This window comes from Chamaea fasciata, unplaced genomic scaffold (assembly GCF_029207755.1).
Source record: "Chamaea fasciata isolate MVZ Bird 193981 ecotype frontalis unplaced genomic scaffold, bChaFas1.0.hap1 SCAF_12, whole genome shotgun sequence".
Classification (NCBI taxonomy): Eukaryota; Metazoa; Chordata; class Aves; order Passeriformes; family Sylviidae; genus Chamaea; species Chamaea fasciata.
This window is the reverse complement of record NW_027094097.1, coordinates 16,795,211-16,867,299: the sequence shown is the minus strand read 5'-3', so window position 1 is coordinate 16,867,299 and position 72,089 is coordinate 16,795,211. Positions and strand designations below refer to the sequence as shown.

Here is a 72,089-nt window from a genome sequence, read left to right as displayed (position 1 = left end):
TATTCTTTCTCCTCTGAAGCAAAATACTTTCAAAAATAAATGTGCAACAGCTCAGACATACCCCTTAAAAAGAGGATCTGTTGGAAAACGTCAGTTATTTCTAGGTGGAATTAAAAGAGGTCAGGTCACTCTGTCTCCCCGACATGCATTGACAACGATCTGAAAAACAACTTACAATGTTATCTCCTGGCCACACATTAGTTTTAATGGCTCTTTTTTTAGTTGGTTGATTTTATTTCTTGTTGTAGGCAATTTTCAGGAAATCTTAAGCTTTCCTCCCATTTCCTAGTTCTAATTATTCTGCATACACTTGTGATATATCAAGAACTCCATTTCCACAGAGCTGTGTTTCTAACGATGTGCTGTTCACAACTGGTGATCACCCTAAGGTTTGTAGTGCTATAAATAGAAGTTGAGAAGCAAGGCACATCCTTATTGTAAGGATGTGCTGAACAAACAAAAGGCAATCCTTTGTATTCAGTAAATGGACTATTATCTTGTCCTTCAATACTCAGATGCTTTCCCTTAGTAAAAAAATTTAATAGATAATTTTACAGCTGAATAACATTTGACCTTGGAACTGCTCATTGAAATCAATGAGGCAAGCTGATTTTTATGCAGCATCTATGCACTAAAAAGGCACTTTAGGCAATTGCAAACATGAGACAGCATAGCAGGAAACACTGAGAGTTCCTTGAAACATGAAAGGGCTTGTATGCTCTACAAGGCTTGTAGTTACTTCTTTGTACACTTCTAAACAAGTGTTATGTGTTTTATCATAGTGGGACTCATAAAAAACGTCTACAATTGCTGCACGTACAAGGAGATGTAGTGATCCTAAGAGTTTCATCACAGCAGATTATTTCTAGCAGTTTGGGTGTTTTTTTAATTGAAAAGTCTCTCCAAGGACTAACAGCATGGGGTTTTTTTTCCAAGACAACAACTACTGCTAAATGGACTTGTTTTCTTAAGAGCTCAGCTGAAGCCTGCTATGATGGGCTCATATTATTAATAGTAAATCTTAACATTTTGAGCTTGGAAATCCAAACCCATACCACATTATTAATGTGGCAGCACATCTTTTAGACATCATGGCTTTTATTTATTTGTAGGTTAGTTCTTCTTTGTTACTTGAAGGCACACTTCACCAAAAAAGCAAAATCACTGATCCAGCTATTGAACGTGTAGTAATTCTGATGATTTCCCATTCATGGAATAGATCCCCACATAAACATGCGTTAATGTATTTAACAGAGTCCTAATTTCTGGACACCCTAATCGGCAGAGTGACTCCGGTCTGAACCGACTTAACGGCTCATTAAGGTATAAAAGCCAGTGTGAAAAAGAATTCAAACCTACATGTGAGTTTGAAATGAAAAAGGAAATTTGGAACTGGGGAAAACCAAAAAGCAGGTTCTACTCAACCAGTCACCCTCCTTGCCAGACATTTAGTGTACCAAATTTTCCCCAGAGAAAGCAAACCTGCACTTGATCCCTGCCACCTGAGGTCTGTTGGAAGGCCACTAAAGATCACATTTCAGTTTTGAAACACCAAATTCTATAACAGGGATCAATTAACCTCTGTATGATACAAATTAAAAATTAATTCTTTGCTGATTATTATACGCTTAATTCATTTTCAAGAACAACTCGCTAGAGCATAAATGTCAATTTCATTATTATTTTTTTAAAACTAGGATTCAATTTTGCATTTCTATCATATTCAAAAAAATAATTTTCAATGTAACTCAGTGGGATATTCATATGTGCTCAGAAGCTAATGAGGTATGGGAAATAGAAACGCTTTCATAAAAGGAAAATTACTAAATGAGAAAAAAAAGATTTTAAAAAGGATCTCTTAGAGTGAAAAAGAACAATTTCATCACCAAATGGGACTGCTTCTTCACTATATCTCTGGTTTTTGTCATCCCAAGTGGCCTGTTCATTTCTGTAACTATTTTGGAACATTCTTCTGCTTTTACTGATTGAAAGAATCCTGTTCATTAAACATCTTTGTAAGGAAGTGTTAAAAAAAAAAAAAAAAAAAAGCCAAGGTAAAGAATCGCATAAAGGCCATTTTAAAAATAAAGCTGTGCTCAATCTCTTTTTGTAATTCTGGTCTGACTATAGCACACAAGTGGTTCTCTAGACCAGAAAAACAGTGAGGGGAGCTGCTCAGGAACACTCCCTTGTTACTGCTCGGTGAGCTGAGAATTCTCCTTCTCCTCCTGTGGCCTGAGTCCCCCTTTTCCCTTCAGACAGCCTGGCTGCACAGTGCTTTTCCAGCTCCTTACCATATTCCAGTTTTAATGAAATTTCTGTTTGGCTTGGATTTGCCTGCTTGCAAATGAAATTCTGGCAATTGCACAAAGATGGAATCATTTGTGAGGGCTGATGCAAAGGCTCAGATATTCCAGGTGAACCCTTGCCCTGGTTATGATGATACCTGATGAAAATCTGGACTCCAGTTTAAGGTCTGACCCTCCAACCAACTGGCAACAGTCATTGGAAAAGTACTGTTACATCTGAATTAAAAATTCTCTTTAATTAAGAGCTACATGTTCAGAGAAGGTTAGTGAAAGATGTCTCCAAGCAGAGTAAGAAAAATACATATTCATATTCTGATAAGGCAATCAAGATGTTGATGTTAATATTAGAGCAATAACTTTAATTGTATTTCAGCAAACGATTGGCAATTAGAAAACAAATTATCTCAGAGAAGCATGTCTGCTGCACAGCTTAGCCCCCAAGGCAAGCCAAAAGATAAACCTTTTTCTTGAATTTTAATGCAGAAGATAAATAGACACACCTCTGGAATTATTCTAAACAGAAATACCATAAACGGTTTAAAGTTACTCTGAGACACAAAAATAACAAATTCCTTTCCTCTTGAAGTGGAGTCTTTGTTGCCACAAGAAACATTAGCATGCAAGAGTAAAATATTGCTCTGTTTTAAAGATGAGGAAACATAACAGATGTTGGCCATGTTAATTAAAGAGCATTTGTGGTTTAACTGTCCTGGTTTAACCTCCCCAGAACCCAAATCCCCGCTGTCACACTCGCTTCCCCCACACTGGGAGCCGGGAGAGAGGCAGGAGTGTCCAAGTGAGAAAACTCGTGGGTTGAGATAAAGACAGTTTAATAGTGAAGCAAAAGCCGTTCACACAAGCACAGCAAAACAAGGAATTCATTCCCTGCTTCCCTCGGGCAGGCAGAAGCTCAGCCATCCCCAGGAGAGAGGGACACATCCCATGAAAAGGTTCCTCAGGAACACAAACACATTCACTCCAAACATCACCCCCTTCCTTCCTTCCTTTTGCACCCCATTTTATGTACTGAGAACGATGTCACAGGGTCTGGGTCAGGTCCCAGGTCCCCTGGGTCAGGTGGGGTCACCTGTCCTGGCTGTGTCTCCTCTTGACTCCTTGTGCCCCCCCCAGGCCCTCGCTGGTGGGATGAGGAGCTGAAAACTCCTTGGCTCTCTGTCAGCCCTGCCCAGCAACAGCCAACACATCCCTGTGCTACCAACATTCTGATCCCAAATCCAAACCACAGCACTGTAACAGCTACCATGAGGAAAATCAGCTTTATCCCAGCCCAACCCAGCACAGAAGAGTAAATGATTTCCATTAGGGTGAGATTGAGAGCACAAATGCAATGTGAATGATCCAAGGTGAATTTCTGTACTACCTCTCAGTGCTGTGCTGTTGCCCAGTGACAAACCACAGTTACAGCCACGTTGTTTTCTGACAGAAACAAATTCTCTCCCTGCTTTGTATCTGATCTAAAAAAAATGCTGATAATGTTCCTTGAATCCTGTCTCACCTGGAAAGGCCATGGCCAGCCAGAGTGCGACTTGATGTGCCAAGAACTAGACTGGATTTTCACCAGTGCAATTGAGAACCAAAATCTGGTGTAACATTTCCATATGCAAAGTTGTCTACTGTGAGAAAAATGCCTCCTTCCAACAAAAATGTACTCATGCTTCAAGCCATCAGTGTTTTTCCTTCTCCCCAGTCCATTCCCCCGGGACAATCTGCCCCATCTGTCAGGATGAAAGTCTGTTCTTGTGATCCATTCACCTCACTGCTGTAGACTTTCTGGTCTGTGTGACTTGGCATTGACTGTATTTTGCTAAAACATTGGTAGCACTGCTCAGGCGTTACCCAGCTCTCTGTGGTTTCAGTCATGCTATTTAGAAAATTTATCAAATCTTTATATCAAGCCTGAATGGTTTTAATGATGCTGCAACTGAACCCACCCAGATTGCAACAGAACATTACAATTTTCAACCATCAAATTTTGCATAAACGGTGAAAAGATGGCCTGCTACCGAGATCTTGATCCTTAAAAATCTCCTTGCTCAGAAAGGAAATCAGGGACAATTTCTCATTGTACCTGCAATGCAACAGTCCATCTTGGTTCTACAAAGCAATTAAGTACCTCATTAACTTTAAGCACCTGCTTAATTCCCATGGCTTTGAAACTACTGGGAGTTAACTGCTTGCTCCTGAATTTGTGCAGGAAAAACATGCTTGTTAAAACCTGGGGGGGGGCGGGGAAGAGGATTATGTCTGCTAAACTTCTGTCAGTCTGATTTAAGAAACTTTATGGCACTTGAAATTCATCTTTGTCACACAAAGAATCAGACTGGACCCCAAATGCATGATGATATTTAGGCCGTGTTGTTACACAATGCATCAGACAATATGTGGTCACAACAGTCTATTCATAATTTGGAATTTTACTGATCCAATCTCATCTGATGGCTACCGGGAAAGCAAGAAAGAAAGGTCTAGAGTAAAAAAAAAAAAAGCAATAGGCATCTTTTTCATGGAGTGTTTTAGGAGACTGGCCATAACATTTTTAATGAACATGATATTCTTTTTAGCTTGAGGTTTACTCTGAGGACTCCAAGATTTGCATGAAGAAACATTAGTTTGTTTGTCGAGAGTGTCAAGGTGGTGGTGGCCAGGTGTTTTACAGCATTTTAAACACACTCACATTGGATATGTCAGCCTCAAAGTATCTGTGTTCTTGTTGAAAGAACAGTGATGAAATACAGATTGAGGCTACAAAGGTGTAGCAGAGACTCTTTAAAAAGTGCACCAGGTAAATTGTGTGCTGTATTTTGCAGAAAATTAAACATCCAGTGTCAGCTCCCAAGGAAATATTTCCAGAGGAATAACTAAGGAACAGCTCACTAAACTACCCACAACCACCTTTACATTAACAAATATAGCAAAGGGTTTCATTCTACATTGTGAGCTTCATTGTGATGCACCAATATATATATATACATCTATCTCAAGAATAAAAGATGTCCTCTGGACTGCTGAACAATTCAGAGAACACCTGAAAGTGTTCTGCCCTCTATTCTCAAATAAACATTCTTTATTGTCTTGGTTATCTAAACACATTTGTTTTTGCACAACATATTGACCATAGTGCTTTTCTTCTAGAAGGTATTTATGTTCCCAGGTGATTAGAGAGTTTCTTAGGAACCTTTCTTCTGAACAGTGAGGTAAAACCCCAAATCTCAGACACTGCCCCATTCAGCTGGTGATATCAGTGATGCAGCACAGGACAGACAACTTGTTTGCTTCACAGTAGTCATTTAAGCCACAGTGTCTCACCCACAGCACTAGGTTCTTTTCTGCTAGCCAGAAATTTAACTTTGGGAATAAAACATTGGAAATTTGGCTTATTGATAATTTTTGGTAGCATTGTCATTTCCATTAATCAATGGTGGATCAATAAGTCTTCCACCAAAAGTGATATATTTTCAGGTCACATAAGATTTCCAGAAGTTGGGGGGTTTAAACTGCTTTTTGTTTAGCTTTCCAAATGTAAATTAACTTTTCCAGTAACCTTTCCAAGCAGTACACTCTTTTGAAATGTATTGTGAACACCACTTCTCAAACATGTCTGCATTGCCTTAACAACAAAAGACAGTGAAAAGCTGCTGAGGAGAATCCAAAGGGCCATTGGATTAAAATTCATGAAGGGCAGTTTCTCCCTTCAGTGTCAGAAGTAATTGCATACACACTGAACATTAGAGCAGTTCCAAAAGTTGCAAACACATTATAAGCAGAAATTCAAATGTGTTGCAATCCTTCTCATCTGCTAATGTCTTTCTGCATCTTATCCACTGATTTCTAGGCTTAAAACTGTGATTGAAGTGGTCACATGATTTAGGTAACAGTCTAAATCAGAAAAACTTAATTCTTTCCAACGTTAGAGATGCTTTAAAAAATATGTCTGATAAAAAGTGCTCCTGCTGATGCCATGTGGGTATGGATCAACTGGGAAAAGGTCCTGCAGTGACTCCTAAGCCACAAGCTGAATTTGAAAATGCATTAAACACACACATAATTCACATTTTTATATCTCTTGTCATGCTTTTTTTTTTTTTTTTTTTTTTTGTCTATTTAAGGCAAACAACCTTTACTGAGCACTCCAGCTTCTATTTAGAATCTTGGCACAAAAGCTTCTTATATTTACACCACAGTGTGTTAAAATTCACAGGGAAGCTTCAGTGTAGAGCACACTCCACCTTTTCCTTATTTAAAAAAAAAATGTTTTGAAAACAAATCCATCACATTTAGCATTTGTACATGGTACTCAGCTGACAGGCTTAAATGTTACTGAGTGACAGAACTGGTACAAACCTGACTGCAGCCCTGCCTATCGCAGCACTTTGAAAGGCAAGGGAACCCTTTCTAGTCTGGGAGGAAATGAGAAACTTTTCCGCTAAAAGAGAGAAGCCAATTTCCTTTGCTGGGGTTTTAAAACAAGCAGAGCAGCACAAGTCAAACAGCCTGGGTCTACATTTAATGTAAGGATTCTGTATGATACGACTGATCCATACAATCTGTGTGTACGTACACATACATTCGATTAAAGTATAACACAGAAACGCTACTCACACAGAAATACAAATGCAGATTTTGCAACTGCCAGGTAGAAGCCATCCTACTTTTTCTGAAACGGGAAAGTGGCAACTGATGCTGGTTTCACACTGGTATTTCACAGTAGAAGAGGAGGAACCTCTAGCCTACCTACTTGAATTAGGTACTTTTCTTAGCTTTAATTAAATTAAATAATCGTTGAGGAATTTATTACAAAGAGAACAAAAGAGAGGGAAATAGATAAATGAGGAAGTGGAATTCAACACAATTTTATTGCACGTACTATTGTGTCCTTTGCCCTCATAATATCCAACCATAAAATGCTTTCTAAAAGCAAAAATTAATTATTTAATTCAAAGTTTATTAATTAATCATATCTTTTTTACAGAATGATTATTTAATTTTAGTCATCAATGGGAATGTTGAGCTCCTTAATATTAGACCGAAGCCATGAAGGAAAAGAGCATTAATTAGTTTCATTCCAACATGCAGGTGGAAAAGGCAATTAAATGATCTAACATAGACAGGTGTAGGCCCTGATCTCATGTGAAAGATCATTGTTGCCTTTCTTTTTCACGACTTGGTTAAAATCTAAATGTTCTCAAAGTTACTTTGTGGCCTACAGGAAATAAGGCTAATAAATAAATGGAGGAAATGGAGGTTTCACTCCAGTTGCCAGTGTTCGGGTGCCAACAGCACCAGGATGCTGTCAGAGCTGCCGTGCTTTGACCCCCATGTTGACAGGTTTATCCCACAACAAGGATTTGATGGGAATGGAAATGGAATGCAATCCTTAACCCTGTGGGGCCTGCTCCCCAACATCACAGCACAATTCTGATTTACAGGAACACCTCGCACTGTTCTGTCGGGAAGCCAGCTGATGTTAGCTGCTCTTTCTTGTTATTTTCTGCCCATTTTTCAGACGTGGATTCTGTGAAGTTTTCAATGGCAAAGCACCCTTGGTTCCCTGGACAGGCTGGGGTGAGAATTAGAGGAGTCTGTGGGGGTGGATGTCTGAGAGGAGAGAGAGCACAGAGTCACAGAAGATGCTGAGCTGGAAGGGACCCAACAGGAGCATCCAGCCCAGCCCCTGTCCCTGCCCAGACCCCCAACAATCTCCCCTGTGCCCCCCTGGCAGTGCTGTCCAAAGGCTCCTGGAGCTCCGGCAGCTTTGGGGCCGTGCCCATTCCCTGGGGAGCCTGGGCAGTACCGGCACCCTCTGGGGGAAACAGAACCTTTCCTTGATGCTCAAGCTAACCCTGCCCTGGCACAATTCAGGCCATTCCCTCAGGTGCTGTCCCTGACCCCAGAGGAGAGATGAGTGCCTGCCTCTCCTCCCGCTCTCATGAGGAAGCTGTAGCTGCCATGAATCTCAGCCCCCTCCAGCTGAACACACCAAGGGCCCTCAGCTGCTTTCTGTGCAGCTTCCCCTTGAGGCCCTTCGCCATCCTCACAGCCTCCTTTGGATACTCTGCAATAGTTTAATATCTTTTTTATACTCTGGTGACCCAAATATTCAAGGTGAGGCTGCCCCAGCCTGGAGCAGAGCAGGACAATCCCCTCCCAGGCCTGGCCTGACGTCTCCCTGGGACAGGGATGTCCCTGCTGGCTCCAGGGCACTGCTGACTCCTGGGCTGGGCTGCACATGTACGTGTGCATAACGTGAAATAAAAGAGAGCTTTGACAGGATGCAGCACAGATTAATGTCTGAGTGTGCAGAAAACTGCCAAAAAAAGTTAAATGTACAACAGAAAAAATGATATGCCCCAGGGTACAGGGATGGGAGAAGGGCTTCCTCTGATGCCCATCCCTTTAATACATGTTAGCAAAAACAAAGCAAGACATGCAATGACACAGACCCAGTACTAATGCACACAATATTTTAAAATAATCATGCAAAAACATCAGTAAATGTGTCTGAAGCAGTTGAAGAGAGTCCTTGAGTCATACACAAACACGGTGTTATTTTACTCAGCAGTGCATCTACGTTTACAAAATTGGCCAATTAGTTATGAGAAAGTGCTTAGCACCTTCTCAGGTCACTTAAAAGTGAATGTAGTAGCTCTGATGTACTATAATTAAGGAAGATAAAACCACCAAAGGTTGAGATGTTGAGGGCAAAACACTGAGTCTTTTTTAAAAGTAACAGTTTTACAACTCAGAAAATTCAGTTAATTTGACAAATTTTAATTACTGTTACCTCACAGAATGTTCTTGCATTATACTCTCTGCATAAATGTCTAGCAGCAGAAGCAGAAGTATTTTACACATTTCAAACTTGAATATAGAATATGAAGATCAAAGAACAGGAAAAAGCTGTTCCCTGGACAACAAAGGAGCAAGCCAAGTCCTGCAGTGCCATTCCCATCCTCTGTCCATGGACAGCAGCCACACAGACAGATGTTGACGGTGACTGACTGCTTTTATTCTAAAGAGTGACATGCCTCTGCTGCCAGGCACGAGATGTGTGACTGCATCTGTTCACTCCACCTAGGGAGCGTGCAGGCACAGGACAGAAGAAAGGGCTGCCATAAAATGAAATGTTAATTAGTGCTCAGAGTCCCATTTGAACCATCAGCAAGTCTGTATTTCACAAGGATCAGCCTATCACAGGTCCTCCTGAAGAGGATGAAGGTGTGTACTTGGTGTTAATGAGGGAAAAAACACATTCGAGATTAGGATGTAAGTCTGACCGATATCTCTGGATCCTTAAACAGCTGATGACAACAAACATCCACTATCATGTCCACACATATTTATTCTCACATCTGCCCACACACAGACACAGATACACATGCTCATCATTGTGTCTGTCAGTGTACAAACACCTCCTGCTCCCAAATCCTTCCTTTTTTATTAAACACCTGGAAAACAGAATCCGTATATTAAACATTCTCCATTAGTTAAGTGCAAAGATCAAAGGAATATCAACTCACACTACTGTGATCCTGGAATGAACATTTTCCCATGGTGCAGTTCATGCAAAGTATCAAGCTGATTTCCAGGGGAATCATTAAATAATGCAACGCTTATAGAATTCACTCAGAGGTCTGGGATATACAAAACCAATTTATGAATATATTCCTCATTTTGCAGCTTAGGAGCTGACTTTACATTGTACCTGTGCCTTAATTTGATTTTTAGGGTTTTCAGGGCACCCAGAACAGCTGCCAGTTGGAGTACTTTAGTAAAGGAAAATAACAACTTGCATATTCACATATTCATATGGTCAAATGTGGTTTTCCATGAATACATCTTCAAATGCTACTGAACTATTACAGATATACATATTTAAGGTGTAAATATAAATACGTTTCCTGACTTCCCTTACTAGTTTGGTTAGCAATTGTGATTTTTTTTTCTGATGTAACCAATCCTGTCTTATGTTCTCTTTTCACTACTGGCCCCTGTGGACCCTGCTGAAGGTGAAAAAGAAATTGTTAAAATCGCAGAGATCTTTAAAAAATAATTTAAAATATTTGGAATTTAAAATACTTAATTCCCCCCCTCAAAAAAAATCCCAAAAACCAAACAAACTACAAAAAACTGTTTCCTAAAATAAGGCAGTGAAACAAGTTTATATTGACTAATATTGATTAACTCCTTTTCATACTTTGGCTACAGATGTTCTGCTCTTTCCCCAGCTTTTGGATTCTATCAATGTAATCCTTTTACTCTTCAAATAATGCAGCTCCACCAGACGCAAGATTGAATTATTCCTGACCACGTATTTTGAGGATCTACAAAGATATTCTGTAAAACGATGCATTTGCCTTGCTGTACGTACAGTTCAAGTAAAACACCTTATTTTAAGTTTTCATGATGTATTCCTAGAAGTTATAAAATGAAATTGATAATTTGTGTGTTTCATGGGTAGACAAAAAGCACGAATCTGTGTTTTGAAGGCAATTTCCTGGCTAAGGTAAGGCACAGCTACTGGCAAAAGGTAACGAGTTTGACCACCCACTGAATTCACAACAGGGACCCTGATGAACATGGCTCCAGGACACAATAAATTAGTAATAACCTCCATTATTATACCTGCAAAGTAAAAGTTTGCCAGAAGGGGATATGCAGTAAATGTAGCACTCCAAGCTTCTTCTGATAAATCAATGTTTTAATGGCAGCTTCTGTGCATTTTGTCTTCATTGCATGAACTGCCAGTTACCTACAAACTCTTTGCTTCAGTATTTCATGGCTTTTATGCAAATATTTGATGTTAATAGCACCGTATTTTTATTGGTTTGCTTTGTATAGTTTTGCTGAGTTGCATTGTGGAGTCATTAAAAATGAATAGCCAAAATAAAAATATTTCATATTGGAAACCATACTTAAAAATTAATGGTGTATTAGCAAAAGACTGTTTCCCACAGTTTCACAAGCACAGCAAAAACTTCATCAGAGAATGGTTAATCAGCTGAAGACAGCATTTATCTGTGCCCTTCCTACATTTGGTAACCATCCCTATAGTTTAAGCTATGGAGGGTTGCCCACACAGCCCAGACAGTGGTTTAAAACTCCCCTGTCCTCTGTTGTGCGCTGCCAGCTGGGGCACAGCCTGTCCTTCCCTTCCACTCCCAGTGCTCAAGAGAATAGAACCTAACTTCCACCAAATCCTTGTGCTTTGGACAAATTAGAGTTTGGGTTTTTCTGCAGATAATAGTTAGTCCACTAAAAAAGATATTTGGGATATCCAACAGAGAAGAGAAGAGCAATGGCTCTCATTTCAAGAGAACTAAAGAAAAAACCCCACAGATTGCACAAACTGGATTCACATGAGGCACAGAGCCATGCAATTCCTCACTGCTTCTCCTTTATGGATGGGCTGCAAATCCATTGGTCTCCTACAGCCAGAGAACCCAGTGTGGACTTCCTCACTGATATGAGTTATCCAGGGGATTCACGATGTACTTTAACTGGTGAATGGGGGGGAAAAAAAGCAAAACCATAATGTACTTCTAAGGGTGCAAACAGTTATTCAACAAACTGGAAAATAAAGAGTGAAATAATAAAGGGCAGTGATTATCCCACTGCTGATTTTACACTCCTAGTTGCTCACAGGGTTTTTAAAGTCAGCACATGAAAGTCTTCATAGGGACAGAGAGAAGAAGGGAGAGGAAGGAAAATCCAAGAACAAATAACCATGAGAAGAAATGGATATACAGATATGGCAAAAGCAATTGAAGATGAGAGTCCCAGAGTCAGAGGTACGAAAGTTTTGTTCTCCTGAACCCCCTGCCATCACCGTGCCTGTGGTTTTTATCCTCTTAAATCATATTGATATCAGTAAAGAATTGGCAGCTGGGACTCTTCTCATGGGTAGGTTTGGATTACGCAAAATATGCACCCCCTTATTTTCACAAGGGATCAGCCTCAATTCAACCCACTGTACGATTCTCAGAGAGTTTAACATATAATTAGTAAAGTTCAGCTATCCCATTTGGAAACAGTCCAATTTACATTCCCCAAACCTGCACAGAGTCTCAAACCTTTACAGTCTCAAACCTTTCACTGAGGTGGACTCTGCATCTGCAAGTCAGAAAGCCAGTGATTGATTACTGAAATTCTCTCCAGTACACAGTGAACATCAAACAAAAGTGTTTGCCCTGTTGGTATCGATTTAGAGCTGATGATCTCATTAGAAAGCCCTCATTCTCAACATTGCTTTGGTTTACACAATCTTTAATTTATTTTTAAAAAGCTGATTGGCCAACTATTTCAGCCTCATGACTGTCTTCTCGTCTTATGAGACAACTCCTTTAGTCTTTGAGCATTTAAAAGGTCATTAATCCAAGTGCTAATGTAATCAATACTATAGTAAATAAATTATAAAAACTAAATTAATATTAGGTAACCTGATGCACTGTGCCACGAGGTTTTAAAATTTGCTTGTTGTCAGCGCATTTAAAATGAGAAATTAAAACAGTGCGCCTTCCAAAAATAATCCCCAGGAAGTTGTCAAAATTATTTTCTCCACAATTTAAACCATGAAACAGTAAGGAAAATATATATTATTTACTTTTCAGTTGAGTTAGCTTTTATACTGATGCTATTTTTTAAAAAAAACATGTAGTTAAAATTGAATTCTGAACACAAGTAGAAAACTGTAAGTTGAATGAATTTGGCCTTAGAAACAGAACACTCCTGTCTCATGTGCTGTGGGTGGAGGGTGATGCCCTGTTAGCTGGAGCTGGAGGAGGTCAGACTTGGGACAGGCCTCTATTTCATACTCCAAAACCCCACAGATTTGATACAAATACATATTATTTTCTATTCTGAGAACATAAAGCTCCTCTCAGTTGTCTTATCTAAGCTGGCCCAGGTAGTCTGCATATTCATGTGGAATCCTAGTGTTTCCATGCTCATAAACAGCCAGTGGTTCTGTTGTTTGTGCATTTGTAAACAATCCTGGTCTCAAAACTGAGCAGCCAGTGTGCATCACCGTAATAATTTACATCACACAGAGATGGTGGCATGAAACCAGCACTTCTGAAAGTTTTAGAAAGAGCATTCACGTTCTGAAATGCATTTACTTAACAGGCTTTCAAAGAAAAAAGCTAGTTGAGAAATCAATGTATATCCTCCCTCCAGCATCTACCCACCTTGCATCCTGTGGATTTTAAACCTGAGGCATGAGGAAAAGTTTATTCAATTTTTTTTTTTTTTCCTAAATCTTGGGTAATAAAAACTGAGCTCTTGAAGCTGCACTCTTAAAAGCTTTCTCCCTTTTATCATCATTGGAAAATCCTGTATATCTTCAGTGCTTGTCTTTGCAGTCTCTGTGCTATTTACCTTCCCTCACAGATTTTCTGGCTGTATCCATGTCATTGTCTGGGTCGCTCCTTCCTGCACCTTTGTCTTGAATGTTAAAACAATCGATGTGGGCTGTCAGTTCACTGTGATTCCTTTTGAATGCCTCCAGTAGCTGATACTGATCATTTAAAGTCTTTCTATTGAACAGCTGTTAAAAAAAATGCCTTTTTGGCAATGATATCTATCTTATTATCACTGACATTCATTTCCCAGGTATTGGCTGGACCAGCTTTTTAGGGTTTATGTGCTCACCTTCCAGGCCCTTCATTAGCCTGGCTTTCTCATCTTCTGCCTGCTGACAAATGTATGCCCAGAAACTGCCAGCTGAAGGGTTCCACCAAAGCATTTGGAAGAAAAAAAATCCAAATTTCAAAAAACCAAAAGGCTCACAAATTGTAACCACAAGAAAAAAAAAAATATTAGTATCCATGAAATGGTGCTATTGCTCCTGTAAAAATGAACAGTGTGCAGATTTCAGCATTTGGCTCTTCATCTATTGACTTCACATCAAACATCTATGCACCAAAATACAGCTGTGAACACATTATTTGGGAGAAACTGTCAAGGAAAGAGGACTGTGTCTGATAAAGGGGAAAATTTCCCATAGAAAATGATGTTGCACAGCTATGTAATGATGGCAATCTCAAAAAATCACAGTCAGCAATACAACTGAAGTGAGTGACCCCTGTTCAGGCAAGAAAAAAAACCAAACTACAGATTGATGAGAAAATCTCTTGTTAGAGAAAAGTAGTATTTGCTTGCAGAATCTGCACCTTGTGTACTATATCAATTTCCTTACAGTCACTCATTCCCTTTTAATCATTAGTAAAATACCATTTTAGCAGGCCAGAATCATGGAAACAAGGTCTGTGGAAGGAGTGGGAAAGCATGTGCCAAGGTTGGTTTTGGTTCATAAACTAATGGAGAACAGCCTATATAAGCTATTCTAGATTTAAAACAGTTTGGCTGAAGAAAGAATATTTTAGCGGAGTAAAGCTTGACTGCAGGGGATCAGCTTCTGACTGGCTGGCAGCTGATACGAAGAGTGTGGCCAGGATGGGTGAAGGTGAGTATTTATGGCTGAGCAATGGTTGCTTGTTCAACCTCATCCCAGAATCACTAAAGCTGGAAAAGACCTCCGAGATCATCCACTCCACCCTTTGACTGAATCCCACCACTTCCACTAAACCACATCCCAAAGTGCCACATCCGCTTGTTTTTTGAACACCTTCAGGGATGGGGACTCAACACATCCTTGGGCAGCCAATTCCAATGCTTGACCACTCTTCCCATGAAGAAATTTTCCCTAACATCCAATTCTAAACCTCCCCAGGCCCAGCCTGAGGCCGTTCCCTCTGCTCCTGTCCCTGTTCCCTGGGAGCAGAGCCCGACCCCCCGGCTGTCCCCTCCTGGCAGGGGCTTGTGCAGAGCCACCAGGTCCCCCCTGAGCCTCCTTTTCTCCAGGCTGGGCCCCTTTCCCAGCTCCCTCGGCCCCTCCTGGGGCTCCAGCCCCTTCCCCATCTCCGTTCCCTTCCCTGGGCACCCCCAGCCCCTCCGTGTCCGTCTCTGTGAGGGCGCAGAGCTGGGCACGGCCCTCGGGGTCCCTCCGCAGGGCCGGCACAGGGGACGGGCCCTGCCCTGGGCCTGCTGCCGCCCCAGGGCTGGCACAGCCAGGGGCCATTGGCCTCTGGCACCCCTGGGCTCGTGTCCAGCCCCTGGCACCAGCACCCCCAGGGCCTTTCCCAGCTGCTCTCCAGCCCCTCTGCCCCAGCCCGGCTCCATGGGCTTGGGGTGACCCCAGGGCAGGACCTGGCACTTGGCCCTGCTGTCCCTCCGCCCGTGGATCCAGCCTGTCCAGATCCAGATGATTTCCCATTTTTTTGTTGTTTCGAGGAGTAGGAACTTTCTTGATTCAGAAAAGAATGGAAGCAAAGCAATAAGTGAAGAGTGCTGAGCTCTGTGCACAGGAGCGAGGAGTGGCTCGCTCTCAGGGCACTGTGCACTAACAGGGCTCCAGGGAAAGCCAGGCCCCTGCCAAGGCTCAGCACACACAGCCGCCAGCACCAAGGGATGGAATGGCCCCTGCTCCCGCCCAGAGGCAATATTCCCACTGCACCAACCCTTCCTGCTGGGAGCTTTCTCACCAAGCTGATAAATTATCATAAACAGGGGGGTTTAGAGATAATTTTCCTTAATAGAAAACTCCAATAAAAAGCTAATCATACTCGGATATAAAAACCATTTTATTTCACTTCATTTTGCTTTCTTTTTCCCACTGAATTTTTATGTTCCCAAGTGTCTTGTTTCAAATATCTTGGGTATTTTGCAACGCTACCCACAAGGGGTGATATAATGAGTACAGGGAGAACGTAACTAAGTGATGTGTAACAAAGTAGTGCTCATTTGTAGGGTGAATAATAAAAAAAAAAAAAAAATTAGAGGAATATTGCGCTGAGCAGAGAGGATTGGAAATAACAGTGTGGAGCTGGGTGGTAATGGCGAGAATATTAAGAAATTACAAGGTGCAAGGATTTCAATTTAGAAGAGATTAATTCCAGCACACTCAAGTATTGCCAGTCCTACTCAAGCCAAGCATTGGGGTAAACAGCAAATGCGAATCACCATGGAAACCTCCTCAGGTCACCCCTGGAGCAAACGCTGGGGCTGAGCTCCCACCTCACGCAGTGTGTGCAGCGTGTGATGCCAGCACTCAGCTGGGCCAGGCTGCAGAGCAGGGAAAGGTTCTGCTTCCCCCAGAGGGTGCTGGCACTGCCCAGGCTCCCCAGGGAATGGGGCCCGAGGCTGCCAGAGCTCCAGGAGCCTTTGGACAGCACTGCCAGGGGGGCACAGGGGGATTGTTGGGGGCTCTGGGCAGGGACAGGGGCTGGACTCAATTCTTGTGCATCCCATCCAGCTCAGGATACTCTGAGATTCAAAGGCTGCTCAAGGTTTAAGGGGTGCTGTGGCACTGCACCCCCCACAACCAGGTGGATATTTTCTGTATAAGGAAAAGAGTTCCAGTTTCACGCCAGGACTTTTAAGGGAAAAACACCAGAAACTTCTATGCCCTCCAGGCAATAATTGACTCAATGCCAAGACAAAAACACTGATAGGTCTCTTTACCTGTTCCTCAGAAATGTAGCTATTTTCTACTGGGCTGTTTGCCAAAAAAAACCACCTGAATTGTTCAATACTTAGGGAAGAGCACGAGGAAGAGCTTCTCAGAGCATTTTCAGTGTGTTGCAGCAGGTGTATGGGACCTGTCCCTACACTCTGTGTGGTTTTTGTTCTGTATTATTTTCTTCTTTAATTAAAACCTTTTTGCTTTTTCAAGACACATTTGATCATATCGTCTCGCAAAATATTTTAAGCCATTTCTGTGAGGTGCTGGACACCCTCAGAGTGTATTGAACCCTCGTGGAGCTGAAAAAATCTGGCTTAATGAGAATTTCAATAGGATGCTATTTGGTTCGCTGCAGGAACAAAATATTCTGTTTGCTTTACTAAGAAAGCGCCATCTCGCATCATATTTTTGTGCAGAGTAATTGGTCAAATTACCAAGAAAATAATTTCTGAAGATTTTGATTATTATTTAAAAGCTTGGTCACTACACAGTTTTGAATTTCCCCTCATTTCTGGAAGCTTGGAGTCAGGAGGGCTTCAAACAGGTAATGCATTTGCAGCATTTCCTCAGCAGAGGCGCTCAAAGTGGGGGAAGCAGGTTCCTGATCCCAAGTGCCAGTGCAGGGTAGCCTTTCACCCCACATCTCCTGCTGCACAGGATGGAAGTTTCTCTGGAACAACAGAGCACTTATTTGCAGGGATTCAGAAGTAAATTTGTCAGCAGTAGTCAAGACTCTTACAAACAAGAACATCCTCTTGTTGCAAGATTCATGTGCTTCTTACTTCAGGCTTAAATCACTTACATGTCAAAAACTAGGATTACCTTGATGTGAATGAAGTTATTCTTCTTTTTCCATCTACATTAAAGCTACCAGAAGCTAACAGTTGATGTATTTTGATTTTTCTGCAAGGGTGTTGTTGGTAAAGGATGAAACCCCTTCCCCAGAGTGGTTCCAACACAGGGCCTTTCCTAGCTAATCAGCACCAGAACAACAGAACAGTTGAAAGAATATTTTCAATTTGCTTTTTCATAAGAATCTACTGACATCTGAAAAGGTAAAAAGGCCCTAGCAATATCTAAGAGACCATAAACATCAAAGAAAAGTACACAAAGCTTTGTTCTATGTCCTTAAAAGGTGCCTATTGCTCACCTGGTACTTGAATCAGCTGCCCTGTCTCACAAACAGGAGGACCAGAGCGAAAGGAACTTGTAAGAGTGAGATCTGTCCTCATCCACAACATGACAAGTCCTGCTTATCAAGGATAAAATTGGAATCTATGAGATAAAAATTGTCCAATCAAACTTATTTCGATTTCTGATTTCAACCACAAAAAAAATTGTAGAAATATCAACAAGACATATTAATTTTAATTTTTAATATTAGTTTTTAAAATCGTGGTTTAGCAAATAAATTTGCTAAATCTTTTAGAATCCAAAGTATAACTTATTCATGCAATGTCTTATGTATAAAAAGAGAGCAATGAGCCAGGATAACTGGAACTGGAGGAATAACAGATGCAAGAATAGAGTGATATGGGTATTGCCTGGGTAGGAGATTTTAAGAATGTCTCATAGTACTGGTTTTCAAGCTGGTTTGATAAAAACTTTTTTTTTCTTTTTTTTTCTTTTTTTTTTCTAGAGTTATTGCATTATTGTTGTAAGGCAAATGCTATTTTAATGGAACAGAAAGAACCTCGGATTCGGCCTTGGTCTCCCTTGGGTGTTCTTCAGGGCATGCATCTCCCACTCAGCTGATGTCAGGAACACATTGTTCTCTCTGGTTACTGCAGCCCCACAAATGTTTGAGGGTGCATTTGCATCCTTTGCATCTCCACATAAACACAACTACAGAGAACGTGGCTCTAAGTGATTTTTAACCCTGTTCATCAAATGCCAGTTTAACATCAAAGTTTCACGCTCCGTTAATATCCTAACTGACAAATTTAAGAGACAGCCTTTGCTATGAGTTTGTCTTAAAAGCAATGCAAGGCAGGATTAACTTTGTCATTCTGCAGAAGAAAGGGAATGTGATTTCTAACATGCTCTTGGTGAGCTGGGGAGGAAAGCAAGCACACAACACATTACAATGACTTGAATGACTTGACAGCTGTTAGCTAAACAATACAACATTAATTTTCAACATTTTTACACATGGCTGGGTGAGAGATCCCTTAATCCCAGTTCCTATCCTACTTCTGCCTCATTGTTGCTGTCTCCTTTTGTATCACCTATTATAATCAGTTTGTGCTGTATACTCCCTTTCACCTTATTGTCACAAAAGTAAGGTACCAGGTTAATTCAGACTCACTTCCCCGGGGTACATTAAGATGGATTTAAGTACTTTATTGAGACAGTCTGAGTTCAAAAGCTGCTTTATCAGTTCCTACCAGAGAGAGAGACCCATCCATGACAGCAGTAAACTAACCATAAATTCTCATATTCTATATGCTGAGTGACTTTCAAAAAGAGAACTATTGATTTTGTCATTTATTAATGGATTTAGTCAAATTAGTCTTTTCATTGTGCACAATAAGACAGCATTGTTGTTAGGAATTAGAGGATAAAACTGTGTGGAACAAATGAAACTGCCATTTTTGGGATCCTCAGCACAAATTCAATAAGCTTTAGTTATGCCACCCTGATCATTTTGTTCACGACCAGCTACTCTCCATACTTTGTCTTCAAAGGAAAGGAAAAGTGGCCTCTGCCTTCAAGAGGCACTTTCAGAAGACTTAACCTTTCAAAGAGCTCTCATGTCTTTTCCTTTCAAAGAGCTAATAACTTGTTTGCTGAAACGGCAGGAGTATTTACAGGCACACTTGAAATCAGACAAAGATTACACAGGGAAATAAACAGAGAGACTGTCACTGTCAACAATAAATTAAGTTTGAGCTAAAAACATAAAATGTTTTGAGTGGAGTAGACATCACTCAGCATTATACTACTCGAGCCTCTGAACTTTTCTACACACAATGAGCACTGACGGGCCCTGGTTACCTTTCCCTGAAGAGCCACTCCAGATGGTTATTTCAGGATCTGGGCTGGATTGCTGGAAACAACAAGGCTGACACTTGTGTCCTGCTTTACTCCCCATTGTGTGGTGTCTGGCAGCAATACACCAGCTCACAAGTGTAGAGAGAGCAGAGTGTCAGATGGAAAGCCACTGGGGAGGAGGAGCTGTGTGCCAGCCTTGGGTAGCCTGAGTGTTTTGGTGTTTGTGCACCCAAATGCACGCACGAGTGCATAGAAATATCAGGATGGAAAAATTAAACATCTCAACCAGCCTAGCATTTGATACTTCTTAATTATTTAATTGAAAGCTTTATGCATCTAAGCTTGACTTTTCCATTTGGTAATGCAGAAAGGCCAAGACCTTTAACTTCCTTCACTGCTGCAACATTATTTTCTAACCAGTCCTGTGTCCAGGCCTTTTTAATATATTTTACATGCTACAAGAGAAATTACAAGGCCCATGGTACATCTGCACTCTGCACAGGCCACCTGTGTATTCAGACATTTGCTTGGAAATATGGGCTGGTTACAGTTTGAAAACCTTAATACTATTTCTGAACTTTTTGTAGTCTCAAAGATTTATGTCTCTGTCCAGAGATGCCAGAAACAAAGTGAAAAGAAATGAATTCTAAATATAAAGTATTTCAGTCTCTAATTCCCTCCCCTTTCAGAAAGAAATGGTGCATATCTTACAAAACTGATGGATGCCTGTGAAGCAAGTCCAGTGCTTCTGGCTGGCTTTGACAGGCGCAGTTCTGCCAGCAATCCAGGAAACAGAGCCAGCCCTAGGAGCTGTAGGTTATGCAGTGTACATTCAATCCACTGGGGCCCAAAAGCAGCGGTCAGTGCAGGTGGAAAGCAGCTTTACAGTGCATACACAGAGTCACACCTTTGTCAAAAGCTTCGGTGATACACAACACATCTTTCAGAGCAGGAAAACATCATCAGTGCTTTAGAGATATGTTGCAGTTTGGAGAAGTATTTTGAAAAGGATCTTTTTAGAAATCTCCAGCACAAACCAAAAGCCAGATACTAATCACTTGACAACTTTGCTTTTTTCATTTTACAGGCAGTGCTTGGGTGCAGACATTGTCCCCACTAAGAGATGGAGAAGGGGAAACTGACGTTTGTGCCAACACATTCAGGGTTAAGCCCCGGCTGCTGAATGTAATTAATTGGCTCTGGGATAGAGACAAAAGCCTGGGAGCTGGGCTAGCTCTGGCTTCTGGGTCTTTGGATGTTCCACAGCAGCATTTCCTCAGGTTCTGACTTCAGCTGTGCTTGGTGCTGGTTCCATGGCTTGTGCAAGCCCAGGAAGGGCAGAGGCAGCATGGAACCAGACAGATCCGTCAGGTCAGACCTTGTAAAACCAAAAACTCCTCTGGCCTAACATGGCAAACTTCCCTCACATTTCAGTGAGGAGAACAATCCTGCCTGGGAGAATACACACCGGATCCTTCATGGCTAAGTTAGCAATACGTTGGCTATAAAATTTATGATCTGTTAAACACAGCAGATTATTTCTTATTAATATTTTTATATTTCTCATATGAACCGTGTTAAAATGAATGGAGTTTAGCCATTCCCACCAAAGGATAATGTGATTAACTTACTCAAATATCTCAAATAAATGGATTGGGATGTGCCACGGAATAAAAAGGACATAGAGGTAGGATCCTGAATGAAATCACTGGGAAGTTTATTGTTAATGATCACAGGAATGGAGTAAGGCCCGCTATCTCGGCTTAAGTCTGAAGATGAGCAATCTTTTGTGATAAATGAACAGATTACTTTCCTGGAGACAATATCAAACTCAATATCAAATTAAAGAAAAAGAAAACCCACTGATGCAAAGCCATGTTTATGCAAAGCAGGAATAGGGTACAGGCTTAATTATAATCATATCCTTGGGCATCGAGTCTGAAGCAGATGCAAAAAATTAAATACATTGATGTGCTTCACTAAATAGGAATAAAAGGGAAGAGAGCAGCTGAGGTACCAAGGCAAGGTGAGAAACCCTCAGTGGTTTCAGCTTCAAGTGTAGCACAATATGAATGTTTACTGCGCTCTGTGCTATTTTCAGTGCATGAATTGTTTAACAGGAGCAGAGTGAAACCCGTCCTGTCTTTGTCTTCCAACGTCACACACCATTAGTCAGAACAGGTGCTTTAAAACAGGGCACTAATGACTTTAGAGACACAAAGTAATTATACACAATAATAACAACAATAACAACCGCCACTAGCCTGAAGTTTGTGTAACTTAAGCAGAAATATGTAAAGACATGACTTTAGCTGTTCATGAGAACAATACTTAATTGTTGTAGTTGTGGAAAGAGCAACTGCCTTGCTGCTGCAGATTTCAGCCCTGCCACGTTATTTATATCAGGCTATCCACATAAGAAGGATGAGTATAATGCTCTCCAGCCCTGCTGGAGGTTAGGACATACTAGAACACACACTTGAGACCGTTTTCAGGAAGATATTTTGTCAGTCTCCTAACAGAAATTGTTACTGGAAGACACCATTTCTTCTGCTGCTGAAAAAGGTGCTGCTTTATAGCTACACAACACAAATCTCTTACAGTCTGGGACTTATTGTGCAAATGCTTCACACAAGAGGATTTTAATCATCAACTTTAATGTGTTTAAGAACAGAGTTCTAAATAATTCTGCCATTTTACAGCTGATAAACTGTGTAAGCTCAAGCAATGTGTTATTCAAAAGTGACCCTGCCAAAGAAAAAATAAATAGATCATACAACCTCTAGCATCATTATTTGGAATATCAAAGGCATTTGTATAACAGGTTTGTTTATGCAGCAGTAATTTTGCTCTCCATTTTCCCTTGCTATTAACTAATAATGCAAAGCAAAATGTTCTCACAGAGAAAAAGATCCAGCTGCAAACAAATGTTACACCCTTGGAGGCTTCTGTTTTCCCCCATGGAGAGCAATGCACTGGATAATGTGATGTTGCTATAATAAAAGGTCCCCCATAATCGTACTGCCTATGAGTTTATTTAGAAAGAGAAGAAGACTCAGACATTCTGACAAATGTGCATGTGTGTTTAAAAAGGCACCCTGAAAACTGATGATTTGCTGAACCTAAGAATCCGTGAAGAATTATGCTACCAAATGACAGATTTGAGGTATAGAATATTACCCAGAGTATTATTTTAAGAGTGGAGTCTAAATTCTGGTTTCTTTGTATTGCTAACTTAAGTCTTTGTAAGACTCTATTTACAGCCTGACATCTGAAAACTGATACAGTGAAAATGAAATCCTTTCTTCAACTTTTATGGTAATTTCAACATTTTTCTCATGAGCTGTCCTTCCCCAAAAATAATTCACTCACTGACAAAAAGCTATTTGAATAATCTTTCAATATACAAGTTTCTGCAGAAGGGAAGCTAAAGAATAAAGGAGGGAGCTGAATACCCAAGCGCAGTGTGAGGCATTAGGATGCAGGGAGATGATGTGATTCCCTGCACAGGTTTTCACTGTTAGAAAAGAATCCTCATCAGGAGAAATCGACCCTGAGCCTGGAATGCTGTACATGGAGGATGAGGCATTTATCATCAAAGGTCTCTGAAGATATTTGGCCATATTCTTGTTAGTACAAAAAAGAAACAAAAGCAGTTATTGCATCTTAATTAAGGGTAAACACTGGTAGGCATCTGTTATCTACAAGGAGAGATGTGTGTCTGAATATGACTAGATCTAATCTGAAATGAGTGCTAAGATTAGCCAAAATTCTCCAGACATTATCTGTGCGTAGGACTGCTTCTATAATCTTGTTCTAAGGCTAAGATCAATGAAACCTTAAAGAAGGATTTACTGATGCTGATAGGATTTTCTCTTTGGGATAGATTGTTAGGTGAAAAAAAGCCATATTAATAGGAATACATTTAAAGGTTTCTTGATGGTGCACTCACACTGCATGTAATATTTGTACTGTAAAGCAATTCTGTATTAAAGTACAGAACACTTTATACTGGGAGTGCTACTTCTGGTACTCACAAAATGTGAATTTTTCTGAGTGTACGATCCCAAATTTAAATTGCAAAGGAAGGAGATTTGGGCAAAGGTTAAAGCTAATGAATATATTGAAACCTGTCTCAGCTAGATGGGTTTTATCTTAAGATAATATCTCTTCATATGCTTTCAAACACCCCAATGTGTTGGTGACACTTTCATCTCTGGAAGAGTTACTTTCCTTTAGCAGCAAGAGGGTTCTAGACAATCACTGTCCACATACAACAACCCTCTGCTGAAACACTCTCAGCTCAGTGAGAGACTAAACACTTTTTTCTCAATGTTTTTTAATCCAAACTAATCCAGAATCTGCAGAAAACCTATCAATCATTGTTACCCTGAAATAAAATCCCAAGATCTCCCATTTCCTGGAATATCTAAAAACTGTTTAACAGCAGTACTTTCACATGACAACATCTGAACTACCGTGCACTACTTTTATTCCAAATTTTAGTAATACCAAATAATTATCATACATTAATACCACACATAATTGCTGCTGTCAAAACAAACTGTCCACCAGATTTTGAAATTAGGTGTGTTTCTTTCTCTAGGTAGCAACTAGAATGAGAGAGTCCTCTTTCTAGGAATTGTTGGATGGTGTCCCAGTGCAGGGGAGAAGGAGGGTGGGTTCAGGACAGACAGACAGACAGACAGTAGCTGAAATGGAAAAAAGAGACAGAGGTGTGGATGGGAAAGTCAGATAGAGCAGGTGAGAAAGGAACAAAGACCTGGCAGAAGAGGATGAGGGGGAAGGTTGGAGAAAACTGGAAATAGGTTAAGAGCCTATTATGAGTACCATAGACTGCGGTTCATTAAAAAGAAAAGAAAAAAATAATCTAGAAAAAAAAGAATCATGGACACCTCCTGCAATAACTAAAAAAGCTTCTTTTTTTTTTCTTTTTTTTTTTTTTTTTTTTTTTTTCTAATGAACAGGTTACCCAATTCAGCAACTGGGGTGCAGGAGTACCACCAGTAGAGGAGAAGGAAAATTCAGGGGTTCACAAGATACTGTAATGCTCAGATTGAACATTTCTAGATTGCACTGGGAGTGCAGAGCTGTAGGGAACCGAAAACTGCATGGCTGCAAACTCAGCTAAGAGATGCTGCAGACAGAAAGGTAATTCAGAGCTAATCAGTACAAATTGCCTGACAGAAATTTGGTGGGCTGTACTAGGGATAAATCCACAAGTCAGAAAGAATTCCTGGGTTTTTTTATCCACTTCCCAGGGCACTTACCTCTCACCAGCCATGGTGGGCATTTTAAAAATCCCAGAGAAGATGAGAGCCACATCCTCAGTTCAACTGAGCTGTTTCATATCTGAGACATCTCAGAGGGTGATTCGACTCAGGAAATATAACTAGAAAGAGATTTGAAAGGAAAATATAATTTAGTGTCCCACAGAGTACTGAGGTTTCAAAATCCTCCCCAGAATAGCAACTTTAGGAAACAAAGATCAGGAAACCATTGAAAAGGGAAGACAAAAAAAGAAGGAAGTTCTTGAAAAGTGAAAACTGAAAAGTGTCCACTTGTAGTCTGCTTATCAAGCATTTGTCTGAAACATGAAAGAGCTGCTCTGATTTTCACACAACAATTCAAATCTGGAAAATGCTTTTCCAAAGCAGAACAATTTCTTTCGAAGCATATATAATATAATCAATAAAACAGTCACTCATGGAAAATGTACAGAATTAAATGGTTAACACTCCCTATCTCCTGAAAAGTAGTCTTCCATGGTTTTAAAAGTGAGGGTCTTAACTCTATGAAAAAGATTATAAAATCCCCTGCTTGAGAAGGGCTGGGCTCAGCAATTCATAGAGTGACAGCGTGGGTGTACCAGCAGTCACATCAACGTGTGCAAAACATTTTTAACATTGCTTGTAAAATATTGAGCATATTAATATTTTGGAAGGTATTGCTTTCATATTTAGAAATTTAGATCGAAGAAAAACCATATTATGGATAACATAGTAGGGTAACCATGCAGTTAATTTCTTTATTGTGCCTTTCATACATACTCATTTCTCTTCAAAGGAAATACACTAATAATGTTGATGTCACACCTTTCAAAAGATGAGAACTTGACTGAGGTTTAATTGCAGGACTGAAATGGCTCAGGCAGAAAAAAGTAATATTTTAATGGTCCTTTCCAGGTAAATGATATGTGTGTACACAGCAGAAACAATTTCCTGTCTCCCCTGGTAAACAATGTAGTTAAAGAGGAGTCCTATAAAGGTGTATTAGGTATGGACTGTCTCTGAGGGAACACTTTCTAGCTAAAAACCTATTTATAAATGCTTTAAAATCCATAGAGTCAATGAGGAAAGTGTAATGGTTCTTCCTGGAGTGGTTCCAGCTCCTGTGCAAATCCATATTTAAGGTGTGTAAGGTGCATACAATTTAGATTGAACAGGCATGCACACCAATAAACCCTGACTTTGGGAAAGACAAGAAACATGCCCTGGACTCCACCCGAAATGCATCAGAATCTTTGCCCAAAATTATTACTTTCCTTCCACTTTGATTTGAAAGCACTGTACATCTTGTAGGAAATACTCAGAACCCATCAGATCCACAGGATATGAAAAGACTTTAAGGAGCCCAAAGGAGAGGTTGTATAAAATCCCCAATTTAAGGACAGGAGCCTGAACACCTGAACACAGCTCTATTTGCAGATAAAAACGCTGGGCAAGGGGGGAGCTAACAGCAGAAAAAGGGGGAGTCAGAATGGGAGCTATTAAATACACACAGTTCCTTTGAATTCACCTCATGCCTATTTCCAGTTCACTTTGCTGTGACACACACAAAAACATGAGGGAAAAGAGACACTCCAACACTTACCTGTGCTTTTAGCAAGCAGTGGAAGGTCTGGCCCTTCACATTTACACAATTGTACATTCATGACACTAATTCTTCCTGGGCTTAAAGCGGGAAATATACACCCCACTCTGGACTAGGATCTGACATTTCTTTTCTACCCAGAGCAACTCACTCAAGTTGTCTCACTCACAAATCCCATGGAAAATGGAGTTTCTGCCATGAAATCCTTTTTTAACCTCGGCTATTGCAGCACACAGGACACCTCTGAAATAATATTTTACACTAATTGCATGATCCAAAGCTGCTCTTTGAGGGGTTTGTTTGCTTTTTACTGACTGTGCTACAGAAGAGGATGATTCTGACTTCCCCAGTCATACTCAGTCCTTGCCCCATGCAGTTCCAGAGTGTCACCATACCTGAATATAAGAAACAATTATTGTACACACTCCCCTTGCCTCCTGACCTGCTGCTCATGCGGTTTAGGCTGACACTCAGAGACAGGAGATCCCAATAGTCTGAACAGGTGCAAACCAACCATCTGAGTTCAAAATATCCAAGAAAGTTTATTCTTTGCTGTTTTCTAAGGAACAAATGAGGCTCTAATACTGTATTGAGACAAAACTTGTAATAAGTTTATTAAAAAAAAAAAAAAAAAAAAAAAAAAAAGGAAAATAAGCCTGGCTTTCATTAAGGCTCCTCTAATAATATGAAAAGAAAATAAAAAATTCCCAACCCCAAAAGCTGCCACGTCTGCCTAGCTCTAAACATCCCCAAGCCTTTGGAGCTGAGCCATGTGTGTCAGGAGGATGAAGTAAAATGTCTATCTACACTCTTGACGTTGTGTAAAAAGAAGTTTCCGTCTTAGCTCCATTCCCAATTTAATCTCACAGACCTTCTCTGCCTTCTCCAAGGCATCAGGGAACTGTTCTTTGGTACAAAGGTGCCTTGGAGCAGGAATTCCGAATTAAAGGAACACAAGTCCTATTTATTTAACCAGAACTATAGAATAGCATCTAAGTGTGGCTTTAGTCTCTGCTTAATCTCTAAATAGACCCATTTGATATTCTTCCAATTCTTATTCAATCAGAGACTGAGAGATGTTTGGGAATTGCTGCTCTCAATGGTTGTCAAGAGGATTTTCAAGTAATCTTGATTCTATTAAATGACAATGCCCTGCTTACTTTAATGGGCCAAATGTTGGTCAGATGCACATAAAATACCTGGGAAAAGATTAGAAAATCAGGTCATCAGCTTTCAAGCCTTTTGAGGGTAGAGAAAGAGGGGTGCTCCTCAGTGCCACTAAATCTACATATGAACAATTGCACTCGAGGCAGCTGTGTTCTAGGGGGGAGTTTTCAAGCTGCAAATAGGCTCAAATGTTTGCCTTTGTGTGTGAGTGAAGTGGTTGGTCCTGAAAGCAATTTGACACATTTTATTCAGTTATCAGCTGCTGCTAGCATAAACAGTTTTGCAAACCTCCACTCAGATCCATCTGTGATCATCTGGGCTGGATGAAACAGAATGGTACGTGGCTGTTTGGGAGAACAATGAGCAATGAGCACTCGCTGGAGCTGAGAATCTCACATTGTTCAGATGAATCAGGGAAAACATCGGGTGTACTGCGATTTCCGACAGATCAGCTGGAGTGAAAGCACATTCTTCTCCTCAGCCCTATTAGCAGAGTGCTGCTCTTTTCCCACACTGTACGAGACCTCCTGTTTTCTCTTTTATTTTCCTGTGTCTATTGTGCATTTTTGAGTTTTACAGTTCACATAAGGGGTTAGATCCTGAGCGATGATGAGCAATTGCTATGCACACTGCCTTAAATAGGTGTTCCAGAAAACCTCCTCTGTTTAAAATTCAGTCGTCTTTACATATTTTTTACATCAGCCTCATTGCCGGGTTTTTGAAACAAGGGGAAGGCAATTGCCTTGAATAACGTATTATTTCCTACTGTGTACATAAACTGGAAAGCATTCTCTGTCCTTTATATTGCAAAACAATTTCTCTACATTCAGTTAATATATTTTTACCTGATAAATTTCAGATAACTAGCACAGGAAACAGAATTGAAGAGGCTGATTCTTTTTCAGATGGATGAAAACCTGCGAATTTCATTCTAGAAAATAACTAACTGAAGTAGGAGTTAGAGCTGAAAGCCAGGACCCACAGTTCCTGCTGGGTTTGGAAGAGCTATGAGATTCTAGCACTGCCTGCAAGGCATTCATGAAACTTGGGGGTCCAAATGCATAAAATGCTGAACTCCAACCTCCTTGACATTTCACATCCTTCAGTCAGCTTTGATATTTGGATCTACACAAGCCGACTCTGGAGTTGGTGTTTTTATAGCGCTTGAGTAATTAGTGACATAAACAGTCAAAGAGGGCAGCAAGAAAACTCCATGGAAAGGGTGGACTCTACAAAGCATGTGCCCTGGCAGCTCTTGTTGGGAAGTCACCTTTCCTGATGAGGCAGCCTTATTCCTCAATAATTTCCCATTCTTGTTCAGTCTGTGGGAAGTACTGAGGGAGGACGTTCCCTGTCACTGATGTTTTGCCCAGAAATTCTGTATTATTTGCAGGCAGGCTGTGTTTGGGTGTTTAGCACGGATCATCCCTCAGCTGTGCATGCTCACCTGGACTCTCCAAATCATTTGTGTGGGATCTCTGTATTCTACATCTGTTATTAAAGCATTTGGCATGATATCTGCTCTTAGAAATATATTATCACATGCTCTTATCTTGAGTCATATTCAATATATCCTTAAAAGTCGTGGGTTTGCCGAGAGGCTTTGTAAGGCCTTAATACCAGCTTGGGAAAGGAACTGAGTCTTTTAGAGAAAACTCTTCAGTGGTGCATATGGAAAAGAATGATAAATAGTGCCACCAGCTATTTGTGAGTTTTGCAACAGTGTTTCTTCAAGTGGTAGAACAATATTCTCTAAGAACATTGCAAGTGATAACAACTGTCATAAATTAAAATGAATATTAAATTCAGTGACAGCAACGTTTTGAAAGTAAGTATTCAGCTTAATAGCAAGGAAAATTCAGTGTTAGTTTCTTGAACTGGATGAGAAATAGTTATTACTTCACTACCCACACTGTGAGATGATGAAGAGAGGTTTCAGGTGAAATTTTCATTTTTAATAAATTTCATACAATTCAAAGAATAACATCATTTTTGTTAGCTCAGTCACACAAGTTCATGGTATAAGCAATAAAAATATGTTTTAATGTCAAGCTTTAATTGCTGTCACAAAAATTATATTGAAATCATCCATAGAACATGATTCTGTAGATTCTGTTCTATAAGAGCTCCTTGCTTGATGGATAAAATAGGTTGAAAAGGAGGGAATTAATAATTTTCTACTGCTACAGATGAGCTGTGTTATATAACCAGTTATATAACTTAACTCTGTACAGACCTTGTGTATAAACCATCCAATTCCTGTACAGAAGATTGGCTGAGCCTCCTCAGACTGGAGAACTTTTCTTCTGCAAATGGTCATGGAATGGCCTGGGTTGGGATGAACCTTAAAGCTCATCCAGCCCCACCCCTGCCATGGGCAGGGACACCTCCCACTGTCCCAGGCTGCTCCAAGCCCCAGTGTCCAACCTGGCCTTGGGCACTGCCAGGGACCCAGGGGCAGCCACAGCTTCTCTGGGCACCCTGTGCCAGGGCCTGCCCACCCTGCCAGGGAACAATTCCTGCCCAACATCCCATCCAGCCCTGCCCTCTGGCACTGGGAACCATTCTCTGGGTCCTGGCCCTCCAATTCTTGAGGAATTGTCCCTCTCTGGTTTCCCTGCATCCCCTCAGACCCTGGAAGGAGCTGTGGGGTCTCCACAAAACCTTCTCCTCTCCAGGCTGAGCAACCCCACCTCTCCCAGCCTGACTCCACAGGGCAGGTGCTCCATTCCCCTCAGCACCTCTGTGAGTTCCCCATAGGACCATGATAATGACCACAGGTACCATTCAACACATGGAAAAATACCAAACAACTCACCCTGCCAAAAACCAATCAGCCAAGCAACGATTTCAGGCAACTGCAAAGGTAATAAAGGAATAGTGCCTGCCCTCACACCCCTCTTCTCTGCTCTCACCTCCTTTCTCTGTGTTTCTGTATCACTTGAGAAATCTTTTAAAGCTGGCACATCTTATTTATTCATTCATCCCACAATCCCTTGTGGGGAGTAAAAGTAACTGAGTGTGTGCTCTTTCAGAGGTGCACATCTATTATTTCCATAGTTATCAACATTCCACTCAACGGGAAGGTGCCACTCTTGCAGCAGTGCTGTGAAGGCATGACAGGGTTTGCCTCTGAGAATGGTTTGACCTTTCAAGTTGCATTGACTCGTCCCTGTTTGGGTCATCTCTGTGGGCTCTCCAAGTGTACAACAGAAATATCTCCTCCAGTCTTGGGGAGTTCAGCACTGCCCAGCTGGAGGCATCCATCAGTTGGAGTGCACTGCAGGCTTCAGCTGCACGGAGCTGCAGAGGCAGCTGGGCCTGCATTTGGTTCTCCCCTGGGACTGGGAATCCTGCAAACTTCACAGAGATTTCCCATCAGCTCAGCTGCCCAATGTGTCAGCTGGTGCTGTGCAAACTGGCACAGCACAGCTTTGTTTGGATGAATGGCTAGCATTTAAAACACATTCCAGACAAGGTCCTTGGCAAATTGCAAGCAGAGACGTGTGCTTTGATTTTCCCCATTTGTAACCACATATCCCCGCTCCTGTTTTCCTCCTGCAGCTCCAGTTTCACAGGCAGGCAGCACTGTAGTCATTCAGCTCCAATTTTTTCCCAGCTGCCCCAAACTCCTAGTCTTCTGCACACAGCCTGGCTCAAGAACTTAGTGTTTATTACTGGAGTGCTGAGCAGTAAAACTTCTGTGTTGAAGCTTGGACACAGAGCACTGCAGCCAACACACTTCCTCACAAAAATGCATCACCTTACACCAGCTACACCAAAAAAATGTCCACATCTCCATGTGATAAAGCAGGCAATCAGATGTGCCAAACTCTGCTGTCCGTAATGTTTTGTGGATGTATCTGTTTTAATCAAAATGCAGATACAAAGCAATACAAACAAATAAGCACAAGAAGGATATAGGAAGGTAGAGCAGTATTTTGCATTGAGTGTCAGGGGTTAGGTGAGGAGTTCAATACCAATAGAACCTTACTGCTGGTGATGGACATGGGTTCTGCTTTGTACAGCTTTTTAAATCTCTCTTCAGAGAGTTCACTGGAGAGGTTTAGATCTGAGCTCCTGGCTGCACAAAGAGTGCAGCCACCCAAGGTCATGCAGCAAGTCAGCAGTTTAATTAGGATTTGATCTCAGAATTTTTCTAGTTCTTGGCTACATGCTCTAACAAGCAGCTGCTACAACCTTCTAAAGATATTTATTTAGATGGTTTGTGGCCAAGAATGAAACCTATTCCAGGCAGCTGTGGTCACCACTCATTCTGTTATTCTAAAATCTAAATAAATCACCACACAGTGAAGTGCTTGGATAGTAGTTTCATAAGAAGGGATTTGGGAGTTACAGTGGGTTGCAAACTGGACATGAATCATCACTTAGGTGTTGCACAAAAGGAAACTCCATACTGGGATTATAAGCAAAACTCTGACCTGCAGGACACACAGAGAGACATCTGAGCTCAGCTCAGCACTTACAAGTCCTCAGTTAATTTAAGTCCACTTTTGGGAAACACACTTGGAGAGACACAAATGAATTTGAGAGAACCCAGAAGTGAGGGAAAAAAACAGATCAGAGACTGAGAAACACAGCTGACAGGAGGAAAAAAAAAATCGAATGGAGAATTCAATCTGCTCACCAAGCTGTGGTGAGCAGGGCAGCAAGCCCAGGGATTACACTGCAACAAATAAGGTATTGCTTAGAGAGCAGAAAGAACCTGCAGAAAGGGGAACAATAGAGGGGTGAAATGGGTTCATTTGTGAGCCACTCTGCTGCAAGGAGCACAGCAGACACTGAAAGAACTCAGCTGAACTGCATTTTGTGGTTTTTTTCCAGCACTGCTGGATAGTACTGGTATGATGAAACTTTAACCACCATTTATGCATTTCAAACATCAAACTCAGTGTGATGTCTCAGTGGCCGCTGGTGCCCACAGAGTACTGGAAAATCAGTGTCCATCTCTCTCCCACCCACAACTGCATCTGTGTTATCAAAGCATCCATGCAGAGCTGTCCTCTGATAGACAACTCAGCTCCTCTGCCACACCTTTTGTCACACCCCAGGCACAGAAAGGGGTTTTGTCTTTGGTAAAACCCAGGGAAGTTTTCCTCAGCCCATTTCTTCATCCTGGTCAAATAGATCAACTATTCCACATGGTGTGGTGTAATTCAGCAACTTGCAGAGGATTTCATCTCCACAAACAGGTCATCACTGGATGCTGAGACAACAGCAGCCCTTTGTTAGGATGGACTGTGAGGAAGGTAACTCCCGGCTGACCACCAGCTGGGCTCTGAACCAGGTAGTTAGATGCCATAAGATCCATATTTCCTTCAGGTACCAGCATGTGAGAGGGCTCGGGAGAACCTCGTGGAATTAATAACTTGTGCTCCCATAGATTTCCCCAATCCCCATTCCCACATACTAACAACCCTCTGTGGGTGAAGAGACCAAGCTGTAGCTTTAGTGACATGAACAGTTTGGGAGTGGGAAGAAAATATAATCAATATTTCATTCAGAAGCACCGAATCAGATGTCCACAAACAAGAGGAATTAGGCTTCAAGTGATATCCTGCAAAGGTGTTGACACACACTATGCCTTGACAGCCCAGCTGGCAAATGCGGATGTCATTCAGTGCTCCAAATTTCCCAGTGAATGGCATGCCAAAATCTCACTAGAATAAGAAATTGTGCACCAAATGCCAATCATTCATTATTTTCTAACTCTCTAAGGAGTATTTTTCATTCAGTTTGGCATTTATAAAGGAAAAAAAACCCACCATGCCTCTATGAATGAAAATTCTGCACCTTCATATCAAGCCAAGGCTGACACGATGTGTGCAGCCAGGCTTCTCTGAGGGATGGCCATGTGCAGGAAATGGAAATGGGCATGCTGTGAGAGAAAACAAAAACCTCATTAATGTGCTATTGAATTTAACAAAGAAATGAAAATGAAACCTAGACTATGTTCTTATTTTTCCCTGTTCATTTTCATTTTCTAGATTATCAGTCTAGGAGGGAGAAGGGAAAAAAGCAAGTGCAGAAATACCTCCAAATGCCATAATCAATAACTCAAAGGGACTGGAATGAATAATGCAGTATCTCGCCTAGATTTTACATCTGTTATAAGCTGCTTAAGTAATGTATTCTGAAATATAGAAGGACAATCACAATATCTGTGTGCATGTTAGTGAGAGGATGTTAGAAAATAGAAAGAACACATAAGAGTTTGAGGGGAAATTTAGCTCCTAAAAATAGTAGGGTCTCCAATTTTCTTAGTTTGAGGGACATTGTTTAAAGTAATTGAAGTGACTTTTGATATCAATTTATTTGACTCCTTCAGTTCTTGTTGACCTGCTGCAACACAGACACAGAATCTTCTCTCGACCAAGTCTGACCACCCAAGCAATTACTCAAATTGACCAAAACTTGAGCTCATGTGAAATACTTTCAAGAAGATTAATCTTGCTAGGAAAATATTTTACATATTTTCAACTTACTGTACTTATTTGAATGTTATGTTTTAAATCAGGTTTTGTTTAAAACTGTAGTTCAGTTATTAATATTAATATTACAAAGAACTTGGAGTGGAACAAATGCTGTGTTTGACCTATTTTTTGTCCTTTTTTTGCACCGGGAACAACATCCAGTTACTTGTACTCTGCAGAGGAACATCAGTCACCCAAAGCCTTTTGTGAAGTGACTTCCAGCTTACATGTTTGTGTCATGTTTTGTGCTTTCCACTCCTGGAAGCAGCGAAATTTAAAATAATTCCAAGTGGGCAACACAGATGGGAACTGAGAAAATAAATGCACAGCCCGGGTCAAGGGAAGGGCAGAGCCAAGGGAAGGTGGCTGTCCTGGCTTTTGTTCCCTGGGCTTGCAGCCTCTCCCGAGGCAGAGCCGAGCTCCTCTGGGAGCCAGGGCAGAGCACAGCGGGGCATTGACTGAAAGGCGTGCTGAGGACATCTGCTGCCCCAGGCAGAGCACTGAGCACGACGTGTGCCTTGAAAAATGGCAGCAGATAAGGGATGAATGAAGGTGCCTGTGACCTTCCTTCTGCAAGGGCTTGGAGCAGTCAGAAACTCAGAGAAAAGGCATCTATTTTTCCCCCTGTTGGGTGTTAAACTGTTGCTTCTCGTAGGGGCACGATGAAGAGCCATCAGTTGTGCCATGGAACGTCTTTAAAAAGAATAACTTAAAGTATTATGGATATGATTCAATACACTAATATACTATTTAATTCAATACACTAATATACTATTTTCACCCAAATCAGTGGTTATCTCAGCACAATTCAATACCAAAATCAACTCCAACCTGTTCTGTTCGTGGTGAACGCACAAACAATCCAAGTCAAGTCAGTGTCTGTACAGACACAAGGACTCATCACATCTTGAATTTTAACTGCAGCCATTGGATTATTTCCATTTTCACCATGCCCAAGAACCCACAGAACTAAAAAAAAAAATTTCAAGGCAGCATATGAAGGAAAAAAAAAAAAAAAAAAAGCAGTGGATTATTTTGGCTCAAATGGATTTTAGATAATATACCTTTTTCTCCTGAAAAAAGAAAAATAATCCAACAAATTGTTTTTGTCTTATGTGCAACATTCTCCTCCTAAAATGATGTATCCGAGTGATAGCTCGAGTAAAGCTTAAAAAAAATAAAGAAAACAAAAAATGATAAAAGCAAAAGAAGCCTAAGATTTACAGTATTTCCAGGGAAATAACTTTTCCAATTATACATCTAATCATGCATGGCTAAAGCCCACAGGTGCACAGGGTGCCCCCAGCTCTCTCTACTGCCAGGAGAAAATGGTATTCTTAAGGAAAGTCTTTCAGCTCTTCCTAAATCTCCATGAGCACCAAAGCCAAGAGTGAGAACCAAATAATCAGAATGCTCACCTGGAGCTGGTCCTGCCTCTGCACAGCCAGGATGTGCTGACACCTGCAGGATGGGTCATTCCCTGGGAGCTGGGAAACTGGAGCTGAAATTCTTCCAGGAGCCAGGATTTGCCAGACTTGCCATATTCCTGATGAATTCTGCAGTAGCTCAGCTCCTGGACACAGGGAAGAGATTATCATGCCACATCTCCATCCAGGACCCTGAGTGCTGACAACCATTTCTCCTTTTCTTTGGAATTTTTAGCAAATGTGACCAAATCTGTGAGCAGGCAACCTATGTAGTCCATTCTCTTCAAATACAGGATCTGGGGTGATTAAAATAAAAAAAGAAATAAACAAACAGCAAGCTTAGTTCTCAGTTTTGTGACCTATTTTTGTACCACTCATTTAAGACATAACCCCCTGTACCAACAAATCCAATTTTCCCTCATCAGCTAACCCAGAGAACAAAGCAGATGGATTCACAGTCATGCACAAGAACTTGTCATTACAGAACATAAGATGCCCTTCACAGAATTAACTTGTGAAAAATGCAGCAACGAGCTGTTCCTGGAAAGCTTTCTGGGAGCTCCCCCTCGTCCTCCCCAGTGCCCAGACCTGGAGGAAGGTCTCATAACTCACAGGTGTCCATGCCCCCATGGTTATGGGATCAGCCTCACTCACAAACATTAATTCTGAGATTTATGGATTGCAGGGCCAGAAAGAACTATTGGGACAGTCCACACTGACCTTCCTCACCATGCAGACCAATAATTTTTGCATCAAATCTGTCAGATCTGCTGAGCTATAAAATCCGTCTCAGAACATTGTTTAGGCTTCATTAAAAGATTACAGCTGATAGAAATTCTAATCTGTCAGAAATTATTTCCTTGCTGGCCTTTTAAAACAGTCCTTCTATTTCCACTCTGAATCAGTCTGGGTTTGGCTTCCACTCACTGTAACTCCTTACACTTTTTCACAAATTAAAGAGCAATCAGAAAATTCTTAGACATCAAGACAAGATAAAGTCTCCTTTTGAAAAAAGTTAAACAGTTTGGCCTTTTCTTACCTTCTTTGCTATGATCTATTCCATCAGTTTTCTGAACAGGCTTCTCCTTCAAATGTTTGCTGAGCTTTTATGTTTTTTTTTTTTAATTTCTTCTTTCCAATTTTATTTCTTTTTTAATATTTGCCAATATTCAAAAATCCTTGTCTCCCCAGATCCACATGCAGTGGAAATAAAATTGCTTTACTCCATAAATATTCACTATAAAATTAGCGTAAGACACAATATTTGCTCTTGTGAGGAAAGGATCTGTTATGTCCAATTTTCAAATACAAAAAAAAATAGACATAAAAGCGCTCTGAGCAACATCATAAAGGAAGCATGTGGCAGAATAGGGACTTGAACAGCTACCCAGCTCCAGCACAGCCATAAAGACAAGATTATCCTACCCCCTAATTAAGCACAGAACAACTTCCAGCACTTAGAAAAGCAGATTAATGCAAGTTCTTAAGTCTGTTTGTGTCTTCTAATATTAATTATGATCAGCAGTTATGTTATTTACGACTTTTAACATACTGTGTGTCGTGTATACCAATTTTCCTTATAAGAAAAAAAAAAGATGCTGCTCAGTTTCTGAGGTTTTCTGTACAAAAAAAAACTGTTTAAGAAGGAATTGTGCTTTAATTTCTTTACTGCTCTTCAGAGAAACACAAACCCACACTTGCCCCTTATCCCCATCTCTGCTGGCACCAGAGCACTGCTTCTTTCTTGCACTCCAGGTTCAGAGTCTGTCACTTTCAGGCTGAGGTGGCACAGGATTTTCCCAAGTGCTCTGGCACCCTCCTGGCTCCAGCTCTCCCTGCGAGTCTCTTTGCTGTTCGTGGCTACTGCAGCTCTTTAAAAAATGGACTCATTTAAAAGAGGACTCATAGTCTGACGTGATGGATAACAGAAACCAAGTCAAGAGATGATCCTGCATATATCATATCATTTTTTTATTTTATTATTTCATTTTGCATTAAATATAATCCTCTTTTTTCTACCTTTTTTTTTTTTTTTTTTTTTTTTTTTTTTTTTTTTTTTTTAGCAATTTGCTCCTTGCCAGAAATAGAAACGTTCAGTGCCCTGTGCTAAAGCACAGGAATCGTGTTTCCTGAGACAATGAGCACTTACAAAACACAACCACTCGTGATCAGAAAGACTTCCATGGTGATGCTAAGGCACTGGAAATAGTAGAGCAGAGCAATTTTGTTCTCATTGTTCTAGGGTCACACTATTCTCTCAAAAAGAAGGAGATGCATCATGGCAGAAATGATAGATGGATCATCTTCCCCTCTCTCCCCTGACCTTCTGTAGACTTCTCCACCTTTTCAATTTCTCGTCCCTCTGTGCAAATTATCTTCAGCAATGCAAGGCTTGCTTCTGTTACACCCTGATAATGAGCATTTTGAAAGTAGCTTTTCTTAGGAAAAGTTACTCACACTCATGATTTCCATTGATTCTCACACTTAAGACTGAATTTTTTTTTTACTTATTTTCAAAGCTTTATCTACAATGCGTTGAAGTGATTTTAATTATTCTATTTTATTATCATCCAGTATGCCCATACAGTGCCTTAATCCTTCTTATACTGTCACAAAGATGAAGAAAAACTATCATAGTGATTTTGGGTTTATTCCAAATTTACTGGCTAAGGCTACAGCTTGAACAGGAGTGCACTTTTATTACTTTGGTTTTTTGGTTTTTTGGGGGGTTTTTTGTTGTTTTTTTTGGTTTGGTTTGGTTTGGTTTTTTGTTGTTTTTTTGTTTGTTTGTTCGTTTTATTTTGTTTTGTTTTTAACTGAGATAGAAAAGGAGTTGCTTCTGCGCAGTTTCCTTATGTACAAGTCAAAAATTGCCGTGTCATGTGTGCCACTGTAGGCAGAACTGGGTAAGTCCCAGGTGAAATACAATGAAAATGCAATTAAACATCATGGCTTTTACTCAGCCATGATTTTAGGGGCAAAAATTATCTAGACACTAAAAAAGCTAAACTAGCATAAGAAGGTTGTCCAGAGACAGAAGAAATGCCTTCTATTAAGATTTATTTTTTCAAATATTGCTCCTGGGGGGGTCTTGCAGGGATTTTAAGGCTTAAAGCAATGAAGGCAGGGTGGATAAAGAGAGAGCCGTGTTTGGGGCCAGAAGGAACCTGAATGGACAAAAGGGCACAGCAAGACAGATTCCATGGGGTGGAGAGGGAACAGGTCAGCCAAGACTTCCTTCTCAAACCCAGGTCCTTTCCAGTTAAGTTTCTGTTTTAGCTCCTTCCAAAAATCCAAACCCTTTTCTTGGAGTTAAACTTTTCTTTAAAGTTTTTATTTTTCATTTTGATTTCTTAATGCTTTCACTAAATATTTTTTACTTCTAGTCAGCACAGGAAGGTTTCCTCCCACTTTCTGTTCAGTATTTAGACATAACTTAGCCTCTTAACAAATTTTAAAAAGACTGTGCTGGAGAAAAGATGAAATTACATTATTCCCATATTCAATCTCATAAGGAGTAACAAAAAATCAGAGAATATAGGAAAAGTGTCTGAATTCCTCATTATGTGCCTCTTTCTGTACACTGATGGTGTTTTAAATTTACTTCACAAGACATACTTTGAAATTACAGAAACAGACTTCCATCCTTAAAAGGAAATGTTAAAATTAAAGATACTCTTACTGGAATAATTAAACTCAAAGAAAGACTGAAAGGGTTTGTTGGTTTGGGTTTTTTTAATTGTAAGAATATTTTTTATAACCTTTAAAAAGAATAACTAAGCCTGTAAGAACTAAAAAAAGTTTCTTATCCAACTGGACTCTTTTAAAATTGGAGTAAAAACAGAGGTACCATTGGGCAAATCTCATTTTCTGACCTATATTTTGCCTGAAAAAATCAAAATGCAATTAAAAAAAAAAAAGCCAAAAAACTCTGGCATTTTAATGAATATTTTGTACCTGCTAGAGGAGAAAACATCATCTACTACTGATCATTCCATTCATTCTGGTCGAGAGAAAAACAAAACAAAAGATTCTTGTCTGTATTTCTGTTCTCTCTCACAGAAGTAGATCTGCTTTGCAAGAAAAGGCCCTTGTCCCAAACAGTGTCCTTTAAAGCCTGGCTTAAACTTCCCCAGGTTCGTGCAGGTCTGTTCATGCTGAAATGACCCAGCAGGCAGCAAAGTAACCTCAAGAAACATTTTTAAGTCAATAAAACATTGAACATGATAAATACATAAGAAATATGGCTAATCTAAGCCATGAAATATTTGATTTCATCCATAAACATTATCACAATGAGTAGGAATTGAACTATTTTATGGGTGTTTCAATGTATTAAAAGTAATCTTAGACAAAAGGTTGCAATATGTCAAAACAGAAGGGACAGTGCTGCATTAATTGATTGTACCCACACAATGATGAAAGGGATGCTGGCACTGAATTTTCATATTATATTTTGCATCTCAATATATATTTACACTATTTCCTTGTTCAACTATGTAAACCAGAGCTTCAATTAATACCTACCCTCAATTTGCTTTGATATTTCTAGTTTAGTTCTAAATAAGATGTACATTTATATCCAAATGAAATTTCTTTCTTAAAATTTTCCTTAAATAGCTTTGTTTTGGGATAATTGTAGGGGACGAGACAGAGAGATCCCAGATTGTTTTTCCCATTCTTTGCAGTGTGTGGCAAACATCCTGAAAATAAAGTTGTTTTATTGTCATGATTTGAGAGGTCATTTCATATTGAGCTAAACATTTTTACTGGGTGGCTGTGCATCAAAGATTTCATCCTCTGAAGGTGACAGAAATGGTTTTCTTATGCAATTTTTAATAGATTGATTAGCAAATGAATAGCAAATGATTCTATAGCACACAAGATTTTTTTTCCCATCCCTCAGCCATGCTCTCACCTCTCAGCTGAAACTTCTTGGTGAATTCCCCCTGCGGTGCTGCCAGCGAAGGACAATCAGGAGGAGCAGCTGAACCCTGCTGAGGAGCCCTCTCCAAAGAGGAAATGCTGTCCTCTTGTGAGCTGAGAAAGTGAGGAGGGAGAGCTCAGAGGGAGTTCTGCCCTGTGAGAGCAGCAATCCCTAAGGAAATCCCTCACGCCTTTCCTGTGGAAGGAATCACCACAACTCCACCCCATTGCCCAGGGTTTTAAAAGAAACTTTAGTGTGGATCCCAGGAACACACCCCTGAGGGTTTTAACTGGGGCTTCTCCACCCTGGCTGGGTGAGCTACAGCAATTTGCAGCAGTTTGAGACCAGCGCTGAAGCTAAACCAGAGACTGACACAGATATTTGCTTTTCGGGTAATTAATTTCTATTTCCCTTCCTGCATCTTCCCTCTCCATGTACAGAGGAAATGGAAGTGGTTTCCTCGTGAAAACTTGAGTCTGGCTCTGCAGTGAGACAAATCTGAGACTTTTTCATGGGTGTTTGGGGGTCTGTGTGCGTGTGTCCCTGTACATACACACATGCGTGTATATATTTAAAATCAGCAGGGCCTTCTTCCAGAATCAGTGAAGGGGTAGCAGTCACACAGAAATACGAAAGCCTGATTTTAGTCATACCTAATTCAGAGAAAACACTTGAACTTTGATCTGCTACAGCCCACTTAATTGACATCATCATTAATCCCTGCTGGTCTACCTTTCCCTTAACTGGAAATTTTCTCCTTTACTTTTCAGCAAAACTTTTGTCAAGACTATCAAATGCAAATTGTTTAGAGGAGAGCTTATCAATCACCATGGTTTTGATGAGAAAACATTCTTGATCAGACCTAGTCACTTTTTTTTTCTCTCTGCCATCTGCCTGTATCCATCTGTTATCTGTTTTAAGATTAAAAGTGATTTCGGACGGGGAGTGTCTTATTAATTTTTGTTTGTAAAACACCTAGCACAGGACGATCATGGTCCAAGCCAGAAAGATGTTTCCTCTCAATTCAAATAAATAAATGCAATAATCAACACCAACAAGATCCCTGGCAGAGAAGTTCAGAAGGAAGGCAACGTGGCAGTTTCCTAGAGACATTACCCTATAAACTGAATATTCTAATCCTGGTCACGAAGTGAAATCCTGACAATGAATAGTTTGGTCCTGGATCTGAATGAAAAGTTAGTACTGCGAAGTATTTATTTGCTGTGATTTTTTTCCCCCTACATTTTAACATTTTCATTTTGGGCAGAAGATTTCACAGAGATGTCCATGCCTCTGGTTACATCCTTCACTCAGGCATCCCTTTTGAGAGGGTTGGCAGTAATTTTGTGTTTGCTTTGTCATTTTCCTCAAGAAGCTTCATCTTTCCTTTTCCTCAGAGCAGCTGAACACAGGATAATTCTTTTCCAGGAGGTGCACTGTTGGCTTTTAAGCAGCCTGCAGGGAGTGTGGGGTGTTCACTCTACACCGCACTGACCCTGTACATTCCCCACTCGAAGGGAGGATATTGCTTTGGTGACACTGGTGGCCCATTCAGCAATCCTGACTAATTCCAGCTCCACAGTCCTTTATTAAGTGTTTTGTTTTGCTCGACCTCACATCATGGGATCATCTTGTCTACCTCTGACTTTTTCATTACCTTCCATTACCTCTCATTTCAGCTTTCCCTGCATTACTCTATCACCTTCAGAGACTTGCACTCATAACACTCGGAATAATTAAGTGATCTGCATAGCAGTAATACTGGTGGCCTCTGCAAAAATGCCCTGCCACCAGCTTTTAACTAAGAATGACAGGAATCCAGCCCTGAAGGCAGCTAAGTGAGCAGCTCCAGCTCTGAACAGTCTCTCCTGGAATCTCAAAAGGTTTAAGCCAGGATGGATGTCAGTATTTTCAGGGAATGTACACAAGCAGGTGCCTGCCAGAACATGGCTATTTAGTGTTGCAATCCTGCTAAAGGATGGAAGGGAAATATTGCTTCATGTTTTCTTCATTTTCCTACCTATGCCTCGGCATATAAATCAAGATTCCATGTTATACTCTCATTTGTTTTTCCCATTGTAGTTCTCAGTCTCTTCCCAGAAGAATCACACATCTCTGATATTTATTGTTTCAGAAGGAAAGGAAACTGAGGCAGAGAAGTTCTCATTATTCCTTAGCTTTTCTGCTGACAGGTTCTTTAGGTGCACCTGACACAGAGCTTATTCAGTCAGTCCCCAGATCCTGGGGCAGCCAGCACCTCTCTCACCAGTTCAGGGCAGGGCTAAGGAAAGGGCCAGCTGAGCCTGCCTCCTGTTTGTCAGATGAAGTCCCCTGGGCTTGAGGTCTGATAGCAAAGCAGGGCACACCTCCCACACCTCTGACACCTGCCATGCACTGAGGGAAAAATGCTTCATTACCCATTATTTGGAAAAGGTAATTAAACTCTGTCTTTGTTTAGAAAGACAGGTGCCTGCTAAGGAAGGCAGGAGCCTCCCTTGAAATGGAAAATGTAAATCCACTCCCTCTGAATTATTATAATTTTGAAGTTAAGGGGCTCTCAGGCAAAAATATAGAAATAGAAATAACAGTTCTTTACTAGAAAAATTAAATTAAAAATGCAGGAGCACAAAATAAAAACACTGACAGGGTCAGAATATGACCTGATACCCTCTTGGTCAGGGTGTTGGGAGCAGTCCAGTCAAGTCCTCCTGCAGTGACAGATGTAGTTCTGCTGGAGCAATGATCCTGTAGAAGGGTGTAGTTTTCCTCTGAAGGTCCAGTGGTGGTGAGATGGGTCTGCTCTTCCTCTGGGAATCCAGTGCAAACAGGCTCCCCTGGTGTTCTGAATCTCAGGTTTTTATCCAGGTAGGAATGCTGGGCTCCTCCCCCTGGGTGGAGCATCTCCCATTGGGATGCTGTAATCGTATCAGCCACGCAGTGAGCCTCGATGGCCCATGAACAGCAGATATCCCCTGGAGGGAGGATGGGTCCTGGAGGAGATAAAGAACACTGCCCCAATTGGTTTTAACAGCTGGTAACAGAATACATACTGCTGGTTACATCCTGCATTGCAACCTAAGACAAACTCAAATATAAAACAAAAAAAAAATACTGTGAAGGAAACGAATGACTTTTTACAGCTGCTGTAGGGTAGAACTGAAATCCTTCACACTTTATAAAATAACGTTCTTCAAGACTCTTCTCTTGGGGGATTGTTTTGTAACCTCTCTGTCCTTCACAAGATGCACTATCAATTCCACTGCAGTGTTCAAAAATATTTCTGGGGCTTGCATACACTGTACTGCAACTCAGCCTTTCCCCACAACCCCCAACAATTCCTGAGCATGCCAGGTGCTGTTGTGCTCCTCATCTGTTTAACCACACACGTGGTTCAGACCACGGTAGCTCCTGTCACACTCTCCCGATGTCATTCCCAATTCAGGCGCCTGTTACTCACACCTTCGCTTGCAGCTTCTCCATTTGTCACTGAAGTATTTTCCACAGTCCTGCACTTCACTTCCGCTGCTCAGAGTGAAACCTGTGACCATTCTGAAAATTTTAGTTGAAGTAGGAAACCTTGAATCTCAAGTAGGCACAATTAATGTGATTTCCTACACAGTCAGAGAATCACAGAACTGTCAGGGTTGGAAGGGACCTCTGGAGATCCTCCAGTCCAACCCCCCTGCCAAGACAGCATCACCCAGGAGACACAGGGCCATGTTCAGGTGGGTTGGGATATGTCCAGAGAGGGAGACTTCATCACCTCCCTGGGCACCTGATCCAGTGCTCTGCCCCCCTCCATGGAAAGAAGGTCTTCCTCGGGTTGAGATGGAATGTCTTGTTTTTGTTTATTTTATGTGCATTACTCCCTGTCCTGTCCCTGGGCACCACTGGAAGGAGTCTGGCACATCTCTGACAGCCCTTGGAGATATTGGTGACGATCAATGACATCCCCTCTCAGGCTTTTCTCCAGACTGGCTGGGCCCAGCTCCCACAGCCTCTCCTTATCAGAGAGATGCTCCAGACCCCAAACCATCCTTGTGGACCCTCCAGCTCTTTTCTTGATCTGTGTCATTCTCTTATCCTCTAAAAAAGTCTGATTCCCAGCACCAGAACTGTTTTCCCTTTTCCTTGTTTGCCTGTGTATTTCAAACTTCCAATCCCAACTTTTTTGTGTCTTTGAAGCTGCTTCAATTTATTTTCTGAACTTTACTTCTTCACTAAAGCACTTCAGGCTTATGAGTTCTACAGATTGTCCTCTCTGGGAGTTCTGCTGCTCTGCTTGTTGTTTTTAGACTTTCAGGCCCCTGAGTTTTAAGCTTGGCTTGAAATGTGGTCCATTTCACCATTGTTTGGACTCTAATAAAGACTACGGTGATACAAACAAACAAACAAAGCAAACTGAAAAGCAAGAAAGCTAGCTAAATTCCTTAATCCAAATAATAGAAGTATTTTATCTACCCCTTCCCAGGGTAATGAACATTTTGGTCATGAGAGCTTGTACAGATGAATCTTCAGGGGCCATAATGTTGTGTGTGTGTTAAATAAAGCCATAAAGCAGGGCAGAAAGGTCACTGTGCTACTTAGTGACAACCTCTTGCTGCACCAAGAGCTGTTCCTCCAGGCTTGCTTTAGAGTATGTGACCTGTCTTCTTCTTGCCCTAACTTAATGCTCAAAAAAACTTAGATTTTTTTTTTTTGAGTTTTTGAAGAGATTTCAGGGATGTGCTTGGCCCTTATTGCAGTCTTTTTTGTCATGCTACTGAGAATTTCACTTTTAAAGACAAAGTGCTGAAACTTTCACAAAATACCATGATTCCAGCAGTTGTTATTTTGAGAAGGATAAACAAACAGAAATCAAAGTTGCAAGAATCCTAATAACACTCCAGGAGACAGCAACAATGGCAACCCATGGAAATCATTCAAAGACAGCAGTATAGGATTTATCTCAAAGTCAACAGAAACTCATCAGAGTCCATAAAAACAAGTAAACAGCTATATTAACACTGAATAGTCACATTTCCAACAGGAAATTGAATCCTGTAATCAATGAGCACTTAAGAATTGCCATAATAGTTTAATGTGAATTTTCCTAAGAGTTTGATTCCAGAAATTAAGGCTAGGAAGGGCATCTGATACAAATGCCTCTTGAAAAGAATAATGACCAAATGGTTCCATTGTATGGCTTAAGAAAAAAAAAATCCTTACACATCTGTAAATAACTCTAAACCAAGCTGTGTTTTATTTTTTTTTTTCACAGCTGGAATACCAGTTTTTATTACAGCTCAACTGGCATTGCAAATTAAAATCCATCTCTGTTTGTTAAACTGCTACTTGAAATGGCTTCCACCAACTGTTACAGTTGGATATTATGTTGTCATTTATGCATTAAGTGGGAATGGTTCAATAGCATGAATATTTAAAAACAAGTACATGGAAAGTATTTTAATTGGGTTGCCATTGCTAACTGCTGAGTTTTGTTCCCAAGGTTTGGTCAAAGCTCGCTTAATTTTTCATTACATAAGAAGCAGCATCCAGTGAATTAATGGAACGAGGATCCTTTGTAGGTGCATCTCAGGGTGTCTGATCATACCAGAACAGCTTTGCACTTTTAATGGACAGCAATTAAAGTTCTCAGCAGACTTCTGCCATGCTGGTTGATCTGTTCTGAGCAATTTATTTGGTGAAACTCTTCCTTAGAGATGTTAAAGAGGGAAAAACCACCACATGATCACAAGCAGAGGTACAATAAAATGACTGTGAGCACATTGGCTCTTCTGGCAGAGAGTTTCAAAGGGTCACAAGGAAGCTGTGAATGAAAAAGTGTATTTTCACTGCCTACTACATCTATAAAGCATCAACACCCATGGAAGCCCAGGTGAACATTTCAAAATAGACAATTGCATGAGATTCTAGGTCTAATGTAGTTTAAAATAAATACCTGAGGATACCACAGGTGATTATCACAGGTAAACAGATTATTCCTAAAGAAATTAGGCAGTTCTGAAAAATCCCAGTAAATCTTCACCATCAGGTCTGGTAACAGCTCTTAATGACTGACAGCAGCTTCTTCAGATGTTGCTTCAAGTTTTTCATCTTTAACATATAAGTCATGTCCTGCAAGTGACAAAAGAATATGTCTCACCTGGTACTCAGAGAGAGCCAGGCCCAAGATATTCTGGTGAAGGTTGTTCATGAATGTGCCCCCAGAGCATCTCACTTCACAGAAATCCCCATGACCCATGCACTGAAGGTAACACTTTTAGGATAGCTGAGCAATGGGACACTTTGTTAGGAACTTACCTGGAGAACTATCAATTACTCAACACTTAAGAAAAAAATCACATTTATTTACAAACCAAATAAGTTTTCATAAATGTCAAATGATTCCTAAATATCATTAAAGCTCAGAAGGGCCTAAAATACAGCCCATAATACCTTTGAAAATATGTCCATCCATCTATGTGCCTGTGACATCAGAGTTGGATTTTGATGATCCTTGTAGGTCAATTCAAGATAGAATTCTATGATCCTATGACATCCTTAGCAGAATGTTTTATCTTCAAGCCGCTTACCCTTTTATTGGAAACCTTCACTGGAGGAGAGCTGCTCCTCACAGTGAGCTCTGGATGAGTCCAGGCCAGGAGACTTCTCAGCCTTCCCAGCTTTCTTTTCCTACCAGGTATTCCTGGCAACTCCTGCAGAGAATGGGAATTCCCCCACCTGCATCAGACATGGATAAGTGAGAAAACATAGCAGGGGGATTTCTAAAAGGGGGAAATGATACCTCAAGTTTTAGCTTTCATGTTTTTCGGATTCTGTGCTGCCTGGGAGTGTAGTTCTGAGCCTCATATCAAATGTTAGTGAGCTCTCTTCACAGAGTCAGGAGACTAAACAAATCCTTTTCCTCCTGAAGACCAAAGACAGTGGTTACAAGTTTCAGGCCCAAAAGCACAAACAACAGTGGACTGAAGGGAGGAGCAAGAAGGAGGGGACCTCACAACCTGAACCTGAAATTGGACAATTAAACCCCAATATGTAAATGGACCAAAACATATAAAAGTGTGAAACCTCAAGACTGGTTGTCCATTTTGTGACCATTTTGGGTCCACCTTGGGCATAGCCCTGGTCAGGCCCTGCCCAAGGTGTATCCTGGAGGCCTTTCAATAAATATCTACTTTATTCCCTGGCTCTGTCCAATCTCTGTTCCAGGTCAGCCTTCCTAAGGCATCAAAAGCAGGAATATGATGTTCAGGAAGTGGGGGGGGGGGGGGGAAGCTAGTGAGATGCAATATCAAATCAGCACCTATAAGCATGGAGAGATGAATCAAACATATTTTGAAGGCTATTCATCAAGCCCATTATCATAGAAGAGCAGTAGGACAAGCCAGAGAACTGACACTTCTGCTTCACCAAACCTGGCAAAAGCAGAATCTGAATCCATTTCTCTGGTTCATATCCGCTCTCCCATACTGGATAACTTTAAGCAGCAGTGTCATATGTTATTATGTTTTATTGCCTAAATGGGCAATTTCCCAACTTAGTGAGGCCTTGGGAAGCTCTTCAAACACAAACCTAACCAGGGAACTTGCCTCTCTCTGGCTTGCACTTGCTGAATACTCTGCTCTCCAGCTGACCTTCAGGAAACAGTCCCGTTGGAAGTGTGCCTCACTCCAGGTCTGTGACTCAGAATTTAATTACATTAGAGAAGGGTATGATCTGAAAAGCTGATGCTGTTTTTATTCCAACCGCTGAGCTCCTTGCCAGCTCAGTTATCAGCCCTCATTGGGCTGAGTGGACCCTTGGGGTCTGTGGTGGCTGTGTTAACACCCAGCTGGTGCTGCTGCTTTTCCTGTGGCTGCTCCTCTGCAAGGAGCCCTGACAGGGCAGGGGGAAGGGGGACACCCAGTCAGGCAAACCAGCCAGGCAGGACTTCACCTGTAAACTGTTTTACAAGTTCTGAAATGATGCTAAGACAAAACTGCTTGGTTTATACCTAAAAACCCAAAGCGATCCTATACTTTTCACACACTGTTCAGCTGTAGAGGGGCTTTGGACAATGGCCTGGAGGGCCAGGACCCAGGGCATGGCTGCCAGTGCCAGAGGGCAGGGCTGGATGGGATCTTGGGCAGGAATTGTTCCCTGGCAGGGTGGGCAGGCCCTGGCACAGGGTGCCCAGAGAAGCTGTGGCTGCCCCTGGATCCCTGGCAGTGCCCAAGGCCAGGTTGGACATTGGGGCTTGGAGCAGCCTGGGACAGTGGGAGGTGTCCCTGCCCATGGCAGGGGTGGAATGGGTGATCTTTAAGGCCCTTTCAGTTCAAGCCACCCTGTGATTCCAGAATTCTGATTACTCTTACAATAGAAAAGATCCAGAGTTGTTAATGCCAACATTTCTGGCTACTGCAGGAGGTGACACTCAAAAAGAGACCTGAATGGACTGGAAATTCTTTTGTTTGAACTTTATTTTTGAGTCTCATAAAACTGGTTTACAAGAAATTTAATTAAGAAAAAACTGGTTTCCTTATTAGACGAGAGCACTGCTACAGAAAGTTTAATATTCCTTCCCCAGAAAGCAAGGATGAAAATTTAAAGTTACTTCTAAAATGTACCAATATTTATTCAGCTGCATTTGTGACACAGGTCACAGGAACAGTATTTCCCAGCTATGCCCTAAACCAAAATTAAGTTTTATATTATTCCAGTCCATCCCAAGAGCATGGAGCCGGTTATTTCATTGCTGTTTAATAAATACTGTTTTAACCTGACAATTTCTTACACAAGACCTTTTTCCTAGCTAGGGAAAATGTTCCTGCCAACACAAAATGGGGGGATACAAACCCAAAAAACGGAGCAGGGGCTGTTTTAGCAGTGTTCCCTGACAGATGTGCTGGACAGAGGGTGCAGAACTGAGCTGAACGTTGTGCTGTCATCCTCAGACCAAGGTCCATCTGGTCCAGACGTCCAACACAACCAACACAGGGCTCCAGGGAGAACATTTTAATAAACAGCTACAAGTTAATTTTCACCCAGCTGATACTGACACTCTCTTAGCACACACCAAGTTTCATCTCCACAGTATTAATTGTTACAAATACATAACAGATAAACAGCTCAATCCCAGGCCTTGAGGGCCCTCTCCACTCATGTACCTACACACTTTAAAAGGCTGGTAACGTAAAATTCAGCCTTTGAAATGAATGGCATTTCTTCAGCCATTGAAATGGTTGGCACTTATAAATTCAGAAAGGGAAAACCCCAGACATGATGCAGTAACATCTGATTGACAGGTCACAGGATTCCTTCAAAGAATCCCCTTTAAAATTTGCAGTTTAAAGATCCTTAAAACCATTGTATCTAAAAGAAACCTAACCAACAAAGCAAAACAACCAAAACCCCAAAATTAAATTGACATGGAATTCCATAAACTATTGGCTAATTGCCTCAATTGTTACATATCATCTCTGAAAAACAAAAATCACCTCATTTCTCAAATAAACTTCCCAAGTTTCAACATACAGCCTTTGAACCTCATTGTATCTTTTGTCTCCTAGGCGAGGCAGCCAACTACCCCTTCTCGATACTTATTGACTCCGAACAGGTGCCTTAATATGTTGATTTAATTAAATAAAAAATCAGACCACAGAGAAGTACAAGAGACTCCAATAATGTGCAATGACAGAGATAATAGAGGGCCAAAATTTGCAAATATTTATTTGCTAAGTGAGAATGAAATAAAATTTAGACATCTAAATACTGGCAACAACTTACTGTGATACAGAAATTTGTTATTGCACAGAAACCTTAACTATTTACTTTTACTGATGCCCAGATTGTGCCTCTGTATCTTTCTAGAGCTAAATCATTTGATCCCTGGCTAACTCAAAAGCCTGATCTCAACACAAAGGTGAAGTACTCCTGCACCTGGACTGCCACTGGCCCTTGCTGTGGAAGGGTTCACAAATCATTCTTTAGCAGAAATCCCAGCATAAATCCCACAGAGAAAGCAGTGACAACTGCCATTCTTTTAAATCCAGACAGGTTCAAACTGTGCTCCTGTTCCCCTCCCTGTGTCTGAACACACACCTGAAGAGCAGAACCCTTTGTCTGCCCAAAACCACATTTCCACCTTCCAGAAAATAGAAACAACCACGAGTAAACTTAAATCTTACCAGCAAGCAAAACAACATAAATCCTACTCACCCTGCTGGTTTCCCAGTGATCCAAGAGTTCTCCACTTAGGGCTGGGATGCTGTGAAAAGCCACTGACCTGCACACTGGGGGAAATGAGCAGCAAGATTAGAACAAAAGATGCTACTTGAAAACCAAGTGTTAAGAAGTAGGTTATAGCTTATTTTGCATTTCAGCATTGTCTGACAGACCCCACATTATTTATCTGGCAGCACTGCTTATCCTGATCAATCCCTGGTCCTTCCCTCCCCAGCTGCATTCAGCACCCTGGTGGGAGGACACATTGCACTGATTTTCCAGCTTGATCTCCAAGACTTTTCAGAACACCTTTTTCTGAGTTGGAAATCTCTCCTACTGAAAGCATATTGAAATGCTTCTGGTCAGAAGTGAGAAACAAACTGTTTTCACCCACTCTGCCAAGTGTCCTGGGTTGTTTTGGAAGCAGGCCCATCTAAATCACTCATCTTTTTCAGCACATCCAAACTTTTTCATTACGGATTTTCATTACGCATTTCCAAATTGATAAGGTTTAAAAAAGAAAAGAAAAAAAAAAAAAAGAAAAGAAAAAAAAAAAAAGAAAAAAAGAAAAAAAGAAAAAAAGAAAAAAAGAAAAAGAAAAGTGAAGTAGAAGCCAGAATCTGTACTTTCAAGGCTCCAGGAAGATTCGACTTTGTAGCAATTCCCCAGCTGTAATTGCCTTACCAGACAGTTTAAATCCATTTAAAAAGTTCCATGTTAACTCTGTAGCCTCAAGAGCCTTGTCTCCAGAAATAGCTGCCGTTTGAACTGCAGCTGGGAGAGGATATTTTAAATCAAGTCTGTGACTGCTTTTTTACCTGGGGAGCCTGTGTGTGGAGATGGGCACTTCAGGGACAGCCCAGGGATGCCCACAGCTCCAGCCATGGCTCAGCCGGAGGGCCAGGGGAGCTGCCTGCAGTCACCCCAAAGGTGGCACAGGAGCCACACACCAACCCTGTGTGCACTGCAGTTTAACCCCCATCGCCACAACCAAAAGAGTGAACCTGGAGCTATTTTTCCCTGTATAACTAAACAACACGTGGAATATTTTTAGCTGTCTTTTGATTTGAAACTGTGGGTAATTAAATGCTAGTACAGGTCTAATACTTCAGTGTGCTCCCTCTAATCATAATTATCACATTTACAAAGAGCTACAGGCACCAGACTGTTACAACAAGAGATATTTTTTGTCTATAACTCCACAAGATAATTGTTTACAAATAAGATTGGAAGCTACAGTTGGTGATCAAGTTCATGGCCTATTCTGAAGTTAGTAGGAGAAGGAACAGCCTGGTGCTGCCTGGTGCTGTGAATCAGGAGAAAGGAGGGTCAGATCACACACAGCCTGACCTTTATCATCACACTCACAGAGCTTCACTCTTACACCCCCACTTGGCATCCTTGACTCCAGTGCTTTCATTATTTTGGTGAGGAAAATGTGAAGGGCATTGTCCATTCAGGAACAATCAGAGAATATCAAATAAATTTCTAAAAAGTGCCTGTGGTGTGCAAATACATTCAAGCGGTAGAGCCCAGTACAGTTGTTCAATTTTTTAGCTGGTGATAGGCTTGAGGATTCCTGTTCCATTGCCAAGCTGTTGGACATATACACCCCCCCAGTGGTTCTGTATGGAGAACTGCACAGTTTGGAGGGACATTTACTGCAGCATGGCAATTCCACTTGAAGACATCCAGGATTAAATGCAGCGTGAACTCCACCCAGAACAGAGGGAGTGGGGCTCAGGGTCAAGCCAGCACTGAGGTGAGTTAATATCAAAACCCCATTATGATTGATCTGTGGCAAGCTTTCAGTTCTTCTCCTGGAAGCTGGGCCAGGCTGGGCTCCTGCACAATAGAATTCAGTCCAGTCACTCTTGCACTGAGCCCACAGCCCATCCCACCCTCAACAGTGCTTCCCCTGATTGCAAACACTATAATCAATGGCCAAAACAAATTAAAGAGAGAGATAAAGAGTCATCTGCCACCACTTGCATGTTCTGTATCTTCCAAAGGCTTCTAGCAATTAATTTGTTGGAAGTTTTATTGTTACCAAGTGAACATTTTATTTTGTGAGACGCTATGGGTAAAAGCTGTGATGCAAACAAACAATGGCTGCTATGCCATAAATCTGCCTCCAAATCTGACTCATGCACTGAGGGTTTAAGATCTCTCTAAAGTAACATATTTGTTTACTTGTAAGGGGAAAATCTGTAAGTACTACATACATTTCAAATTTAAACACAATAAAAAATGGCACTTGGCAAAGTATCATTAGGAATGCTGTGATCTGGGGTTTTGTAATTAAGGGAGAATTATTTAAACACTTTTGATGAAGGAATGTAAGAGTGTTAGAAACCACCAGTGTGTTCTTCACTCTCAAAGGATGACATAAAGTGCAGTGACCACTAAGGACCCTCTGCACAAACACTCTGCATGTGTCAGGCAGTGAAGGGATCACACACTGAACTGGTTTCTCCCTTTTGATTCACTCCTTTGAATGTTCTCCATCAGCCTTTCAACAGAAGTCTCAACAGTCCCTGGGTATTTCAAATCATGGGATGTCCTGAGCTGGAAGGGACCCACAAAGATGACCCAAATCCAGTGCCTGGGTTGGTGTCACTTCAGAGTCTCCTGCCAGCACTGCTAAGGGCAACCACACCCTCTGCTCATGGCCCCAATCCTGTGTGGAACACAAGTACTGCCTGTAGGCATGATCACCACTAAATAAATAGAAGAGCACATAAATCTGATGGGAAATGCTTAGATAGGTCTATACCACAGCCAAGTATTTATTTGGAAATGAGAGACAGAGAGGTGACTCTGAGAGGGTGTTGCTACACCAAACAATCTAAAGTTGGGGAAAAAAGGAGAGTAAAAAATCCCCCTCTCTCAGGACGTGACAATGAGGAAGGAATGTTAATTAGCTGGGATAATCACACCTGCTTTAAACACTCTCTTCCCTTTTAGAGGAAATTATTAACTCCACAGGGCAAGGCAGATCATCCAGAATAAAGCGTGGAACTGAGCAGTGTGGATCTCACAGCACCTGTAAGCAGGTTTGCATTGTAAAAGTAATTATGTTTTGGATGGATATGGCATAAATAATATTGGATTTTCATTTTTGATCACAGCTGCCACTTCCATAATGCCATTTCCATGTGGATGAAGAGCCAACTCTGTCAGGAAAGTGTTGTCCCTCCTAGGTGATAATACACTGCCGACTGTGATAACTCCTGTGCTCTGTAAAAAAAACAACTTGTGTATCAAGGACAACTTAATACAAAAAAAAAAAAAAAAAAAAAAAAAAAAACACAATGGTTATGTAAAGAAAATGTTCAGGCATGAGGATAATTGTCCACAGAACATTACAACCAAACCAGCAATTTTCCTTGGTACTTCAGCATCCCACCTGAAGCTTCTTAAGGACAACTAAAATCTGTCTAAAATAAAGAAATGCCAAAAGAGACTTTTGGCATCTGGAAAAGATGTATCAATGCATTTGGCATTAATGTCTATGAGTTAAGACAAATCACCAGTAACATCCTTTGGAAAGTGGATTGCAAGGAAAAAAGTGGTCAGGCATTCTGCTCCTGACTTCTGTTCCGATAGAAACAAAATCAAGTCCAGTCTTTGCTTCAAGTACACTCTTTGAGCACATTGAAACAGATTCTTTCTCAAAAGTACTGTGCTATTGCAACTTCAATCCTTGAAATTTATTTACTAATTCGCATACCCCATAATTAGTGCTCAATGAGAGCAATCTCTTTTCAGACCTAGCACAGAATTAATAACAAGGACTTAATGCATAAATTTTCCTACAAAAAATTATAGATTTAGTTCTTTTTCCATTAAAGACTGTGGCAAAACTCCAACAATGATGAGCAAACTCCTTATAATATTTAACTGGCAGATGATTACTATGTTGCAATTCCATTAGTAATTAAAACTAAATGGCACTTATGTAATGTATTACCTTCTACCTTTCCTAATTCCTGTCCTTTCAAACTAAGGGTCAAATTAATGTCAAGATATCTGAAAAATTCTTGATGGGGTGAAAAAAGGTGTTTTCTGTCTATTTATCCCTATAAAACGTCAGCCAAAGCCCTTCAATTCCCTTAAGCACAATGCATCATCTGGGTGAGAACCCAGAATAACCTCCAGCCTCAAGAAAATTGATTTAGTGAAAATGAAAGTTCCTGATACTCTCCTTTTTCTGCATCTGCTCTCATAGCTAAATTCCTGAGCAGCAGGTGTGGGTGGAATCTTCTTACCCTGACCCTGGTAAGCACAGCTTGGGCAGAGTCCCTCCTGCCTTCCCTCCCATCCCTCAGGCTCATGACTTCTGGGGGAACAGCCCAAAATAAGAACCAGGGTCACCCAGGATAACTCCTGGGAAAAGCTGGGGAAGTACATTTCAGCTGGTTGTGGCACACCTGACACAGATTTTTAAGTGTGTTGCTCTTCTGACTGAAACTCCTCTGCAGGGAGGCACTTCGAGTGGGATGGAGAAAATGTCAATGTGTAAAGAGTGGTTCTGCTGTAGCTCAAAGATAATTACAGCATTTTTTAACAAACCCCACTGCAGGCCTTTCTGGGAAGGAGACCAGTTTCTGGTTCCAAATATTACCTTTTTTTTTTTTTTCCCCCTCTGAAATGGTTTTTACTTTTTTTTTTTTTTTTTTTTTTTTAATCAAGATATACTTCTCAATCTCAGTCCTGCCCAGTTAAAGTAATATAATTAATATCAGGTTTCTGAGAGCAGTAGCACAGTGTTAAGTGACAAACACAATTTTAGCTGCACTTGGTTACTACTCCTTCTCTAGTCAACAACCACTGCCAGTAATTTATTTCACTACTCCCAGCTTAGCAGAAGCAACAAAAATTAAGTGTTTTATGAAATATGATAGTGTTGTTAATGCTAAACCCCATTTTTCTCTTTTTTTTGTAAAAACCCTTGTAGGGAAATAGATAGTTTGCAAGTTGTTTTTTTGATAATTTATTTTCAAGACACTTTAGAAGAAAGATGGGAACCCCAGAAGAATTCTGACCTGGCACACCCCTTGTGTAAGACCTTCTGTTCTGCTGTTGCAACAAACCCCATAAGGAAATGCCAGATTTTGGTTACCAGTGAAGCACTGCAACTGGGCCAGTTTAACTGTGCAATGATGCGTTCACTGAGTTTGGATATGAAAAGTGTAAATCAATGTTAATAATCATCACAAGGATTTGAGAGCACAACTTGGCAATAGGGGTTTAACCCCCTTAAAAATATGTAAGGCCTTTAAAAAAGTATTTTTCACAGACTTTTAAACAAACCAAGCTCCTCTGCAATTTATGCCAGGAATGCACATTCTGATGGAGAGATCTGGACGTCTATAACGGAAAAAAACCTTACATCTACACACAAACAAACAAACAAAAAAACAACTTTGGCAGTCAAAATCCATTCTGGTAGAGAGTGGAACTGAATCAGTGGTATTTTGATTAGAGAAGATTGGCCCTACCAGTTAGAACATAATGTGTTGGTTGTACTTTCTCAGGTGACAACAGGAGCCCATTTAGCCAGACAATGCTGGAGGCTGATCCTTAACCAAAGGAGTTTCAAAAATGTGCTCAGGAAAGTACAAGATTGAACTGTGAATGTTATGGACTCAGCAGACCTTCAGCCAGCACAGATCTGCAGAGCTCCACAGATCAGGAAACAGGTCCATGGTTGAACTAAATTGATTTAACTTTCATTTTTAACCTTTACCAGTTAAAGGCACAAAAGTGGAAGCTTCTGGATTACTTTTTAAAAAGTATTTTTAATGTTATGCTTTTGTGTCTGTGTGTGTAGGCTTTCCTTCTACTTTTTTCCTCCCAGGAAATCAAAGAGAACTAAATATAAGCCCAGTGTTGTCTCATTCCTTTTCTTTCTTCATTCATTCCCAATTTTATTTAACATCCCGAAATTTGACATGGGACAAAGTATTACAAGAAAATGTAAAAACTCAGCACCATATATGGAACCAGAAGAGGAACAGACTTTGATAATTTCTTTGATTATTTCCAAATAAATGAGCAAAAGATAAATACACAGTCCTGTAGAGATAGGTCTGCCTTGAACCTGAAAAAAAGGGCTTTCTTTGGTGATTTGCTGTTATTGCTCCATTTAAAATATTTTGGAAGTTTGACTGCAAGAAGAAGCAATTCCACTTGTGCCAGAAGTGGTCTCCTCCCACTCAGCCTCTACTGTTATTACTGTGCTCCTGGTAGTTTATGAATTATGAATTGCATTTAAGAATTTGCAGATGTGTATTTTCTTTGTAAAGAGGGAACAAGTGCTTATTATTTGTCCTTTGATGTATGCCCATACAGAAAAATGCAATCACTGCCTTTATAATATCCTGTACATTCCAAGCGCTTGACCCAAATGTATTGAAACAAGCAGTATTATTTGTGTGTGTGAAAAATAATATCTCTCCACACCTCACACCTCTTCTCTTTTCTTGAGGTCTTTTATGGCTCAAAACAGGCAAGCTTATCTCACTGCTAGGATCCTCAGCTCATCTCAGTGTTCAGGGAGATAAGATTAGAGGCCTTGATCCTCCTGCTGTTAGAACAAGACCTCAATCTCTCACTGTCTCTATTTAATCAGCTTCCTATTTTAGCTGCCACAAAGCTGTCAACAAAAGAAAATAAACTATACCCCATCAAGGGGTTAAATTGGATTTCACAATGTGCAAATGCTCGTCTGAACAAAATTCCACCTGCACCCTCCATCAGGCAAATTAGTTCTGACTTTTAATTTATTTCTCTAGGAAATGGAAAGGTATGGCATACCCAAAGTCAATAGGGAATAAAGAACGAGGTGTAATCAGCCTGCTTACTAATTCAGAGCCCTCTTCTCTGTCAGCTTTAATAGATTTCAGACCACACAATTTATAGAATGTGAGATGTATCTTTTCTGGTCTGTGCTTTATTTTGGACTGGTCTAGTTAATGGTCCTAACAAGTGACAAGTGATGTTTGTTTGATGTCACAGTGCCTGTAAGACACACACACTGCTCAGGCAGATTTGGGACAGTCTGTTTTGCTGCTCCAGACTGTAACAGGACTGGTTTTCATCTGGGACAACATGCAGCACCACAGCTCTGTTATGATTTCTGTCAGGAGGCAACTTGATCACTGATTTATTCAGTTCTACCATGTACATATTAAAAAAAAAATTAATCACTTGTACCCTAAAGAATGTTTTTATTTCTTGGATACTGATTATCCTGTAGATATCAAATAACCATTTCTTATTCTTTCAAATATTCCCCCTGTTTTTCCCTCTCCTTAATATACTGATTTTCTTCATTCCACCAGGTCATATCCAAAACCTGCTATAAGAGGTAACTCTCCTGTCTCCTGGGAGGAGCAGCATGGTGAAATGAGGTGAAATATCACTAAGACAACAAAAGGAGGCTTAGGATAATGCTCACCTACCCGAAAACTTCACTGGCAGAGCTGGTCTTGTAGCCCTTTCCAGTTCATATGTTGGCCCTATGGAAAGGCAGAATTTAATTTGCAACAGGGATATTATTAAAATGGAATCACAATCATAAAGCACAAAACAAAACATTCACATCTGAAGAAGACCCTTCAATCTCATTAATTTTCTGAGCAGCATTGAACATCCACACCATCCAAGGGGGATGCTCCCACAAGGGATAAAGGTCATTTTCTCACTGTACCAAAGGTGGAACACCTCCTGCACCTTCCGTTTCTTTTCCAGTGCCATGGTAGGGAAAAGTGTTCTTGCCTCCAGTGTGTTTATTGCTGTCTAGTAGGACATCTGCTGCCTTGTTGCTAACATCTGTCTACCTATGATCATGCAGTGTTAGGCATAATTTTGCCCTTAATAGCTTTCCTCAGGTTTTCTCTCTGTACCTCTGATAGCCTGAATGTTGTGATCTGAAGAATTAAGCTGCTTTGTTTTTGGTCTAATTAAGACACTCGAATCCTCATAATTGCAAAAGCAATAGATGTGGATTCTGGATAAAAATGCTTCTTGTTTTGCTTCAGGGTCCTTCTTCCACTGTGCAATGAGAATTAACCATGATGATATTAAAGGTCTTGGGAACACACCATGAAATCAGGGAAAGGAAAAGCAAATCCTCTGAAGGAAGGAAACCAGTGGTGGGATTAAAAGGTAGATTACACCCTGCTAACAAATTCCCATGGAAGTTATTCTATTTATCCTCTTATAACAGCACAGGTCCATGTTTTCCAACAGAATGATTATCTGGAAATCAAATGCAAGTGCCTGAAGTAAATAAGGACAAACAAACTCCGTGCAGGGAGGACAAGAAGGATAAAGCAGAGAGGCAAAGATGTAAATAAACAATGCAAAGGCAGGTCACACACAGCTCCCAGCCTTGCTGAGGAACCCTTCTGCACAGGGACCCTTCACTTCAGCAACATAGAGACCCATACTGGGGTCAGAGCTGCCTTTCACCTCTCTCAGGATAAAAATGTGATTTTTCAGCCAAAAAACGAGCATAACTGGTGCATGGGGGAGCAACAGCACAGAGAAAACAAATGCTGGAGTTTGCTATTGGTATTCATCAGCTAAAAGATTTGGGACATTCTATTGTGCATCTCTGCATCTCAAAGAGCAGCTTTCCAGTTCCTCACCAGGAGCTGGACTCTGGGATAGGGAACACAGTCCATGCTCAGAGCTCAGCTGAGGATTTCTGAATCCATGGAAATGTTCTGAATCAGCTTCTATTTGAAGATATCCATCGAGGAGATGATCTCTCAGTTATGTCACTCTGTTTTGGATAGCTGAGAAATGTGAAGTGTTTGGCCACGAGCCAATTCACATCAAGTCCTTAAGCTTTCATCATTAAAAAAAAAAAAAAAATTTTTTTAAAAATTGCAGAAATAGCCTTTGGCCACAGTGTTTTATTTTACCTGAAAAAAAAAAAATCCAGTTGTTTGAAATTTATCTAATTCAGATTAGAATGCGTATTTGCAATGTACATTCAGCTAAATTTAGTTTATAAATATTTCTGGTAAAACGAAAAATTTAGGGATTTACTAAAACCATGTTTGATGTCAGCAAAAAATGGTTTTGATTTTTCAAAGGACCATGTTTCATTAAAAAATGGTAAATGTTTTCCAAACTCCAATCCTATCCCAAACATCCCACACTACTGATGTACTGCTGATTTCAGGTAATGTTGGAAATATCTCTGTGTGGAGTAAGAATTACTGAGCTTTTATGGTATAGAAACATCATAATAATGAAAAATTATTATTTGCATCCCCAAATGCAAGTGTTGGAGTTCTCAGACTCTGAGATCCACTAATCACTGCATCCCAAGCATTTTTCAGTCTGCTGTAAAGCTCAGGTACCCTCCCAGGCTCAGCAAAGAAGCAATCTGACAGGTACTGCCTAGTTAAATATGAGTTATCATCACCAGCACCACAACATATTATTAAAAGCTCCATAAGCAGTCATGTATTTTGGAGAGGCACCAACTTCAGCCATGGAATATATGCAGCAAATATAAATTAACCAATTGCCTTTTGCTTCATAAATTCAACGTATTTTGGAAAACAGAAAAACTTATTCCGCCTTAGTGGGTTGGCTGAGAGGTCAGCCTGTGAAAAGATGAGGTTTTAGTTTTGTTTGTGCTAAAATATACAAACATATTCCCCAGGACCCCAAAGGATTCACCAGAGCCCTGACTATCAAGGTACTGCCAAATCAAGATTGGAGCAGTGTCATTAAAAGTGGTAGGACTTCCACCCACACTGCAGAAAGCTCCAGTGAAAGGGAAGAAAAACACAATTTGCCTGCATACAAGGCTGACCCAGAAAACCAAATCTTCTCCCGAGGAAAAACAGATAAACTTGTGCTTAAGTTCCTGTAATGGCAGTGCATTCAGCTGTTACCTAATGGAGAGTGATGCTGGATCACTGAGTTTTCCCTGGAATTTAACATCTCTGCATGCAGTTCTTTCAATAAATAACCCAGCCCAGGTGGTAAAATAAAGAAGTCTGATGCAAAAAAAAAATCAAACAAACAAACAAAAGCAAGCCTTTGATCTCAGTAATAACTAGAAAGTCAATCAAACGTCCCCTATGCTTTGTCTCACACATCAAGGCTTGAAATGCAGAGTTTGAAGCCAAGGACTGGTCAGTGAGTGGAGCCAGCTGCAAATGCCTGGCACTCCTGACAATGCCTCTGTTTCCAGGACACTGGAAAACAGCCTAAAATGAGTCTAAACTGTGGTGCTCTGCTAATTATGAGCACAGCAGTCACAGAGCATCAGCCCCACCCCTGTCAGAAAAGGACTGCTGGATAAAGGGAACCACACACCATTAGCTCTTCACCCCCTAACCATCCGGCAGTGTGTAGGAACAATACTTTTCGTTTCCCAAAAGTTTCAGTGAGTGTCAGGGGGAAAATATAACCATTTTATTACTCCAGCTGAAAAGGACTCTGAGAGCAGACCCTTATCTCACCCCTCACCTCGAGGTAGGTCTCAATTTAAGCGAAATTTCCCAGTTTTACACTTCAGGAAAACATGGCCCTAGGTATTTAAGGGATTTGGAAATGAGAAATGTAATGAGCAAACCACAATCCTGTAGCTGTAAATGGGGACTAGATCCTCAGCCCCACTGTCTGTGTATTTAATCAAACAGGATTTTTAGAGCTTGGTTATCCATACTCCCACACAGGCTCCATCACTGCTCCCAGGATACTGGGGCTGCTCCCCTGGGTCTGGAATCAGCACCACCAGCACGAGGTGTCTCCTCCTGCACAGCAGTGACTCTCCAGCACAGGGAACAAAACTCTCCTTTCCCTGCTCTGGTAGAACACATCTCCCCCAAACAAAAGTCCTTGCATTGTCACAGGCAATACTGAGATTAATTCAGTATCTCCTTCTCTGCCATCCCTTTCAAAGGCTTTCCTGGCTGTTTAGCACAGTAACTTTTAGCAGATTGACACCCCCCGTGCTTAATCTCTCTGCTGCTCTTCATTCAATGGACTGGTGTAATTTCTTCCCAATTCTAAAGGGCAGCACAAAGAAAAGTAATTTTCCCTGGTAATAAGATATACACACACAGAAGCCAAGAAGGGAAGGCACAAATAAAGCCAGATTATCTTGCAAAGTCTGTGGCTGCTCCTTAATGCTAATTTAAGTTCCCATCAATAGGCAGCTCCTACAACATGACACTTCAATTCTGATTCACAGCAAATGTAGAAGTGGTAAGCTGAATCATCCAAATGAAATCCTCACTATCAGGCAGAGCAAATACAAGAACTCAAGCTCTTTCTCTTTACCAGAGGCTTTGCTTTTTATCTGACATATCCAGAACAGTTCTGACAAGGACACACAATGCACAGGGCCCACCTACCCATGCTGGATGCTCCTCTGGCCTGCAGCTGTAAAAACAGCCAAGAACTGGGGTTTGGTTCTGCAGGCAATAGTCAGGGATTCCACTTTTTGGTGGGATTTCTGCAGTTTTGGTGTGCTTTCAGAAGTTTCCATCCTATTTGCTCACTTCTCTGACTGTCCCCAGACTGACTCTGGTCGGGTAAGGTCACACAAGGAGCTGATGGAGACCTGGTGACAGAGAATCATGGAATCAGGAAGGCCGGAAAAGACCCCCAAAGACATTGAGTCTAACCTTCAAACAGGTGCCCACTAAACCCCACCACTCAGTGCCACTTCCACTTGAACCTCCCCTGGCACAGCTTGGGGCTGTTCCCTCTTGTCCTGTCCCTTGTTCCCTGGGAGCAGGGCCCTATCCCCACCTCATCACCACCTCCTGTGGGAGTGACACCTTTGGGATAGAAACTCCTCTCACCTTATTGTGAAGCCATTGTAAACTCTAAATTTTACCTTCAGCTGCACTGGCTGCTCCAGAAGCTTCCAGAAGGAAGGCAGGAGTTGCCAACTTTAGCTTTGCCCAAAGAGAATTCTCAGCTGTGCTTGTACAACAAAAGGAACAACCCTGTTCTGGCTGGTTGTGACAAGTGAGAATACACGGCAGTCAGAAGAATTCTACCCAGTTCTCCTAAGTCTACAAACATCTTACACCATGCCAGGTACTTTCATTTATTTATTTATTTATTTATGGGAGAGGATGGAATAATGATATTCTTAGATGAAAGGAACTAATCACACATAAAGCACAGATCTTTGTTTAGGTCCAGGCATTTGAAAGTGCTTGAGACCCAGAGAAATCAAAGGCAGACTTAGCAGATTCTGAGGAGTGTAAAGTCCCCAGCAGTGCTTGTTGTGACATGGCCAGTGTTTGAAAAGCTCACAGCACACAAGGTTCTTGTGAACTCTTTTGAGAGCCCAGATCTAAGTATCACATTAGGAGCTGCTGTGTGCTTAGCATACTTAAATATCAGCCCTCTATTGTGGGCTCTTTGCAGCCCTTTTCAAAATCTGGCCTGCACTTTAAGCATCCAGCTTCACGCATTGTTTCAGTCCTTGGAGGATTCAAGAGGTTTATAATGAATTTTTAAAATTGTGAAACTTCAATGAAAAGTGCCTTTTAACAGCTATATGAAGTAGGTTATCTCAGGCAACACATTTGTTATTTTTGCTACAGGAGGTATATGCCAACTATAAATACCATTTATTAGCAGTGAATGATAAAGCCTCAGTGTAACTGAAGGCTTAATAGCAGAATGAATTAACTCCTGCTCAGACTGCTGCAACTTTAATTCTTACTTGAGGCGCTGTGGGAAAAAACCTCCAGCTCCTCAAGCATTTCACCAGTAAAGAGCAAAATGTAAACAACCGGCGAAAATAAAAACAGCCACTGGCTACTGGGCATTGGTGCTGAGCATTGAGGAGCTGCTGTAGCACTTTATAGAGATGTGACTGGTTCTGAAAATGTAACGTTGATGGCAGTATTTCACTTTTATTCACTGCCTTACCTCCACATTTGGATTAGCTCAGCCAACACCACGTCCCCCTTTTTGAAACTTCACCAGCAGAAGGAAGCGATGCAGTTTAAATATCTTTCTATACCACAAGAGAAGAAAAAGCTTTTTGTAAGAATATGAATATTAGGGAGGGAAAGGGGTAGGGGCAGAGCTGACAGTGGCAAGGAAAAGTTAAAAAAAAAAAAAATTGTCCTTCTTATTAACTCCAATTGCTGAAAGCCACGACACCCCCTTCTCCTGGAAGCCAAGAGGACACACAGACAGGCAATAAAGGGACAGAGAGAGGCAGAATAGACCTTTAGAAACCCAAATCTAAACATTATAATTCCAGCCAGTGTCTGGGGTGTACCAGGGAGTGACATGGAATACCTTTGTTTTATGGACCAGGAAGTACCAAAGGATGACACCCTCAGCTGAAAGTCACAAGAGATGTGGACCCACTGTCAAGGTGGAGATATCGTTACCTAAATTATATTTGAAAATTAAGCAATCTTTTGCATGTCGCTGTAACATGAATTAGTTATCTTATGACTAAATTTGGGTCTTCCAAACAAATTCTGAGGTTACCAAGGACCCCAAATTTTGTTACAGATTAACTTGGCAAAAAATCTAAAAGTTGCCCATTTCTCTAACAGTTACCTGCAAACCCCTAAAAGCCACAGCCAGTTCTCATCCATTTGCACCAGTGAACTTACTCCCCTTCACAAGGGATCTGTGTCCCTTAAAAGTGTGAATGCAACAAAGACTCAAAAGTTTGAAAGAATTTTGGCTGAAGTTATAGGAATGAAACAATGGAAGATATTTTTATATTGAAGCAACACTTCAGTATTTTTCAGGGTAGAGGGTTCCACATAAAGTTACTCTGTTCACACTCTGCGGGGGACACATTAGGAATTGTGAGAAATAGGGATGGAGACCAGCAGGGTAACAACAAACTTTGTACAAGGGCAGGATGAGGGGGAATGGCTTCAAACTGACACAGCGCAGGGCAGGATGGGATCTTGGGCAGGAATTGTTCCCTGGCAGGGTGGGCAGGCCCTGGCACAGGGTGCCCAGAGAAGCTGTGGCTGCCCCTGGATCCCTGGCAGTGCCCAAGGCCAGGTTGGACATTGGGACAGTGGGAGGTGTCCCTGCCCATGGCACAGGTGGAAGAAGATAATCCTTAATATCCCTTCTGGGATTCTCTGGAAACCCACACCCATCCCATCACCTCCTTGTCTCTCTCCTAAGTAACTTCAGAGTTGAGCAGTTGCTCTTTGGCTGTGTCCTCATCCAATCACTAAAACATTTGGGAACGCTGGCTACAGTAGTTCCCATTTCCCTCCACAGAAGGCCCTGCTGCAGCAGAAATTCCACCTTCCCATGGTGAGGGTGCCCCAGCCTCCCTGCACTGCTCAAAGTATCCTCAGAGGCAAAGATTAACCACGTTTGTAAATCAGATCCTTTGCCTTCACCATGGTTCTGATTTATGGCTTTGTAATCTTCATAGCCCAAATTGCAGGGAAGGAAAAATGGGTATTGGAGGAAGTCACAGCAGATGTGTTCACTTCTAAAAAAGAATGCACAACATGTGCTGCAAAATAAAACCACCATTTGGCAACATAAAATATCTTGGCATCTGTGTGAATTTGTAACTGCAGTAAAATATTGATATGGCCGATAAAGCTGAAGTTCCAGTTCCTTCTGCCTTTGCATGTCCGTGCCTTTAGAGGAAGTTTCCTTTCCAGACTGTGGGATTGTCTTTGTATATTCTGGTTTTCTTAATAGTCTGATATATTTTGCCTGGTGGGATGGTGGAAAAAAAAAGTTCTAGTAACTGATCTTGACTTTTTTGTGGCCTCATTCCATTGAAAAAACATTTGTTTCTTTGTATTTTTCCTAAATGTAGTAATAACAATGTTTAATCTTAAAAATAGCATGAAATTGGTGGATTATTTTGTCTTGATGAAGAGTCCACATACCTCTCTTTCATTGCACTGAGAATTCTCACTCAGATTGTAGATGGTCAGAAATCTCTATTGCACAGAGAAGTTTCCTTTGGGAGGGAGATAAAAACACCCCCAAAAAGGATGATATATTTACACGCACAGGTCTGCCTCTGTGGTTTAGGCCATTATTTACAGGATCCATTTGTGAAGCTCACATCTGTTCCTGTCCCCTCCCAGGTTTGGGGCTCATCATTCACACTTTGCCATCAGCTCAAGTTAACAGGCTGCTGGAGCTGGCCACAAACAGTCCATGAATCCCAGAATTTTGTTCATTCTTAGAGAGGAACTTTCTGTTCTGAGACAACTTAAGCATGAAAACAAACTCCTTCAGAGAAAATGAATCAGAGTATTTGACCTCTGACGCACCCGGCTGGAACAGAGCAAGCACATCAAAATGATGATGAATGAGCATTAATGTGTTAATATTTCTTCTGTTAAAGAAAACTGTCATTTCCCCCTCCACAAGGCCTTAATCTCCATTTCAAAATCAGCTTTATCACTTCTGGATCTGTGACAAACCAATTTTGCCTCCTCCACACAGCCAATCCTCATGCACTATCAAAATAACACCACACCCAGGGTTTGAGGGAGCCCAAGATATTATGAATATTGAGAGTACTTCAAATGCAATTTCCTCCTCATAAAAAAGTCACTGTCTGTTCTGAGTGCTGATATAATATGTGGAGGCTGCAGGCTTGTTCCTTTAATCCAGAGCAATTAGTTTCTATCAAGTTACACTCCCACTCTGCAGAACTTTTATAAATGGGGTGGTGGTGTGTGTTTGAAGAAATTTTAGCTCCTTTAATCGGAATGAAAACAGCCATGAGACTCTCATGGGTCTGTATCAGGCTGTAAAATAGTCTACTGCAATCATATTTGATGTCTCTGAAATATCTACTCTGTGCAAAAAGATTTTTTTTTTTCCTACTCAAGATATATGCTTACATTCCTCTCATGCCTGTGAAATTCCTAGTCATCACTCTTCCCATCATTGAAACTAGAGAATTTAGGAAGTATGGAAGTTTGAGGAAGATTGGCACTAAATAAATAAATATCATACAAGTTTACAGGCAGTACTGGAAATGAGTCAGCCAGTGTGGAGTAAAAGAATTTCACTTGTAACAGCAACTTAATTCCTGCAATTTCATTGCTCCATTCACCATTTCCTGCCTAATTTTAAGATGACTGGAGTGAGATTGCTTGCTGCTTTTTTCCAAATGTCAGTTTTATGATTCTGAACTAGCACATAGGTGTTAATTAACCCAGGCCTGGAGATGCCCAGAAGCTGCCCAGGTGGTTATTCTGGGACACCCGAAACACCTCCAGGTAAGAACAACACTTCTCTATGTGCAGCACCACCTGCTGCTAGTGTGATGTTGGCTGCAGAGAGGAGAAACACTGCTATAGATCAGAGCAAGGGTAGAAAAAGCCCAAATTCAAAAAAGAAAACAAATTTTAGTAGACAAGCTTGCTTTCTGCCCAGGAGACATTTATCGTGGTAGGCACTACTTGGCCACAGAAAAATCCTTCCCATGAAATATTAAAAGTATTTCACTTAAGAATCAATCAATCTTCATGTTCAGAATTCGTGCCCTTTTTGATATAAGGCTTGGATGCCTTCCTCAGATAACTGGCTAACAGCAAGTGAGCTAGTGATACCTTCTCTGTTGTTTTTAATAAAAACTAAGTCAATAATAAATCTACTGGCCATAAGCATTACATTACAAACATGAGCCCTAGAGCAAATTATTGAATTTGTTCTGTTAAAGGAGTTTCCCAGCTAAAACATTTTTGGGATCCATTAATATGACTGAGATTTTGTTCAGATAACATCAATTGTAGAAAACAAAATCAGTTGTTTCTACCTGAACATAGAGCTGTCTACAAAAAAAAAAAAATAAGTCCAGACAGAATATATTTTTTATTCACAAAGAAAAGGAACAGTTATATTATGGTTATGATTTAAAATACACAGTCTCCTTCCCATCCCTTTTTCTATTCTTGGAAGAGAGCTTTCTTCATTAAGTAGTGTGTTAATGGGATCTTTTACTCCATAGAAAGCTTAAAAGGCTATTTTTTGTCTTCCTAGAGGACAGGTAACTGCCAGCTATCACAGAGGAGGAATAATACAGACAGTCAGCATTTCTGTAAAACAAAAGGTAAAAACAAGAGAGAAACAAGCACAAAAATGTGCCAAAAGCAGTAAAAGTGTATCTGCTGCACAGGACGCTGTGCAAGGCAGGGCAGGCCCATGAGAGGGGTTTGATCCTTCCTCCCCTCACAGTCTGTGTATCTGATGATCAGAAATAGCACAAGCTACTCAAAATGTTCACTGAGCATCCTCTCCTGCTCTGGTTAAAGAGTGGACTCACACTGTCCCCCACCCAAAGCTCCTGACTCCTGCCTTGATGGCAGGGCAGCACTAAAGCCTTGACAGCTGGAGTCCATGTTCAGAGGCAAAATGAAGCTCTCATCAAGCTTTCCAAGCCTTTGTTGAGGGGTATGGAGCTGGGTTTGTTTCCCTCTTGTATTTCAGCCTGTGGCTGAACAAAAGAGCAGCTGCTGCATCTGATAATATTGTTCAGCCTGGGCATTGCTGTGCAAATCAGAGCTGTGTGAGGTGGCCTGACTCCATCAGGTGCAGGTTTGCATTGCTGGGGCTGCGATTCACCCATGGACCTGCAGGTCCTGGAGGTTTCTGCTGTGAGATACGTGCATTTGTTGAAATACTCGCAGACTTTACAAAGAAGAGTTAGTGACCAAAGTGACTAAACCCAGCAGAAAGCAGTGGGATCTACTGGCTAGAGCAGGAGTTACAAAATCAGGATGTGTACGTTTGTATTCCAGCCCTGAGGATAAGAGCTTTGTTACTTCACGTTTGACAGCACTAAATAAATGAGAATTTATGATCAAACTGCAGTGTAAAGGTTCTACTGTTCCATCTGTCTTCGGTCTTCCTCCTGACCAGGTTTTACCAGGAGCAACACCATCCCAAGGTGCCAGTTCCATGTTAATTACATTTAAATGTGTTACATGTTACTTAGATTGGACACAAGGGGCTGTGTACTATGTAGGGTATATAAATTTGCTGATTTCATTTTCTAGATGTGCAGAACCCTAGTTAATTGTTTTTAATTTTTATGAGTCTCTATTTATAAAGTCAAGAAGCTGCTTAAAGTGTCCCCAGATTAGTCTATCCCAGTCACACCTCTGAGCCCCTAGAAAATCTATCAGGGGACAATCCTGACCATTCATATTTTGAAAGAGCAGCTTGAAAAAAGAGAAACTAACACCCAGGAAAAAAAAAAAAAAAAGAAAAAAGAAAAAAAAAAAAAAAAAAAGAAAAAAAGAACCCTCTGAAAATTGATTGGTACATCATGGACAAAATAATGGGAGAAGAAACGAGCATGTATTAAAAGCCCACATATATGTCTTAAGTGAACAAACCTATTAACTCAGCCTCTTAGTCAATAGAAGAAAAGACAGGTTGAAGGAAAACATTTTCAAGTGTATTATTAGCAATGCTAGCAGAACTTTATCTTCATTTTGGTTGTTTTCCCTGAGTTCCTGTAGAAAGCAGAGTAATCATTAGTTTCTTTTGTCTCCTATTACCTTAACAGTGCAGTAGTGCTCCTGAATAAGTGACTTCTCCAAAACCCAAAAACCAACAAAAGACCTTTAGAAAATGAACATGCTCTGTGCTTTCAAGTGAGGCTTTCCTGGCCAATTTTGAAGGTTGGGAGGCCAACAGGTGAAGTGATGGGGTGGTCCCTGGTGTATCCATATTTCACAGTCCATAGGGATGAGGGAGGAATGAGAAGGCACCAGGACACCCTGTGTCTCTTCGTCTCACCCAGACCCAATCATTCGGAGGCTAACCAGGATATCACCTGCCCAGTGGAACCTGGCTGTTCAACAACGTAGCCTGCAGCCAAAAAAAAGGTACTTAAACAGAAATGCAGTTCCAGCAGCTGAAACCTCCTGCACAAACTTGGGGCTACAGCACAGCCTGGGGAGTGCAGAGTGTGTGTGGGGAGCTCCTCACAGGTGACAGGGACAAAGCAGGGGAAATAACAGAGAGCACTGAGAGCAAATTGCCTCGTGTCTTAGTTTGGAAAGACAGGTGTCTGCCAGGGAAAAGCCAGAGCCTCTCTTGGAATGGAGAACGTAAACCCCCTCCCTCTGAATTTTAATTTTGAAATTGAGGGGCTTTGAGGCAAAGATGTGGGAATGAGAATAGTTCTTTACAAGGAATATTAAAAATGTAGTAGAAAAAAACCCAAAAAACCAAAAAAAAAAAAAAAAACCCACAAAAAAAACCCCCAAAAAACCCAAAAAAAACCAAGCAAAAAAAACCCGCAAAAAAACCCAACAAACAAACAAACCCCCCCAAAAAACAAACAAACAAACAAACAAAACACCCAAAGAAAACACTGACAGGGTCAGAATAGAACCTGACACCCTGTTGTCAGGCTGTTGGGAGCAGTCCAACCAAGTCCTCCTGGAGAGACAGATGTGGTTCTGCTGGAGCAATGATCCTGTGGGAGGGTGTAGTTTTCCTCTGAAGGTCCAGTGGAGGCAAGATGGGTCTGATTTTCATCTGGGAATCCAGTGCAAACAGGCTCCCCTGGTGTCCTGACTCTCAGGTTTTATCCAGGTAGGAATTCTGGGCTCCTCCCCCTGGGTGGAGCATCTCCCAATGGGATGATGGAATTGTATCAGCCCTGCAGTGAGCCTCGATGGCCCATGAACAGCAGGGAGGGAGGATGGGTCGTGGAAGAGATAAAGAACACTGCCCCACCTGGATTTACAGCTGGCCCATTAACAGAACACACCTGCCCCCTCCCTCCTGGGGCCATGAGGAATGGGTCATAGAAGAGGAAAAGAAACAAAACCACCTCCCCAACCGGTTTCAACAGATGAAAAGTAGAATACATCTTGCATTGAACCCAAGACACCTCAGCATGCAGAGAAAATGAAGCTCGGAGTCAAAAATCGCTGTAACCTTGTCACAAGCATCTGCCAAGGGAGGGCAGAACCAAAGCAGCCCAGACCTGCAGAGGAGCTGGTCAAGGATGGCTGGGTTCCTGCAAAAGTGACAATGATGGGTCCCATGCCCAAGTCCCCAGGTGGCTGTGATTAGGAGAACTGGAACAAGGAGTGCAAATGGAGCTGTGAGCCTGTTGAACTGCTTTGGTGCCTGGGCTTAGGTTCAATTCCCAGCATCACACTGCTAAAACAGCTCTGTCATTATAAATGCCTTAATTTTCCTGTGAATTATCAGACATTTCTGGCATTTCCATGACATACAGGATTTTAAGCTATATTCCCCATGTCAGCCAAAAAATGATGACATTTTTAGCTTGGGTAAGTCTGAGTATTTTTATTCACTGCCATTCCGAGTATATTCAAATGACTCAGAGATACAGAATTAAAGTCATATTTTAATTTTTGACCCTAATTAATTCATCAAGTTCATAACTATTCTTCTTATTTGAAACTTGTTCTTAGCACTTCAACCTCTACCTTATAGCTTTAAAGACAAAATGAAAGTCTCATCTCCCTGTCCTCTCTCATTAAGACGATTTAAATTATCTGGAATTTCCCCCACTCCCACAAATAGCTTTCTATCAACTTTTTGTGACATAAACGAGTTGAGGGAAAGCTACCTTCCACTAGTAACTAAACTGGAAGAAGGCTAACTCGGAACAAACTAACAACACACCTTTTGTCTGGAAGTAAATTGATTTTAAATGTGTTCCTGCTAGCAGAGGAACAGCAGGGGACTTCTCTGTGTTTCTCAATGCAAAAGTGCTTACTTTTAAATATTAAAAATACAAAGTGCAGCCTGAACACTCCACTTGACAACAATCCAAAGGGCGTAGCTGAAGGCAGTCTCACAAAGGCCAGGCCCAGCAGCAAAGCCCTGCAGGTCAGAGGGTTTCAGTTAAGCTGAGTGGATGCTCTGATGCTGTTCCCCCAGTCCCTGTAACCATGCAGGCCCTCAAAGTGTGATAAAAAAACCCTAAAAGTGAGAAAGAGAACTCCCTCTTTTCATGCCAGAGCTAGTGATGCTGTCACTTTGTTTCTTTTTTTTTCCCGGAGTGGTTTCCTGGTGCTGTGTTTGTTTTGTCACTGCAGATCCCCAGCAAGTGGGTCACAGAGCACACAGAGAACCCCTGGATTGCTGATGTGAGGC

The 72,089-nt window shown here is 41.1% G+C and overlaps 1 long non-coding RNA gene across 1 annotated transcript; it reads right to left on the bottom strand.

Moving 5' to 3' along the window:
* Positions 1 to 46,362: 46,362 nt before the first annotated feature.
* Positions 46,363 to 51,093, bottom strand: LOC136296152 (uncharacterized). The gene is made up of 4 exons (XR_010722869.1): positions 50,952 to 51,093; positions 47,539 to 47,661; positions 47,327 to 47,449; positions 46,363 to 46,868 (listed from the first exon to the last, which is right to left on the bottom strand). It is a non-coding gene; the product is annotated as an uncharacterized lncRNA (long non-coding RNA).
* Between the last annotated feature and the right edge of the window lie 20,996 nt (positions 51,094 to 72,089).